Source organism: Dromiciops gliroides, chromosome 2 (genome assembly GCF_019393635.1).
Source record: "Dromiciops gliroides isolate mDroGli1 chromosome 2, mDroGli1.pri, whole genome shotgun sequence".
NCBI lineage: Eukaryota > Metazoa > Chordata > Mammalia > Microbiotheria > Microbiotheriidae > Dromiciops > Dromiciops gliroides.
The window spans coordinates 11,458,047-11,528,691 of NC_057862.1; the positions used below are offsets into that span (position 1 = coordinate 11,458,047).

Genomic DNA, 70,645 nt, shown 5'->3' on the forward strand with positions numbered 1-70,645 from the left:
ATCTGCTGCAGGACCCAAGGCAGTGTGGGGAGATCTCAGTACTGACACCACTGATCTGCAGGTAGCTGTAGCACTAACAATGAGGGGTAACAGCAACAATGAGACAAGTTTATGACCTGAACGTGGCTACTTGTCCAAGTCACTTAACCCTCATTGCCCCTCAAAAAAAAAAAAAAAAAAAAAGGTCGGTGCATGGGTTCCTTTCATGTCCACTAGATGGTGATGTTGGACCTCAGGTTGCCCGCCTCCAGCTCCAGGCGTGGGAGCCAGAGCTCAGGTAGAGAAGCATCTCCCTCCTGGGCCTTGCAGACCAGGCATGTTAGGCTGAGGACAGCACCTGGTGTTGGTCCAAGCAATACATTGATTATGAGATTTGGCCAGAGGGTGTGATCATCCAGAGGCTCAGCCCAAAGGATTGTTGTTATGCCAAGCTCAGGCACAGCCTGCTTGCTGGGCTTTAGCTCTGGAAAACATAGCATCTCCTAATTGTTTGTCAATCCCACACCCCTAGTTGCCCACCCCTAAGGCTTGTCCCAGAGAAAGGCCTCCTTAGTTATGACTCTGCCTTGTTCAAGTAGTAATGGGGCCAAATGAGAGGAGGAAGCTGATTAGGTAAAGGTCCACCCTCCTGGCTCTGATTCTTCCTTACCTCCCTTTTCCATTCAACTTTCTTCTTTTTGTTTTTCCTTACTCTCACTTTTCTCTTTCCCCTGCCCTTCCTCTCCTTTTTGCTTCCCCCTTTCCTCCCTCCCTTCCTTCCCTTATCCTTCTCCCTTTCTTTTTTCTTTTTTTTGTTAATAAAAACATTTATTTTGCATTTTATACAGAACCTGAAGTCTGCAACAGGACTCTCGACAGTTACCCAGGGGTTCATAGACAGTGTGTCCATCTCAACAGCTTGGTTCTAGGGACAGGGGATCCACACAAACAAACACAGGCAGAATTGGAGGGGTTGGATGAAGGGAACACAGTGACAGTAGTGTATTTCAGTCCTTTCTCAAAGAAGAGGCAGCAGAGCATCCTGAATCACTGAAAAACCTGTGCAAATGGGGCTCTAAATAACGAACCATGTTTGTGGAGGGGAAAGGTGGGTAATGACTTAAACAAGTTTGTGTGGGTGAGGGTGTGTGTGTCGTTGGTTGTGGTTATTTATATTAATAATGCCCTAAGCCCTGGGGTCTAATACTAACAGGATCAAATCCATTCAAGTCATTTTCACTTCCAAGTTAAAAAAAAATAAGATTATCCCTGTGGGCATATCATAGACAGCATGCTAGGCCATTTGCAGGCCTCTGCTCTTGAGAATAAGTACGGAAGGGGAGAAGTGGTTAGAGGTTTGTGGCCCAATTCTCTCTATCTGGATGTGAACACAGTTCACAATAAGCATGTGGGGTGGGGGTGGAGACAGAGACTGACCGAGGAAGAGGCCAAAACCAGTGGTTATGTACAAAATGAGGGCTCAGATAAATCCCCAATACGTCCAAAGCTCTTTCAGCCCAGGGAGTAGCAAGTACATAGTCTGCATGAAGGTAGTTCCTTTAAAATATTGAAAGGTAAGGTATCCCAAGACCTCATCTTTCAAAGGAGGAAACAACAAAAAGAAGTCCAAACCCCAGGTGCCAATTCTAACAAATGCTAATACCTCTGTTTCAGCTTGTGCTAGAGGACTCCAAAATGTCTGGACAACTAACAGCTCAGACATCAATTTGTGTGTATGGGGGTGGGGGTTGGAGCCAAGAAGGGGGCTTCTAATGTATTTGGGGTTGGTGCTGACACTCCAACATGATTCCTATGAAAAAGTCATTTGGGAGTCAGAGTTCTGGTTTTTGGCCTTACAGGTGGGGAGGTGTTTGGTTGGGGGGTGGTAGTAGGCTAAGTAAAACAAGACCCTAAATCTCTAAAGTAAAGAAGTGAATGCGGATTCCCTGTAACCAACACTGACCCTGTTGGGGCAGGGAATACCCTAGGCCTCCATTCTAAACGAGGCAGGGGGCCCATCCTGGCCCAGATCTCTATTAGTCTTGTTCAATCTATAGTCAATGGACAACTCCTACACTGGGCAGGGGAGAGGGACTGGTTAGGGGAGATAGTCTCATCTCTGTCTTTTTATATCTTAATTTACACTTTAAATAACCTCAAACTTAGTGTCAGTGCCTCAAATATAATTTAATCCTAAAAGTCTTTAAAGGCCCCCTGAAACAAAAACAAAAAAGTATGTACTGTCTCTCTTAAAGTCTCCTCACTCTGGTAGACATTCTCTTCCCCCTCCCTGCCCTGTCCAGTCCCCATCTTTTACCCTGACTTGGAGCTTACAAACTGCATCAAGCCACCTGTGCTCATAGACTTGGGCCTCTCTAGGGGAAAGCCCAGAGCTCTGCTCCAAATGAGCTGTGCCAGCACCCCCAGTGCCCGTGAAACCCCAAAGAGAACTGTGTAGTAATGCATCTCTGTCATGCCATAGTACTGCTGAAGCACTCCACTGCGGGCATCTACACTGGGCCAAGGGTTCTTGGCTTTGCCCTGCTCCAAAAGGACATCAGGTACAATCTTGTAAAGCTGAGCCACCAGTTTAGACATGGGATCATTAGGCAGATGTTTCAGGGCAAATTCCCGCTGACAGGTATACCGTGGATCAGTTTTTCTTAGTACAGCATGGCCATATCCAGGGACAACCCTGCCCGAGTTGAGTGTATTCCAGATGTAGTCACACAGTTTTTCATCAGACACATCTTTGCCAACTTCTTTCTGCAAATTCATCAGCCAAACAAGTACTTCCTGATTGGCTAGGCCATGGAGGGGCCCAGCCAGTCCATTCATGGCAGCTGCAAAGGACAGATAGGGATCTGAAAGGGCACTGCCCACCAGATGGCTAGTGTGGGCACTTACATTGCCACCCTCATGGTCACTGTGGATTGTGAGGTATAAATGCATGAGCATCATTGTAGCCCAACATGCTGGTGAAGTTATGAGACCAGTCAAGTTTGGTGTCTATAGCCCCAATACTGCTGCCCTCTCAGTACAGATTCCGGTAGATCTTTGCTGCAACACAAGGCAGCTTGGCAATGAGATCTGTGCAGTCCTCATAAATCAGCTCCCAGTATTTGCACCAATTGATGCCTTCAGCATAAACCCCAGCAAAGTTACTGTCACTGTTGAGGGCAGTGATAGCTGCCCTGAGCTGAGACACTGGATGCAGATTAGTAGGGAAGCTGTCCAACATGGTGACCATGTGGGAGGGCAGAGCTGCTCGTTTTGCCCATTCTTTGGAGAGCCAGCTCACCTGTTGCTCATTTGGAATTTGTCCAGTCACAAGCAGCCAGAATAAACCCTCTGGAAGGGGTTCTTCCCCTCCCTTGACCTTAGGGAGCAACTTCTGGCACTCTGGGATACTGTAGCCACGGAAACAGATACCCTCATGGGGGTCTAGAACTGATGTTTCATATATTAATCCTTTCATACTCCTCATGCCACCATGCATCATGTCCACAGTGATCTGGCCCACTACAGTCTTGCCATGCTGCTGCCTGAAGGTCTTGATTCTATTTTGTTCCTTGGGTATCATGTCACTGAGGATGTCCTTCAGATTTGTAGAAGCACTGGCGCGTCGGGCAGCAAGAACAAGACAGGATGCATTCTTGGCCCCAAGGAGCTGGGCAGCCGCAGTGAGTAAGGCCATGGTGGACAGCCTGTGGAGCCGCTGGGCAGGGAGGGAGGAGGGGACCCACGGCAGGAAACGAAGCCGAGGAGTAGACAAAGTTGAAAAGAGGAGGCTGAGGGAAAGCAGAAACAAACCAGCGGCGGTGCTCTGCCCAGTGTTCTCTATCCTTCTCTTTTTCTTTCCCCCCTTTCTCTTTTGAATCAGATTTGTGATTTCATTGGTAAAGGGGATGCATTTTTTGGCCACAGGAATTGGGAGACCATCTCCTAAGTGGTGGTTGAGTGATCGTGGTTGCCTTCGGTTGAAGGGTTACCCATAATGAAACCAGAGACTGATGAAGGATTACTAAAGTGATGGTGGCTTGGCCTGGGGAAGTCCTGCATTCTGTTGTGTCCTTCCTGTAATGAAGCTTTTCTCTGTGGTCTCAGGTAGCACATGCTTGCAGCTGAGGAGCTGTTTTCTGTCTAAAGGGGGTGTAATTGTCTCAGGTTCCTGGATGGGGGTTGGAGATCACATGAGTGAAAGGATCTTCCGTGTAGAATCCAGAGTCACTTAGGAGAGTGACTCATGAGTCACGAGGCTTTTAGGGCTGCCCTTTTGTCTCTTCCTTTACCCACTTGGTTCTTTCTCTGCTTTCCCCGTGACTTCCTTTGCCTTACCTTCCTCTGCTCCCCTCTCTTCTCTTTCAATGATCTTTTCATCCAAGTAACTCCTTTCTTTTTATTCAGTCAACAGGCATTTATTAAGCACCTCCCATGTGGCAGGCGCAGAGCGGGAGAGAGGCTGGTGGGGACAGATTGTAAAGATCAGACAGTCAAGAGGATCATACCTTGGCAGTTGGCAGGCTTAGCTCCCATTTTACAGATGAGAAAGTAAAGCTGAGTGACCTGCCCAAGGTCACCCAGCTTTAAAGTGTCTCGGGTAGAATTTGAGGCAGAAAGAGAGTGAATTGGCTGCCTCAGATGCACATATTGTCTCCAGGATAGATGGTCAATAATTGGAGGGCAGAGGCAGCCTCCTCTTTGTTTCTGAGATAATAATTGTATTTAAACAGTGCTTTAAGGTTTTTACAGATATTACCTCATGTCATCTTCAGGACCACCCTACGAGCTGGTAGATGCTATCGTTACCCTCATTTAAAGATGAGGAAACTGGGGGCAGCTAGGTGGCACAGTGGATAGAGCACCGGCCCTGGAGTCAGGAGGACCTGAGTTCAAATCTGGCCTCAGACACTTAACACTTACTAGCTGTGTGACCCTGGGCAAGTCACTTAACCCCAATTGCCTCACACACACAAAAAAAGATGAGGAAACTGAGGAAGACAGAGGTCTTCCAGGGTCACGCAACTGGTGTCTGTCTGAGCCTAGATGGGACAAAGTAGGGCCTTAAAAATGCTTTTTGATTGGTTATAATTATGCTTGAGTATGGATCCCTTTCTGCCCACCCCCAGTGTCTCCCAAAGGACCTATTTGAGAATACATTTGTTTGGCACATACTTTAATATATATTTAAGTCTAATGAGGGAAGCAACATGAAAAGGACTATGTATGGAAAAAGCTATTATTGTTATTTTGTTGAGGCTGTGGATAGAGCACTGTGTCTGGAGTCAGGAAGACTCACCTTCCTGAGGTCAAATCTGTCGTCAGATACTTACTAGCTGTATGACCCTGTGCAAGTCACTTCCCTCTGTTTGCTTCAGTTTTCTCATCTGTAAAATGGCCTGGAGCAGGAAATGGGAAACCACTTGAATATCTCTGCCAAGAAAACCCCAAGTTGGGTCAGGGAGGATTGGACATGACTAAAATGACAACATCGACAACACAGAAAAGCTACTTGCAGGATAAAGTGGAGATAACTAAAGGAGAGAAGTCTCTGGCATTAAGGGGGGGTGGGGGTGGGAAAACCCTTCTTACAGAAGGTGGGATTTTAGCTGGGACTTCAAGAAAGCCAGGGAAGCCTCAAGCAGAAATGCCCCAGAGACTCTGGGCTTCATTCCTGGTACTGCTGCTTTCTAGTTGTGGGGACCAGGGAAAATCACTTCCTCTCCTGGACTCTCAGTTTCTTCATCTGTCAAGGGGGGATGGGTGGGCTTTAACTTGCTATTAAAGTTCTTCTACACTGATGGCATGCTTTGGTAGAATCAGCAGGGACTGGAGGGTCAGAAAACCTGGGTTCAAATTCTGGCTCTGACAGCTTGTTACCTTGGGAGAGTCACTGAAAAACCTGACCTGTTTCCCCCACTGTAAAAGGAGGAGATTGGACTGGTGGCCTCTGAAGCTCTTTAATTCAGTTCAATTCCATAAATATTGATGAAACGCCTACTATGTGCCAGGCACGGTGCTAAGTGCTAGGGATACAAAAAGAAGCAAAAGATTGTCCCTGTCCTCACAGAGCTGACACTCTAACGGGGAGGACAAACCAATGTAAGCCATGTACAGGATAAAAAGGAAATCATTAAGAGAGGGAAGGCCTTGGAATCAAGAGGGTATTCTCTGCATGGACATTTCAATCCCTTTCCAGTTGTCTAGGTTCTTCATGTCCTGTGTCTCAAAAATCCTCCTGTTTTTACTCCTACCCTAGAGTGTCTAACCACAGAATGTTCTAGTTACTTTGATTTGTTGTTCAGTCGGGTCCGACTCTCTGGGACCTCGTTTTTTGGTTTTCTTGGCAAAGATACTCCAGTGCTTCCATTTCCTTCTTCAGCGCACTTGACGGCTGAGGAAACCGAGGCCAGCAGGGTCACACCACTAGGAAGTCATGACCCCAAACCCCTTCAGCTCGGACACTCTGAGCTCCTTCCCTGTTCTAATAGTGTTTCACAATCCTTTCCGCTGCGACGGTCCGCCTTTCCCTTTACTCTGTGGTCTACTATTCTGGGTTGTCAGGTCACTTCTCTTGCGACCGTCTCTGTTCTATTTGTTCTGACATTCAGTTCTTGCTCTCAGACACAGGCCGCGTTCTCAGGCCCCCAGCCCTGTCCAACGTGCTAAAGCCCCTGGCCCTCAGACGCAGGCCGCGTTCTCAGGCCCCCAGCCCTGTCCAACGTGCTAAAGCCCCTGGCTCTCAGACGCAGGCCGCGTTCTCAGGCCCCCAGCCCTGTCCAACGTGCTAAAGCCCCTGGCTCTCAGACAGCGCACGTTCCACGCTGGGTGGGGCTCTGGCCCCCAGCGTTCTAAAGCTCCCCGCTCGCTCCATGCCCGGCCGGCGTTCCAAGAGCCCTGCCATCGAAAGCTCTCGGAGGCCTCTTTCCTGGAAGGCTCTCCGGCTCTCTCCGGGGCGTACTCTGGTGCTGAGGGGCCCTGGGGAGGGCCACCCCTTTCTCTCCTTAGGCTCCGCCCCGGGCCGGCGCAGGCTGACGGAGCACGCTGGGGGCTGCGCCCGCTGTCAGGAGCGAGTCACAGATCGCCGAGCCCTGACCTAGGAGGAGCTCTGAAGACACTTCCCTGGCGCAGGCGCTCCTGATTGGCGGCCCGCGGAAGCTTGAGGGGGGTCCCGAGCCACTGGGGCTGGGGCTGGGGTTGGGGCGGCAGGCGTTTATATCCCTGCGGTTTCCTCCCTCCCAAGTCCTGCTCAGCCAGAATCCCCAGCCGCACGTGCCAGTTCGGTCCTGATTGTGCTTCAGGTGAGTGGACTGGGCAGCTGCGCTCAGCTGGAGCCAGGGGAGGGCGGACTCCAGAATCTCGGGATCCCCGGCTTGGGGGTGGGGTACGAGACCCACGCTGCGGAAGAGTGCTGACCCCTGTCCTTGAGGTCTCTTCTGCTTGCCTTGGGTGGCTTTGTACAACCCAGTTAAGTTTCTCTACCACAACCTCTCCTTCTTTAAAACGAGGCGGACTGTTTTCTCCAGAGGATGTCCAAAGTCCTTTCCAGCAAAAAAAAAAAAAAAAAAAGCTCTTGCGACCGTGGGGCTAGGCACCGAGTCTCCCGCAACCTGTTTCCCCTTGAAAACGAAAGGTTGGACTCGATGGGTTTTAAGAAGTTTTCGTGTACTAGCGGGACCCCCTGGGCACCGGCTGGCCCCGAGCCAGGCAACTAGAAAGGGTCCATACCGAGTCTGTCTGTCCAAGCACATAGACTATGTTTATCTCCCCATTTTTTATTTCTTTCTAAATCGAGTCTGAGCTGTAGCTTATTGCCTTTTCTAACTGAATGCAAATTCTGTGAAAGATTCCCCCCTCCCCTCCTCTCTGTGTCTTCAGTGCCTAGCACAGCCTGGCAGTCAGTCAACAAGCATTTATGAAGCCCTAATATGTGCTAAGCACTGTGTTAAGTTCTGGGGATACGAAGAAAGGGAGACATATAGTTCCTGCTCTCAAGGAGTGTTTTCTAATAGGGAAGACAGGGTGCTGGAAGAGTGCATAAATGCTTGTTAATTGATGGAGAGGAGGTGACTGTGGAGTGGACAGAGAAAAGGACTGGTGTTCAGATCCATTCCTGAAACTCCCTAGGTGTGTGAGGTGTATTGGTTACAGTGCCAAGAGAAGACAGGGAGTCAGTGGACCTGGGTTCAGATTCTCCTTCTGCCTTTGTAGCCAACCTCTCCAGGCTTGTTTCCTCGTCTCTGTGGGCTTGGACTACGTGGCCTCTCAGGCCCTTATGATTCCAGACCGGTGGTCTTACCATGACACTGCTGCCTCTCAGTGAAGATGGTGGACAGTTTGTAGATTCAGAGCTCCAAGAGAACTTAAAAGCCAGCTAGTGTGGATGGGGAAACTAAGGACCTGAGAAGTTGCATCTCAATAAAGATCACACAGGTGAGGGGGGAGGTGGCAAAGGCAGGATTTGAACTCAAATGCTCCATCAAAACTGTCTGAACCTCTGAGGTCTCAGCTTTAATATTGAGTCATTGGAGGCTACCATCTTTGGGGAGAGGCAAGAGTTGAAGAGACTCCTTCTTCTCACTCTCTTACACACACTCCTAGCATGGCATTTCACTTTTACTTGGAGAAACCCAAAGGTGATGCTCTTGCTGTGCCATTCTGCCAGGAATTAGGAGGGAGTGGAGGCTGGAACTAAGACAAGTGGGGAGGAGAGGGTTCGAATCTGAGAGAGAAAAAGAGAGAGACTTAGGGGAAGATAGATTAGCCTTGATTGTTCTTTAATTCCGCTCTCCAGAGATCGCTTACGCAGGCTTTCTAGGAGGGAAGCAAAACCCATGACTTGGTTTCATTAACTTTCAGGGCAAAGGGTATGGGAGATGGGGGGGTGCTGGAAAGCTTGGGCACTTGGTCAGATGTTAGTTTGGTCTGGGGGGAGGGCTTCTCTCTCTTTCACTCTTCCTTTTCCTTCATGTCAGGCTTTTTTTTTTTTTTCCTTTTTTGCTTAGTCTGTCCAGGAAGGACAGAATGATTTTTTCCTTTGACTCAATTGACGTAAAAATACCTTTCAGTGGTTCTTTAGAGGATCATAATCTAATTCAAAACAGTAGGCATTCCATCAATTGGGAATGGCTAAACAAACTGTGGTATATGATGATGATGGACTATTATTGCGCTATAAGAAATTAAAAGCGGGATGATTTCAGAAAAGCCTGGAAAGACTCAAATGAACTGATGTATAGTGAAGTGAGCAGAACCAGGAGAACGTTGTGCACAGAAACAGCAATATTGTTTGATGAAGAACTGTGAATGACTTAACTATTCTCAGCAATACAACGGTCCAAGACAATCCCAAAAGACTATAGTTGAAACATACTATCCACCTCCAGAGAAAGAACTGATATTGATGGAACATGGACCGAAGCAGGCTAGTTTTCAATTTCTTTCATTTTGTTTCTTTTATTCAAGTTTTCTTGTGCAAAATGACTAATATAGTAATTTCTTACATAATCACACATGTATAACGTATATCTGATTGCTTACCACCTCAGGGAGGGGGGAGGGAAGGAGCAATAAGAATTGGAACTCAAAACTATGAATAAAAATGCTTAGTATTAAAAAATAAAAATTCTGATTTCATTCATTAAAAAACCCAAAGGAAACAGAAAACAGCAGGCATTTATTGAGCTCCTGCTGTGTGCAGAGAGTCCAATGCTAGGGGGAGGTGAAGCTGTGACCTTATGGAGCCCATAGTCTTGTAGCCTGTTACCAATAGCTGGGGCCGTCTTAAGCAAAATCAATCCAGATGTTTGCAGAATCTGAGAGTGTATCCAGTGCTTCCCTCCCCTAGTCTTCCAACTCTGCATTTAAGGGAGATAGGTCAAATTTCTCAGCTCTCCTCTAGGGCCAAGTGTGATCATTATGGTTACAATGCTCTTTTATTAACAGATACGTTATTGTGTCCAGAATGCAGAAGTGGCTCTTTGGCTTGGTGGCCTGTGTGGTCCTTGGCTTGGTGCATTCAGAGGGACATTCCAGGAAGAAGAGACATGTGGATCCTGAGGCATACATGAATATTGTGAGTTTCCTCTAAGAAGACTTGGGAAATGCTAGAAGAAAACAGTTTGTGGCAGCCTTCTGTGGGTCTGAGAAGTTGCCACTAGGATTCAAGCTCATACTTGCTTCTTTTGCCTCCCAGTCTTTCTTTTGCCCTAACCCTTAGGATGCTGTCTCCATCCCCATCTCCTTGCTTTTTCTTTCTCTCCCCTCTCTTCCCTTCCCTTCTTCCTTCCTTCTCTCCTTTCTCTCCTCTTTCCCCACTTTCCCTCTCTCTCCTCCTTTCCTTTCACTTCCTCTTTCATCTCTCCTCCCACCCTCTCTCTTCATTTCTCTTCCCTCTTTCCTCTTGTCTCTTCCATCTCTTCGTTTCTTTTCTCTCTTGTTCATCTCTCTTCCCTCTCCTCCCTTTCCTTCCTCTGTCTTTCTCTCCTCCTTTTTTTCTTACTTCCCTCTCCCTCTCTGGTGTGTCTCTGTCTCTCCTCCTCTTTCTCTCCTTTTCTTCCTGCTTGTTTTCCCCCTCTCCTTTCCATTTTTTTGCCTTTCTCATTCTAGCAGGAACAATCAGATAAGTTCATTCAAGGTTGAATGATTCATTTCCCCATCCCCTCTTCCCATTGGTCACAAAATATATCCATGAATGTAACTCGCAGGCCATTCTCAGCTTCCCTGAGTAAAGGAGCGAGGTGGCTTTTTCCAAGTCAGTTTTGGCCTTGCCTATTTCTTGATAATCCTCAGGCTAAGACCGGCCCTATCACGAAAAGTTGCTGTATCTCCAGGATGATTAAAAAGTGGCATGACTGTTATTTTTGACAAATACATGAGACCTTGTCTGTCACGTTCACAGATTGTTAAGGTCCTGGGGCTAGAGCTGGAAGGGACCCCGAAGGACATCTAGTCTGACCTAATTTTACAGCTAAGGAAACTGGGGCTGAGGTGGAGTGCTTTCCCTAAGGTCACACAGGCAAGAGTTGAACCCAGAGCCTCAGACTCTAGAACTGATTCTCTTCCCACTGTACCACACTGCCTCCTCTTTTTCACTATCCTAAATGCTGTTTGGAAACCAGTTTGGTGAATAACGTGGATGGCCTCCTGGGGGTGGGAGGTGGGGGCTTGGATCTTATTTTTTCTCAAGAAATGGTGCAGCTTCATAAAGTAGTCAGGCTAATCACCCATTCTGGTGTGGCGTCTCATAAAGAGGAGCTCTGGAGAGGTTTTGAATAGTATTGCTATTGCTTGAATAAGTATCCATCCTTCCAAGGTGACTACTCGGAGGGAGTCAGCACAGAGATGGATAAGTTCTATGGCTCTCTGATCTCATCAATGTGCTAGTGCAGATTTTGCTGTCTGGGTCTTGCAGAAAATTCTCCATAGAGAATGTTCCCATATTTACAAAAAAATAAGGATTTTTAGCAAAAGATTTGAACGCCTTCTTTTCCTATTTGGTAGGATCCTCTATGTTCCAGTGCTTGGGCCCCCAGCATGGCAGGCTGTTTAAAGCCTTATTAATTTATTGTCATGCTGTGAGCTTAATTGGATGTTTGTCCCATCCTTTGGAAAGAAAATGCATCCAAACCCTTCCCACTCTCCCTCCAGCCAACCTTTGCAGACTTATTTCATATTGTTTCCGTTGGCACCCTCCATGTTCCAGTCAAACTACTTTCCATCTCCCACCTCCAGGCCTTGGTGTGCCCAGTGCCCTGAAGGCAGCTCCTCACCTCCACCCTTAGAACCTCTGGTTCCTTTCAAGGCTCAGGCCCTGCATCACCTCCTCTTAGGAAGCCAGTCCTGCTCATTCTGGTCCCAAGCATTCTCTGCCTTCTCCGTTTATCAAGTTTCTCATTTTATTTCATTTCCATGTTGCATCCCACCAGTGGAATGCAAGCCCCTTGAAGGTAGGGCCTGCTTTTCATCTTTGTCTTTGATTCCCTACCACCTGGCACACAGTAACTGCCCTTTGGATTGAATTTGGGTCGAAGGTTGTGACTGATAAGTGATTGAAACTTGCATCTTTGACATTATCATGACATTTGGGACTGGGTTAGTGACTGCCTGACTGGACATTCTGCTGAGTCAGGTTGGCCATGCTGGGCCCACTGGTTTTAGTTTCTCTTCTTGATTTCTATTTTTCACCTCCTGTCCCACTCCCTGCTCTTTCCCAAGACCTTTGCAAACATTGTAAGCTAGTCACTGGTTGGGTTGGCTTTTGTTCCCCTTTTTTATCCTCTAATTGAGGAAACCAGGGGTTGTGAAAAGGAGAAGTAGGGGCCTGAATAACCCAGGGGGTTGGTGGTAGTGGTGAGGTGGGCGGTTAGGTGGTGGTAAGTTCCCGGAGTAGTGGGGGAGACTCCACTTCAGGGCCTGAGAAACGATCCCTAGTATGTTCCTATGGAAACTGGATCAAAGGTCCCCCAAAGAGGAAAGAGGAATAATAGGTCACTGGCTTCTTTCTCCTTGCCTTCAATCCCTGCCCCCCTTCGGCCTTTGAGGGGATCCACAGGATTAAGTTAACAACCTAAGGGGACTTGTGGTTCAGGATAATCAGAGGGGCAGTGGGGGATTTGGCAATTCTGAGTCAGGAGGATTTGGCCCTAGAAGAAGAGAAAGAAGTCCTGGGAGGTTTAGCTCTGTAGAAGGCAGTCAGTCAACAAACATTTATTGAGCCCTTACTACTCCTCAGGCATTATGCTAAAGCACTGAAATGATAAAGAAAGGCCCTCAAATGGTGCCTTTCCTCAGGGAGTCCCATTCGAATGGAGGAGACCACACACACCTAAAGAGGCACATCCAGGGTAGATGGAAGGTAATAGGGGAAGAGATGGAGCAGGAAAGGCAGCCTACACATGGTGAGCTTCAAGCTTGACCTTGATGAAAGCCAAGGAAGCTGAGGCATGAAGATGAGGAGGGAGAGTGGGAAAGAGCAGGGCTACATAGACCCATCAAGCAGAGAAGACCTAAGGCATGGAAAAGCCCTCCCAATGCCTGGCCTAACTTGTGGATCCACTGAAAAAAGTCCTTTTTCATTATGAATATATCTGTCACCAACAATAACAAACATTTTAGTATTTAAAAAAACCACCCAAAAACAATGAAATATGAGACTGAACTCTAACATGGGTTACATAGAAAACAAGGTATTTTTATGAAACAAAGTTGTAACCAAATTGCTGTTAATTTTTCAGTGCTTTCTGAACTTAATTTTGTTTTCTTATATGATTTCTCCCCCCCCTACTTATGGCTATACACCAGTTTTCCCCTCCCTGAAGCCCTCCTTTATTGCAGATAGATATAGTCAAGCAAAAGAAATCAACACTGGCCATGTTGGAAGGTGAATGGAGTACCCACATCTGTATCAGATGGAGATTTGGTTTGAGTCTCTGGATACTAGACTCTCTTAATATGGTCAGTGGAATTGGAAGAGACATATTTACAAATGTCCTGTGGCCTGCCCTCCCCCTTCTCCACAATGATCTTGAGAAAACTGACCTTCATCTAATAAAATATTGGCACCTGTCAAGTCTGATGAATGTTATGGCTATCTCCCCTCTGCCTCCTTGCTAATCTCTTGGCTATCCCCAGGATTTTTCCCTGAATCACTATTTGATTTTCCTCTCTACAGAGTGAAATTATCTCCTATTGGGGCTTTCCCAGTGAGGAGTATAATGTTGTGACTGATGATGGCTACATCCTAAGCATTAACCGAATTCCGCATGGCAGGAAGAACCAATGGGATAAAGGTACAGAGATTTCCAAGGGAAAATACCTTGCAATGCCTTGTGGCTCTTATGCCCATTACTTTGGATTTTTGCAGTGTTTGTTCATATTGGTGGTTTTTAGCGTCCTAATGACACCAAACAATTGTCCTTTGTGTGGGGTGTATTGCAAACCTCTCCCTCCTCCAACAGGACAGAACCTGCTTGAAGGCAGAGACTATTTCATATGCCTGGTATCCCAGTGAGTACAGTGTGTTTATATGTAGTGGGCTCTTAATAAATGCTTATTAAATAAATGAATGAATGAGGAAGGGCAGTGTCTGAGACAGAACCAGCTCTTAGAGATTAACTGCACCTGGAATATGATAATACCATCCCTTTGTCATGACTTTTTCAACCTGAGGACCCAGAAGAGTTCTTGTCTATAAGGCTCTCACTAAACAAGCTTTATAAATGCTTCCTGTTTTAAAGGACCAAACTAAGAAGCATCTTTTCTCAAGGTCCTGGTGGAGGGAAGGAATGTAGGCTCAGATCAGTGCTGACTTGGGGACCTGAGGGGAAGGTGTTGTTGTTCATCAGTCACGTCTGACTCTTTGTGACCTCATGGACCACAGCACACCAGGTCTCTCTGTCTTCCACTATCTCCTGAAGTCTGTCCAAGTTCATATTCATTGCTTCCATCTATGCATGTCATCTTCTGCCCTCCCCTTCTCCTTTTGCCTTGTAAAGGGCTAAAATTCTAGTTATACTGTCTAAAATCTAATGAGTGGTCGCCAATAAATTATAAGCTTTAGCAAGAGTTAGGCTTTTAAGCATTTATTAAGGAGAATAAGAATTTGGTGAAGAGAAAGAGAAAGGCCTGCATTCATCTATCTATTAAAGGGAGAGCGCATTCCTAGCTCCCTTCTCCACCAGAGTCTTCAGAAAAGAGAGCGAGTCAGAGCGCCAGGCTCCCCCTTCTTCCTCCCACAAGCAAACGTCACTTCCTGACGCCAAAGAAAAGATGCATGGTCCTGCCCTCAGAGGCCCTCTCCTCATGTTGGAGCTTTCCTACAGTAAGTCTCCAGCAGGTGGCGTTATTCCAATCGTTTCAGTCTTCAATCTTTCTCAACATCAGGGTCTTTCCCAGTGAGTCCTGTCTTCTCATGATGTGGCCAAAGCATTTAAGCTTCAGATTCAGCCAGTGAATGGGCTGGATTCAATCCTTTAAGTATTGGCTGATGTTTTTGATGTGCAAGGGACTCTTCGAAGTCTTCTTCAGCACCACAATTCTGATATGTTGATTGTCACTCAGCTTCCTCTTATAGTGCACCTCTCACAACCCAACATTGCTACTGGAAAAACCATGGCTCTGACTGTATAGACCTTTGTTGGTGAGTTGATGTCTCTGCTTTTCAGTCTGCTTTCCCTCCAAGGAGCAAGTGTCTTTTTTTTTTTTTTTTTTTTTTTTTTGGTGAGGCAATTGGGGTTAAGTGACTTGCCCAGGGTCACACAGCTAGTAAGTGTTAAGTGTCTGAGGCTGGATTTGAACTCAGGTCCTTCTGACTCCAGGGCCCATACTCTATCCACTGTACCACCTAGCTGCCCCAGGAGCAAGTGTCTTAATTTCGTGGCTGCAGTCACCATCTGCTGTTCTCTTTGAGCCCAAGAGTATTAAATCTTACACTGCTTCCACTTCCCTCTGGCTGCCAGGAAGTGATGGGACCAGGTGTCAAGATCTTAGCTGTTTTGACGTTAAGCTGCAAGCCAGCTTTTACACTCTCCTCTTTCACTCTTATCTAGAGGTTTCTTAATTCCTCTTCACTTTCTGCCACCGGAAAGGGGGAAGGGCCAGGTGCTTTTGGGGGGGGGGGAGTTGGGCAAACAAAGCAGGGGCTTCTCTTTATTTCCACATTGCTAGCAGCTGTGGCTGGCCTGGGGCCATTTGGCTTTTGCTGTGAACAGGTTTTTCTCAGTTCCTAATCTACCCCAGTTTAGGTCTCCAACAGCTGCTTGGTTTACTTCAGAGATCCCTTGGTTGTGCTCTGGAGAAAGTGTTGCTGATCCGTCCTGGCTAGGGTGCTTCCAACAGCTCCGGGACCAGGCCATCAGAGACATGAATTCCTCCTTCCTCTGCCTCTCTCCTCTGCTGGTCCCTGAATCAGAGAGCTCCAGGGCCTGTAGGGGGAACTTGAGGCCAACCCTGTTACAGTTGTGTCTTAGGAATGTAAGAGGAAGGGTTTGACTGCCAAGGATCAGAAGAAAAGTCCCATTCCACGAGCACTCTCACAGGCCCTGTCCAGCTAGCCCCAAATCTGTGGCCTGTTTCAGGAAAGCCCCGTCATGCCTGCAATCACTCTTACGGACTGTCACCAGAACACCTGCCCTAATGGACTCGCTCCTTTGCTTGATCAACTTCAGTATAACAATCCGAATACTCTTGGTGTGAATGAACACTTGAACAGATGACTAGGCAGCTAGCTGAGGGCAGAAGAGGGGTCTGGGTGGGGGAAGAGCATGCAGTTTGTAACTGGAAAGGGCTTTAGAGATCATCCAATCCACCCTCCTTGTTTTATGGAGGAGGGAGCCCAGTGTCCGAGAGGGAAAGGGATTTGCCTAAGGTCCTAGCTGTGTGACTCCGACTTCGGGGTTCTTTCCCCTGCACTGTTGGAGGGCTCAGAGGAAGGAGAGCGGAGAAAATGAACATGGAGCAAACTAGCCTCCTGTCTCATCTGGCTCCTCACAAGGCCTGTGTCCCTGTAGATGAGAAGAGGAAACACATAGGGGTGGGGTTTTTCTGCTTGACTGAGAAAGGACAAATATATGGTCCACCAGGGGTTGCCTCTCAAAACACAAGGAGTGTATACTCAGGGAGAAAGAGAAGGCTCCCTACCTGAAGCTGATATAGACGAGAGGAAGCAACAGCCAGGGGGGCCTGGGCCTGGTGCCCGAGTGAGTGGTCATCAGAGTCTTTAGAGGATACTTCAGAGCCTGAGACTGGCTGGGCAGAGATTGATGGAGAGCAAGACCGAGCGGAGCCTGTTTTTGCTCAGATAGTTTATTTTTTGGTACATTTGAAGTTCCAAACTGTCTAGTTCTTTCTTTCCCTCCCCACCCTGAATCAGAAAAGGCCCCCACTTGACCCAGATTTATAAGTCCATGTAAAACCATAGGATATGTACTTCTCTTGCTCAGTTTTTTCTCTGGAGGTGGAGAACATCTTCCTTCCTATATCCTTGGTAGCTGATGCGAGTTTTGTATAACATTCAGAGTAGCTTGGTTCACAGTTGTTCTTCAAACAATATTTTCCCTACCCTAGTAAGTGTCAAGTGTCTGAGGCCAGATTTGAACTCAGGTCCTCCTGAATCCAGGGCCGGTGCTTTAAACCATCATGCCATCTAGCTGCCCCATTGAGTTCCAATCTTGCCTCCACCATTCAGTCTTTGTATGGGCCTGAGCACTTCCCTCTCCCTGGGCCTCGGGTTCCTTATCTGGAAAAAGTGTGGGAGTTGGTTTAGAAGATCCCAAGGTTCCTTCTGGCTCAAGGCATGTGGCATGTGGCGACTCTTCAGGTGGGACGTATTGTCGTGGTTATTCCCATTTTACAGATATGAACACCGAGGAACAGAGGGGGAAAACTGCTTGTCCAGGGTTGTCCAGGGAATGCCCGAAGCAGGCTTTGATGGGGCTAAAGATGGCTTCCACCAGGCAGGGTCCTTGCTTTACAGACCTTTGAAGCACTTTGCCCATGTGACTTATCATCTACTGACTGATTATTGGGACGAAGCTGTGATTTCATCACCGTCAGGAGCAACCAGTGAGGTGTTCTACCAATTCACATGCCCTCCTCCAAGTCTTAGTGAGTTATCTGGGGCCAAGTTACTAAGAGAGCAAGTGACTTGTCCAGGGTCACAGTGCATGGATGGATCAGAGGTAGGACTTGAACCCATGTCTTCCTAACTCTAGGATCAGCTTCCTGTTGATTACATTTCTCCCTTCCCTCCTCCTTTCTCCTTCTCCTCCTGTTTCTCCCCCCTCCTCCTCCAGTCCAGGTCCAGAGCTCTGGCCACAGAGCAAGGTTTCTGGGACCACGTTCGCTGGAGAACATTAAATGGAGGTGCCTCCCTGGCCCTTGTCATCACTTCCTTTGCCTCTCTCTTCCTAGTCCTTGTTAACACTAATCGATCTTAAAGAGTACATTGGTTGTGGTTGTGGTTAAGGGAGAGATGGGCAGGTTGGGAGAAAGGAGGAAGGTAAGGAATCAAGCATTGCCTCAGTTGTACTTTATAGCATTGTGAGGTTTGCGAAGGACCTTTCAATTTATATTGGCACAGTGGATAGAGGGCTGGGCCTCAAGTCAGGAAGACTCTCATCTTCCTGAGTTCAAATCTGGCCTCAGACACTGACTAGCTGTGTGACCCTGGGCAAGTCACTTCACCTTGTTGGCCTTAGTTTCCTCCTCTGTAAAATGAATTGGAGAAGGAAATGGCAAACCTCTCCAGTATTTTTGAGGTATAGGGGTATTCAGGGAAGACCAGTCCCTCTGGTATGAGGGCTGCTGAACCTTGTTCAGAGACACTTTGGTGTCCACCTGATTCATCCAACTCTCCCCAGTGGCTCCAAGAAGCACAGCCACACCCTGGTAAAACCTCCTGGCAGATGGGCTATCTAACCAACAGTCCTCAAACCCTTCAATGAGTTAGGGTCACGTGAGAGACTTTCTTTGGTGGACTGGGGGGATGAGAACAGTTTGTTCCAATGGCCAGGGAGGAAGCAGAAGCAGGCCCTGTGGAGCACATAAAGCTTGTTGGGGAATCAGAGACACCAAGCTCATCCACTGCATCCCAGGCCATCCCCAGATGTCCTGACTTTTGTCTTGTCACTGGACTCCAGTGACTCTGGCAGAGACAGTGAGGCTGACCACTTTGTGCAGCTCTGCCTCTCTCTTATCAATTCATGCACCTGGGATGTCATCCGTCCTCTTCAAAAACAAAGGACAAACAACAGTTGTGTGTAAATGCATGTTGGTCCCTTTGATCTTCAACTCTATGGAGTAGGTGCTATTATTTATAAGAAAATCCTTAGTATTTTATTTTTCCCCAATTACATGTAACACAATTTTTAACATTTGTTTAAATTCTCTCCCTTCTTCCCCCCCCCCTTCCCATTGAGAAGGCAAGTAATTTGATAAAGGTTATATATGTGTAGTCATGCAAAACATTTCCATGTTAGTCATGTTGTAAAAGAAAACAGACAAACCTCAAGAAAAAAAGAGTAAAAAATGATGCTCTGATCTGTATTCAGACACCTCATTTCTCTCCTGGGGATGGATAGCCTTTTTCATCAAAAGTGTTTTGGGGGTGGGGGTGGGGGCAGCTAGGTGGCGCAGTAGATAAAGCGCTGGCCCTGGATTCAGGAGGATCTGAGTTCATAGCTGGACTCAGACACTTGACACTTACTAGCTGTGTGACCCTGGGCAAGTCACTTAACCCCCATTGCCCCGCAAAAAAAAAAATGCTTCAGAGTTGTCTTGGGTCATTGTATTGCTGAGAACAGCTAAAGACATTCACAGCTGATCCTCTTACAATACTGCTGTTACTTTGTATGCAGTACATTTCACTTTGCATCAAGCATGTTAGTCTTTCCAGGTTTTTTCCGAGAACATCAGTAGGTGCTATTATTATTCCCATTTGGCTCAGATCTTCCGGCTGCCTTTGGATCCTGACATCAGCCTGTTGGGTAAGATTTAGTGAACAGCCAAGGTGTTTGCTAGAGATCCTGGATTGGATCTCTAGCTAGATTGCTGGATAGATCGTCTCTACCTTCTGAAAGGTTTCTTATCTTAATCAGTTTAGTGGCTGGTCCTGGGGGGTTGAGGGGAGTCTTGTTTATCCTGGGCCGAGTGGGCGGGGCTAGTTGTCTGCCACTGTCTCCTCCCTGGAGATCAGAGATTTAGTTTGCTGTGGGCTATGAGAACAATCAGGGGTTGTGGACCTTTAACTTGTGGGCCTGGTAGTCCAGCTGGCTGCACTCCACATAAGGAGCTGCATGGGGAGAGTCCTTCAAGGGGAGAATAACAGATGCTTAGAGGTGGAAGGTGCTTTTTGCCTGCAGGAGCATCCTCTCCAAACCTTCCCCAGCTGGTAGTCATCCAGGGATTGCTTGGAGACCTCTTGGAAGCTGGGAATTTCAGAAGCAGCTCATGCTTTGGGAAAGCTCTCGGGAAAGCAACTTGCCTGAGGTCACACAGATGCCAGTGAGAGAGCTGGGATTTGAATGCAGGTCCTCTAGGGACAAAGTCAGTGCTGTTCCTGCTCATCCATGATTCTTTTCTAGCTGTGGAATCTTGGTCACTCCGCCTCCCAGAAATTCATCCATCTATCCATCCATCCATCCATCCATCATCCGTCTGTCCATCCGTCCATTCATCCATCCATCCATTCATCCATCCATCCATCCATCCATCCATCCATCCATCCATCCATCCATCCATCCATCCATCCATCCATCCACCTACCCACCCACTCACCCACCCACACACCCATCCAACCATCCATCCATCCATCCTGCAGCATACAATGGGAAGAGTCACTTGTATTACCTTCTTCCCATGGCTGTTTGTAGCAAAGTGTTTTGTAAACCTTAAAACATGATAGAATGTGCGTTATTCCTAAACCTGCCTCTTTGCTCACTGACACTGTTAGCTTTTGGTGTGAAGCCCAGCATATTTAATTTCTCTTGTATAGGGGAACCTTTCAAATACTCAAATCCAGCTCTCAGGTAGGTCCTTCCTGAGCCTTCTCTTCTCCATGCTCAACGTGCCCAGTTCTTCCAAGATCATAGGATTTAGATCTGGAAAGGACCTTGGAAGTCTCTTAGTACAATCCCCTTATTTCACAAAAGAGCTAATGGAGAACAAAGAGATTTAATGATTCATCAGATCTCTGTATGCAAGAAACAAATTGTTATTTGCTTCTATTTTGGGGGATTTCCCATTTAGTCATATTGCTTTATTTCTGTATTTTTTGGGGGTCTAGTATGAAATTGTCTGATGGAGACTTACCTTATGATATATTTTCAAGTCTGGAATAAAACAGCCTGGGATCAGGAGAACCCAAGTTAAATTCTGACAGTTACTAGCTGTGTGACCCTGAGCAAGTCATTTAACCAAGTTTGCCTCAGTTTCCCCATCTGTAAAATGAGCTGGAGAAGAAAATGGCAAACCTATTCCAGGATCTTTGCCAGGAAAACACCAAATGGGGTCACAAAGAGTCAGACAGGATTGAAAATGACTGAACAAGTACAGTAAAGTCTGGGATAGCAAATCCACCTTTATCAGATTGTCTTTCCCCTTTCAAATGAGTCCATGATATTTCTTAGCTTTTTGCTTTTTCATATAAATGTCATAGTGGAAAAAGCACCATTTCTGAGGTCTCTGAGCCAGGTTCAAATCCAAACTTCGCCACTCTTTGGATGACTTTGGGGAAGCTACTTCCTTTCTCTTGTCCTCAGTTTGTCATCTATTGGACTATGGGGCTTCTGAGTTCCCTTCTGGTTCTAGAGTCCTTCCAGTGCCAATATAATTTTTACTGTTATAACCACAACTCTATAGATTTGTTTAGAAAGTCTTGTCATTTTTCCTGTATTGTTTCAAACGAACCTTGAACATTGCATTCCTTCCAGTTATCTAGGTCTTCCCTTTCCCTGCTCTCCCCCATCAATGTATTTTTCTAGTTAATCTTTTATATTGGTCACACTTAAATTTAAGTTCCAAATGTTTAATGATTTTGGTTGTTAGCAATGATGTGATTTTTAAAGTAATATTTTCTTGATTTTCACAGGTTATTTATAATAGTAAAACTTTTTGCTAAGCTTAATTTATAGCCCACAAACTTATCTGAATTCATTCATTGTTTGAGTTAGCTTTTTGTTAACCCTAATCCTCTAAATCAGCAGTTGAATTCTGTAAACACTCTGGTCCCTGGAAGTAAAGATAACCTTGTTTTTCTTCCTTTGCTATCTCAATTAATCCCTCCAGTTTCTTTTTCCTTTACTAGTGTTTTTAGATACCTGCTCCTGTTGAGTGACAATGCTTCTAGCATTGCCCTCTGGCATGCGATTCACGTTGGCTTTCGTAATTTTTATTATGTTGAGATAAAGTCCATTTATTCTTGTTCTTTTTAGTGTTTTTCTTAAAATCATGAAGTATGGTAGTGTTTTATCAAAGACCTTTTCTGTATCTATCGATATAGGATTGTTAATCTGCTTTTACTTATTGGTGTGACATTTTTTCGAATGTTGTGTAATACACCCTTCCATTATTGGAATGGATTATGTTCTGTTATGATGAACGATTTATTAAATGTTCCATTGGCTGATAGTTTGGTTTATTATTTTTTGCAGCTATATCCATAAAGGAAATTGACCTGAAATTTTATTTTTTAGTGTTGTCCTTATCAGGGTTTAGGATTGAAACCATGTTATGAAAAGAACTGCACTGCACTTAGAGCTTGCCTAAAGACTTTAGGAAAGTTCTCAGGGCAGCCAGATCTCTCCAGAATGAGGAGTTTGTTTGCCAGTCTGTCTTCATGGGTGGAAGAAGGGATGAAATCTCTTAAACCTACAATTTCAGATAGGAGCACAGAAGGAAACTGGAATTCTTAGTCCCCACAAAGGTCATCCCCATAAACTATGAAATTGATTTTTTTTAAAGCTATGGTTTCCATTCCTTTAGCATTCAATACACTGAGGCTTCACTGGGATTTCATTGTTGAGGGCACCATCTCTGTCCCTACTTGGGGCTGGACTGTGGCTCTTTTGTGCATTTGTAGACAGCCTTTTGTCCATGGAAGAAGGTAACTTCTCCAGACCCACCCTTTAGGGATGAAGGTGGGCACTGAGCTAAACAAATCCCTCAATGATGATCTAATTCTACAAACATTTATTAAGCTCCTTCTACGTGCAAGTCACAAAACAGACCTTGTCCCTTTTTTTTTTTTTGGGTGGGGCAATGAAGGTTAAGTGACTTGCCCAAGGTCACACAGCTAGTAAGTGTCAAGTGTCTGAGTCTGGATTTGAACTCAGGTCCTCCTGAATCCAGGGCTGGTGCTTGATCCACTGAGCCACCTAGCTGCCCCCAGCCCTGTCCCTTATTAAGGAGTTTGCATTCTACAGACCCAAACCCAGATTTCCCATCTCCAAGGCTATTGTTCTTCCCACCACATCACACTGCTTCTTTAGGTAGAGGTTCAGTTGAACACTCAGCTCAACTCAAACACCAGCTCCTAGAGGATGCCTTTCCCTGTTCTCCCAAGATGTTAGGGCCTTCCCTACCCAATCACCTTATCCTTGCTTGGCATATTATTCATTCAAAATGCTATGTACCTGTTTCTCTGAGTTCATATTTCCCAGTTTGCAAAATGGGTATAATAGAGCTTGTGCTCAACCTCATAGGGAATGTAATGTGGAACCCTTAAAACACTGGAAGAATGTGTGTTATTGTTATCCCTGTTCCGATACCTGCGTGACCTTCTCTTTCGGGTACCTCCCGCCTCTTGGTCTCAGTTTCTTCATCTGTAAAATGAAAGGTTGGATTGAATCTTTTTCATCCCTTTTGACTAAAAAAAAAAGTTTCCTTGAATTCTTTGTGCTCGATGTCTTGCTTGTTTTTAGTGGACCGATTACTGATCTATTCAGTTCCCTCAGTTCTATCCTCCAAGGTGTTACAAATGATGGTAAGCTTGATTCTTGTCAGGCCCAGTGAATTCATCCAGTTTCAAAGAACTTAACTGCAGCCCCTGGGTCAACTGCTAAATCCTTCAAGCAGTCAGTCAACTAATGTTCATTAAGCATCAGACTTTGTGCCAGGCAGTGAACTAAGCAACTGAATTGCTCTCTCCCAGATTGACCTCCTTTGATCCCCTTGGCCCAGCTGGAGTTCTCTTAGCATGTCTCCTTGGGAGCACCCTCATTTGTGGGGCTGCCAAATGTTGCAAGGTAGCTATGCCGAGCAGGTAGAGGGAGGGAGTGGAAAGCACCAAATTTGGAGGCTCTGCTACTTACTGTATGTGTGACTTTGAGCCTCAGTTTCCCCTTCAGCAAAACGAAGGAGCTAGACTAGATGATGTCTGGGTTCCCTTTGTAACGATTGGAATGACGCCACCTGCTGGAGACTTACTGTAGGAAAGCTCCAACATGAGGAGAAGGCCTCTGAGGGCAGGATCATGCATCTTTTCTTTGGCATCAGGAAGTGACGTTTGCTTGTGGGAGGAAAAAGGGGGAGGCTGGCGTGCTGGCTCACTCTCTTTCCTGAGGACTCTGGTGGAGAAGGGAGTGTGAAATGCACTCTCCCTTTAATAGATAGATGAATGTAGGCCTTTCTCTCTCTCTTTACCAAATTCTTATTCTCCTTAATAAATGCTTAAAAGCCTAACTCTTGCTAAAATTTATAATTTATTGGCGATCATTTATTAGATATTTTAGACAGTATGGCTAGAATTTTAGCCTTTACACCTTCTAGCCCAAGTCCTGGGAATGGAAGGAAAAGAATAAGCATTTATTAAGTGCCCACTGTGTGCCAGGTACTGTGCTAAGTGCAGATAACTTTCTTTTTTTTCCCTTTTTTTTGTTTTTAGTGAGGCAATTGGGGTTAAGTGACTTGCCCAGGGTCACACAGCTAGTAAGTATTAAGTGTCTGAGGCTGGATTTGAACTCAGGTACTCCTGACTCCAGGGCCGGTGCTCTATCCACTGCGTCACCTAGCTGCCCCAAAGACATGACACTTTTTTTTTTTTTGCAGGGCAATGAGGGTTAAGTGACTTGCCCAGGGTCACACAGCTAGTAAGTGTCAAGTGGCTGAGGCCAGATTTGAACTCAGGTCCTCCTGGTGCTCTATCCACTGCGCCACCTAGCTGCCCAGATAACCTTCTAACAACCCTGTGAGGTCGTTGCTGTTATCTCATTTTACAGAGGAGGCAACTGAGGCAGACAGAGGTGGAGTGACTTGCCCAGGGTCACACAGCTAGTAAGTGTCAAGTGTCTGAGGCTGGATTTGAACTCAGGTCCCCTTGAATCCAAGGCCGGTGCTTTATCCACTGTGCCACCTAGCCGCCTCTATAACCCATTTTTTTTTTTTGGAGGGGCAATGGGGGTTAAGTGACTTGCGCAGGGTCCAAAATACTCAAAGCCTGAATTTCCATGATAGATAATTTGGAAGCCAATCACAAATATCTGTATATAGTTCTTAGTGAAAACAGTCTCATCCTGTTGCTTTTCTCAAAATTTGCTGTTCCGTATAATTAGAAAACTTTTACATCTTTGTCTTATTACTTTGCCTAATCATTTCCCTCTTAGGAGGATATCATACCTGTATTACACTTTGACCACAAATACAGATTAAAACTGTAAAATGTTCATATTTTCATCTAATAATAGTAACTCAGAGATGTTCCAGGATCAATCTATTACTTAACAGATTTAGTGTTACTGAAATTTGCTATAAAAAGAAAAAGAGTGACATAGTTATAACAATGTCCTATCACAACAGGGGGAAAATTCCCTTAGCTCTGTTTGATTCTAGGCATGAGTCATATCTGATAGCCAATATTCACAAGGCATTAAAAGCCAGGCTCAGGATGAAACAGGTAGGACTTCTCCTTTTCAGAAAGGAAATAGTACAATGGGGAGATAGAGTTATGAGGATCCTACCTTGGATCAGGGCAAAGTCATCCTCAAAACTTTTCCCAGGCACAGACATCCAGCTTTAGCAGTTCCCAGACTGCAGCACATGCTATTTTTGATTATTGGCTTCATGACAATACGGACAACTATTCCTGCAATCAAAGCTCAAAATGACAGTAAGTTACAGTCACAGGAATTGTGACCTTAAATAGCAAAATTTCACTAACCACGACTTAGACTTGAATATCTTTCCTAATGTTTCCCTAACAGCATTTCATTTATCCTTTACTTATAAATTGAAACTACCCATATTCTGGGGCGTCAGACATACAGCAAATACCTGGTAGTTGACTCATCAATGTGTTGAAGCTACATTTTTAAACCACCTTACACACTTTTAAAATAAAACACACATACTCACAAAGAGCGAGAAAGATAAAGTGAACAATGTATGCACTCAGAGTTCATCAGTTCTTTCTCTGGAGGTAGATGGCATTTTTCATCATGGGTCCTTTGGAGTTGTCTTGGATCATTGCCTTGATCAGAGTTGCTCAGTTTTTCACAGCTGATCATTGTTACAGTATTTCTGCTCACTTCACTTTGTATCACTTTGTATAGACTTCTTAGGTTTTTCTGAAACCATCCTGCTTGTCATTTCTTAGAGCTCAATAGTATCCCATGACAATCATATACCACAACTTGTTGAGCTGTTTGCCTATTCATGGGCACTCCTCAATTTCCAATTCTTTGCCACCACAAAAAGATCTGGCATAAATATTTTTGTACAATAGGTTATTTTCCCTTTTAGGGGTAGAGACCTAGTAGTGGTATTTCTGGATCAAAGAGTATTCACAGTTGTATATTCCTTTGGGCTTAGTTCCAAATTGCTCTCCAGAATGGCTGGAGCACTTCACAACTTTAGCAACAGTACATTAGTGTTCCTGCTTTCCTACCTCCCCTCCAGCATTTGTCATTTTCTTTTTCTATCATGTTAACCAATTTGATAGGTATGAGGTGGTATCTCAGAGTTGTTTTAATTTTCACTCCTCTAATCAGTGTTTTAGAGCATTTTTTCCATGATTATAGATAGCTTTGATTTCTTTGTTTGAAAACTGTCTATTCATATCCTTTGACCATTTATCAATTGGGAAATGACTTGTATTCTTATAAATTTGACTCTATCTATTTGGGAAATGAGGCTTTTGTCAGAGAAACTTGATGTAATATGTTTCCCCAAGTTGCTTTCTTTCTAATCTTAGCTGTTTTAGTTTAGTTTTTGCAAAACCTTTTTTTAATTTAATATAATACAAATGATCCATTCCACTTCTTGTGATCCTCTTTATCTCTTATTTGGTCATAAACTCTTCCCTTTTCCAGAGATCCGACAGGCACATTTCCCCATGCTCCCCTAATTTGCTTATGGTATCTCTTGTGATGTCTAAATCATTTATCCATTTTGAACTGAATCTTGGTATGTGGTGTGAAATGTTGGCATATGCTTAGTTTCTATAAAACTGCTTTTCATTTTTCCCAGCAATTTTTATCAAATACTGAGTTTTTGCCTCTAAAACTTAGGTCTTTGGATGTTTCAAACACTAGATTACTGTGTATTCTGTGTCTCATCTATTCTGCTGATTCACCACTCTGTTTCTTAGGCAGTCCCAGACAGTTTTCATGATTACTGCTTTGTTGAAATCTGAGGTGTTTGGGGGTTTGGGGTGTTCAGAGCGGACTGGCACCCCTGGTGTGAAGGCTTGCAGAGCCCTGCTAAGGGCTGCATATCTACCTTTGGCGTCCATGTCTCACCCAACTCTTACCTGTGGTTCCAAGAAACTACAGAAGGCCCAGTGGCCACACACCAGTAAGACCATCCTGGCAGACTGGCTTAGCCAGGTTGAGGGTAACCAACAGGTCTCATACCTGTCGGTGAGTTGGGGGTCGGGGAGCGTCTAGCCCAAGCATGTAACGACTTTCTTTGGGGAAATGGATGGATGAGGACAATCGATTCCAATGGCCAGGAAGGCAGCTGAAGCCGGAGCTGTGGAGTGCTTAGAGCTTGACCAGATGTTGAAGACACTAAGGTCATTTCCTGCATCCTGGGCCTTCATCAGTCATCTTGATTTTTGTCTTGCCAATAGACTTTGATGGTTCTGGAAGAGAGAGGGAGGTTGAAGACTGTGTAACTCTGCCTCACTTATGTCCAATTCATGCACAAGTCAAGACATTGTCCTGTGATGTCATTGGTCCTCTTTGCAACTGCATGGGTGGGAGGGGTGGGACTAGGTGATTCTCGGAGGGTTACCAGGTCTCCAATGGCCATTCATGCCCTGAGTGGCAGCCTCTCTCCTCTTTTATACTGTCCCCAAGCTCAGCTCTATGTAAGCACGTGTATTCTGTCCTCTAGGTCCCCGGCAGGTGGTGTTTCTGCAGCATGGCCTGCTGGCTGATGGGAGTAACTGGGTCACAAATCTGGACAACAGCAGTCTGGGCTTCATCCTTGCTGATGCTGGTTATGACGTGTGGCTGGGGAACAGCCGAGGGAACACCTGGTCCCGCAAACACAAGACACTTTCTGTTTTCCAGGACGAATTCTGGGCTTTCAGGTAGTTCAGGGTGAAGCAGTGAGGGGCAAGTGTTTCCAAAGTGCAGTCTCTGTGCCAGCATTTGGCATTAGGAGAGACATGGGTTTGAATCTTGTTCAAACATTTCCCAGTTCTGTGACCTTACCTTGGACATATCCTACCATACAGGAGGGTTGGAAGGCTGCATTGAAACAATGTCTACAAAGCATGATAACTGTCACCTATTTCTAGTAGAGTCTAAGACCCCTGAGGGGAGGAGGTGTTAATTATGGGAAAAAGTGTTAAACGTGGAGTCTGGAAGATCTGAGGCCAAATCCTCCCTCAGATACTTAATAGCTGTGTGACCTTGGGCAAGTCACTTGACCTCTGCTTGCCTCAGTTTCCTCATTTGTAATGTAGGGATAATAACTACACTTACGTTCCCAGGGTTATTGTGAGGAGCAAATGAGAAAATATGTGTATAGTGCTTAGCATAATGCCTGGCACATAGTGAGTGCTATGTAAATGTTAGCTGTTATTATTGTTAAAGTGTTTTGCAAACCTTTTGAGTTATTATTATTACTGTTGCTGTTGTTCTTCTTCTTACTAATATTATTATTGTCATTCTTCTTTAGCAGTGGTGGTGGTAGTAATAGTTGCCATAGCCCTGGTTTCTGGCATAGTTTCTCCTGGCACAGAATAGATCCTTAACAAATGTGAAGTGTGAATTGACTGTTCACATATATCATAAGGAGCCTGGGCTTGGAGTCAGGCTCTGCTTCACCTCTAGTTCCTAGGAGCCCAGTGACCATGGCTCAATTTCACTCAACCACTCTAGGCTTCAGTTTCCTGTTCTGAACAGTGAGCTGGACTTGATGATTAGGGGGCCCTCCCAGCTCTGGCTCCTACCTTCTCTTCCAGGAGAGGCAGGGACTGACTGAATTCCTTTGGGACATTCTGGTTTTGCTTTGCAGCTTTGATGAGATGGCAAAAAACGACCTGCCTGCTGTGATCGACTTTATCCTGAACAAGACTGGTCAAGAGCAAGTGTATTATGTTGGCCATTCCCAAGGCACCACCATTGGTAGGTCATGAACAGTCTGGGTTCTTAATAGTGGTCTTTGTCATCGGAGCTTCAGGCTGAGAACATCCTTCTCTGATCATAGCTTTGCCCTTCTGTGTGTGTGTGTGTGTGTGTGTGTACATGTGTTTGGGCCCATGTGTAGAAAGAAAAGCTCATGCCAGTCAGTGTTAGTGGTCCAGACAAGGGGGGGGTCAGGTGTTGGGGGCTCTGATGCACAAAAATGTGATCTTCTCATCTTATTGTTATGTTGGAGAAGGGCTTCCTCAATGGGTAGATGATGGAGGATTAGATCATTTGTAAGGTCTCTTCCAAGTGTCCCATTCTAATTTTCTCCTTGAATATAATGACAAAAATTTACAAAAATTAGCTGCGTTTCTGTAGCTCTTCAAGATTTTCAAGGCTCCTTACATGTATTAGCTTGTTTGATTCTCATAACATCTCCATTTTACACATGAGGAAACTGAGCCACAGAGTGATTAAGTGACTTGTCCAGTGACTTTACCTCAGTTAATAGACAGCCAGTTCAAATGCAGGATGAGGTGGGAAAGCGGTCCTTCCTTGGAGTCAGGCAATACTGGGTTCCACACTTGGGTAGGGGGGATGGTCCTATCCTGGGCTTCGATTTTTAAGGGTTGGTTAGTGTTTTTCTGGGCCCTTGACCATTGCCTTATGAGCAGTCCCAGGGTTTTTCCAAGCCCTGAGGTGGGGTCTCTGTCCTGGGAAGGAGGGGCTGAGTAGGTGCCAGGCGGTCCATCTGTGCTTGGTTGGTCTTTCTCTAAACTGGCGGAAGACTCAGCTGCCTCAGCTCAGGCTTCGGGGCTGGAGGGACCCACAGGGCCCTGGATTCCTTCCAGCTCCTCTTGAGGAAGTTTGGAGAACATGTACTTAACATGTCCTTGAGGCCCCAGGGAGACTGAATCCACACCTTGAGTCAATAGAAGATTTGGGGCCTCACCTCAAGAGGTCTGTCAGACCTGGGACCTGGAAGTGCTGTGGCGGGGGCGGGGAGGTTCCTGGGGGTCTTTGGTGCCCAGGACTCTTCAGCTGCCTTTAGAGGGGCTGGGCAGCTTCACTGGGTGGGGTCAATGCAGCCTCTTCCCTTGTGGGGGTCACCAGAGTTTGGGGGGGTCACTGGGCAGAGGCCTGACCCCCTCTTTTGTGTTTCCCTCTTCCCCCTCTTCCCTTGGGGGTCACCAGAGTTTGGGGGGGGTCACTGGGCAGAGGACTGAACCCTTGTTTTGTGTCCTTTCCCCCCTCTTCCCTTGGGGGTCACCAGAGTTTGGGGGGTCACTGGGCAGAGGACTGAACCCCTGTTTTGTGTTTCCCTATTCCCCTTCTTTCCTTGGGAGGTCACCAGAGTTTGGGGGGGGGTCACTGGGCAGAGGCCTGAACCCCTGTTTTGTGTTTCCCTATTCCCCTTCTTTCCTTGGGGAGGTCGCCAGAGTTTTGGGGGGTCACTGGGCAGAGGCCTGATCCCCTTTTGTGTCATTTCCCCCCTCTTCCCTTGGGGGTCACCAGAGTTTGGGGGGGTCACTGGGCAGAGGACTTAACCCTTGTTTTGTGTCCTTTCCCCCCTCTTCCCTTGGGGGTCACCAGAGTTTGGGGGGGTCACTGGGCAGAGGACTGAACCCTTGTTTTGTGTCCCCTTCTCCCTCTTTTCTTGGGTGGTCACTAGGGTGGGGGGGGTCACTGGGCAGAGGACTAAACCCCTGTTTTGTGTCTCCCCCTTTCCCCAGCCTTCATTGCCTTCTCCAGTTTGCCCCAGCTGGCCAAGAAGATCAAGCTGTTTTTCGCCTTGGGTCCTGTGGCCACTGTCAAGTTCAGCACCAGCCCCATGGCCAAGCTGGCATATTTCCCGAATTTGCTCTTCAAGGTAGGGATCCTGGGTGGGGAGGGAGCTGCAAGGATCACAGACCGAAGCCTGGATGTGACCTCCTGGGCCAGCGAAACCAGCCCCTTCATTCGACAGGGGAAGAAACTGAGGCACAGAGAGGGGAGATGCCTTGGGACCCTAGGTGCAGAGGGATGGGATGGGATGGGGGTGGGGGCCCAACTGGTACAAGGTTTGGTCTGATTTTGAAATTGTGAAATGACCTTTCCCCAGTGGCAGGATTGCTCTGCGACACTGCTCTCAGGTTAGAGTTAAGGAACCAGGAAGGGACAGTCTGTGCTTTCCTGCCCCTGGTTCTGGGGGTGAGGGGTGGGGCATGTTCCTGTCTGTATTCTGTGGGGCCAAAGCAGAAGCCTCCAGTCCAGTGATGATGCTCAGTTGTGTCTGACTCTGTGACCCCATTTGGGGTTTTCTTGGCAAAGATACTGGAGCAGTTTGTCATTTCCTTCTGTGGCTCATTTTACAGATGAGGAAACTGAGGCAAACAGGGTGAAGTGACTTGCTCAGGGTCACACAAGTATAAATAAGTGTCTGGGACGGGATTTGAACTCAGGTCTTCTTAACTCCAGACATGGTGCCCTGGCCACAGTGCCCCCCAGCTGCACTCATCCAGGAGGTCTCATAACCAGAAGTGGAGGCAGTGTGGCCTTAGTGTCTGAGGCGGTGCGGACCTGAACTCCAGTTCTGGCCCTCCAATTCTGGGAAAGTCACTTATGCTCCTCCCAGGCCCCCCAGGCACCTCTGACACCGTCGGGCAGCTCCCTCTCACTGGGGCAGTGGCAAGCTGTCTCTGGCCCCAGATCTTCATCTGTCCTTGGGCAGGTTGCTGAAGCTCAGCAGATGTTTGCAATGACAGGGGATTGCAGGGAAACCTGAGGGGAGGGACTTTGGAGAAGGATTAAGGAGTCTGGGTTCGTGGTGGCCCTGACGTTTCTTCTGAGAGCTCTGGGGTGTCTCTGGATGCCAGGTGGAGGAGCCCTGCTCTGGAAAATGGGCTGGGCATTTGGGACACTGGAAGGTGGAATACAGATTCCAACATGGGAGCGGGCAGGGCTCCCAGGGGCCATTCAGCACAATACACAGCAGCACCAGGATCCCCCTATCTATGGCATCTCCACTAGGAGCTGCTCACCCACTGCCTGACGGATCCCTCCAGGCAGGGGGCTCTGAGGGTACCCTCTGCCCCACTTAGGGGAAGCTTCAATTGTGAGGAAGCTTTTCCTGACATCGAGACTGAATAAGGTAACTGCTGGCTGCTGATTCTGGTCTCTGGGTCCCAGGAGAGCTAGGCGGTCCCTCTCATTGATGCCAGCCTGTCGCATACCAGAGGGCAGCTATCAAGCCCCCAAGGGCTTCTCTTCTCCAGGGAGCTCCATGCAGTGTTTCCCCAGCTGCCTGTAGTTGCTGAGCTTGGGCCTGCATTTGTCCCAAAGGCCACTTCCTGCCTGCCCAGGTGTGTCCATGGTGAAGCCACGTGCCCTTGTCTTGGATGGAAAAGTCGACCAATATAGTGTCCTTTTCATAGAGTGAGAAGCACTTTGTAAATAGGATCTCCTGTGGTCCTTGAAACAACCCTATGAGGGAGGTGCTTAGGTTGTCCTCATTTTAGAGGGAGCACAAAGCTAGGCTGCATCTGAAGCAGAATTTGAACCCAGATCATCGTCTCCAAGTCCAATAGTCTGTCCAGAGGGCTGGCATTATTCTGCTGTGTGCCTGTGAATGCTCTCATTGGAGATGGTCAAACCAGGGTGTTTTCTGGGTCCAGAGTCTTTATTGTCCCTGGCTGTTGTTTTTTCTCTAGTTTTTCTTCATCAAGTAGTGGGGGCTACTTAGTGTGGTGAAGAGAAGACTGACAGACAAAGAGTGGACAGGAGAAGATGCGAACCTGCCCTAGTCTTTAAAGGTTTGAGGGCTTGTCATCTGGAGGGGATGGGTAACTCAGCCTGCTTCCCCAGTCAGAAGGAGGACCCAGGAGCAGAGAGGAGAGTGACAATCCACAATCAGCAGGAGTGTAACCAGCATGGGACACGTGGGGCTTTGCCCCAGGGCACTAGCATCCAGTCTGGAGACAGCCTAGCTCAGTGGTTAGAGCCTGGCAGAGCCAGGTTCACTTACCCGCTGGTTGAAGCTGGATGAGCTTCAATGCTTCCTAAAGTCCCGTCCAGTTGGAAATCTAGGAACCTCCCTGCAGTGGCCACAGAACCCGTACCTTCCGGGGCTTTGTGTGCTAAGTAGCCATATCTCAACCCTCTTCAGCCCCTTCCCCCTTGGCCTCTCCCTACTAAAGGCTCTGCTGATTAAAGCTGGTCTTCTGTGGAAAAGATTCTTCACAGAGTAGTGAGCTCTCCATCACTGGAGGGCTTCTGAGACAAATGAGCACAAAGAGGGTCAGCATGGTGTAGTGGACAGAACAGGGAGTTTGGAATTTGGGGATGTGATTTTGAATTCTGCCGCTGCCTCTGACCACATGGGAGCCTTAGACAAACCTCTCCCTGTCTCTGGGCCTCAGTGTCCTCCTGGGTGGCCTCTGGGGCCCCTGCCCGCTGCTCATCTGTGAGCCAAGGGTCTTTGAAATGGCCGGCCCGGATTTTTGTTTCTCTGCAGGACGTATTTGGGATAAAGGAATTCCTGCCCCAGAATTGGATCATGAAGTGGCTGGGGACCCACGTGTGCACCCACGTGCTTCTGAAGGAGCTCTGTGGGAACCTCCTCTTTGTCCTCTGTGGATTCAACGAGCGGAACCTGAATATGGTGCTTCCCCTTCCTTCTCCTTGCTTTGGGCTTTTTCCTTCCTTTCTTCCTTCCTTCCTTCCTTCCTTCCTTCCTTCCTTCCTTCCTTCCTTCCTTCCTTCCTTCCTTCCTTCCTTCCTTCCTTCCTTCCTTCCTTCCTTCCTTCCTTCCTTCCTCCCTTCCCTCCTTCCTTCCTCCCTTCCCTCCTTCCTTCCTTCCTTTCCCTCTTGCCCCTCCCTTCCTCTCGCCCCTTCCCCTTCTCTTGTCCCCCCCTTTTCCCTTTCCTTTCTTCTTCTTTTTTTCCTTCCCTTCCTTTCTCTGCTTTCCTTCCCTCCTTCCCCTTGCCTTTTCATGCCTGAATGCGGGCCTCTTTTCTTTCTTGGGGACCAAGGTGGTCTGTCTTCATGTTCTCAAGGTGACATTTTCCCCCCATGGAGGCCACACCACTGATGAGCTCGTGTCCATAGTCATCCTGCTAAGCCAGGCCTGCAGCCAGCCTTGGGCAGTTATTGAATGAGGGAGGGGAGTGGGGCGGGGCGGGAGGGCAGGCCCAGGCCCCGGCTTCCAACCCTAGCTCTGCCCCTTGGGATCCTAGGCCAGGACGGGAAGGTGTCTCAGGGATCGTCTAATTCATCCTCCTTATTTTATGGATGAGGAAACTGGGGCCCAATGAGAAGCAACCTGCCCACAACAGTGAAGCAAAGATTTTGCCTGAGGCTTTCTGGATCTGAGTCCAGGGTGCTCCCCATTATAGCCTCCCAGGGCACTCACTCTCCTTGTCAGGTCTCTTTCCTCATTGGAAATGGGAGCTTTGGGGGCCAGGAGAGTCTGCTCCATGGCTGCCACCTTGTATTTTTTCTGAGCGGGGCCTCCCCTCTGGCTCTGGCCTCATCTTTCCCTTTCCTTGTGTTGCAGTCCCGAGTGGACGTGTACACCTCACACAATCCTGCTGGGACGTCTGTGCAGAACATGCTACACTGGAGTCAGGTAGGGGCGCGGCGGGGGGGCGGCTTGCTGCCTGGCAGGTGTGGGAGGTGGGAGCTTCCATGGACATAGTTGGGAGCCTGGGTTCAGATTTTGCCTCCACTGCCCTGACAACATGTGTGACTTGGGGCAAGTGGGTTAATCTCTCAGGGCCCTGATCCTCTGGTCCTGTGACTTATTGGCCTTCTTTTGGTCCATCTTTGGAATGGGCCTTTAATCAATGTTTAAGAGATGGAGGATGGGATGGAGAAACCTGTATTTAGGAGAAGAGGACCTGGGTTCAGATCCTGCTCCTGCTCTTGACTCCCTGTGTGATGTGGGGCAAGTCCCTTATTTGCTCTGGGCCTCAGTTTCCCCATCTGTAAATGGAAGAGTTGGGCTGGATGGCTTTTGGGACCCCCCCCCCCCTCCTGCTCCAGAGGTAGGAGCCTATGAGGAGTTGAATTGACTCGGCAGCAGTGCCTGGTGTTCCTCTTCAAACCGTCATGTGTGTGCTCACCTGGGTAGTACAATATTCCCTAGGAGCCAATAAATTCCTGGAGGGTGAGGACTGGGCTTTCTTTTTCTCTGCGTGTGCCCTCCACATGTAGGTGCTTAATCAATGCTCGATTGGAGGGACAGTGAAGCCAAGTGGAAAGAGCCCTGGACTCGGCATAGGGAAACAGGTCGAATCCCAGCTCTACAGCTTACCACCGTGTGGGGGACTGTGGACAGACCTGGGCCTCAATATCCCTACTTGTCAAATAGGAACAATAATAATCATAAAATGGGCACTTTTACCACTTCCCTCACCATAGGTTGTGGGGAAGAGGCTTTGCCAAGGTTGGAGCACTCTCGACATGTACAATGCTCTTTGTCATTGGAGTAACAGGTGAGAGAAGCCAAGGGCTCACCCATGGCCACTGGGGGTTCTAGACTATCTTCTGTGTTCCATGTTCTTGATAGAAAGACTCTGCCTCCACTTGGGCTGGGGAGTTTCATCTCTCCCCAAGAGTCTGATGGCAAGACAAGATGGAAGGTCCTGCTCTTGGATGTTGCTCTCTTGTCACATGTCAAGAACTGGCAAAAATAGGGGGCAGATAGGTGGCACAGTGGATAAAGCACCGGCCCTGGATTCAGGAGGACCTGAGTTTAAATCTGGCCTCGGACAATTGACACATACTAGCTATGTGACCCTGGGCAAGTCACTTAACCCTCATTGCCTCACAAAAAAAAAAAAATAAATTAAAAAAAAAGAACTGGCAAAACTGAAACCCTGAGGGACATGTGGAGGGTTGTTGTTACTGGAGAAGAATTTTCCAAGGGTGCCCAGCATTTACCTCACATTCCTTTTCTCAGCAGGGCACATTTGCTACATAGCCTTGGAGACAAAGGTTCTTCATCCCCCCAGTTCATCCCTTTGATGTCTTTTACCAGGGAACTCTATTACTCAAGAAATTCTTTCATTCTCCCATGCCTTTCTCAGGAGGTCAAGAATGGATAACCAAGGACAAAGAGGAGGGGTTCCTTTGTTCATGAAGATAAGCTGCTAGGTTAGGGTTGATCATTGACTGTTACAGGGGCTTGGAATTCTGTGTGTGTGTGTGTGTGTGTGTGTGTGTAAAGTGAATTGGTGCCAATTCATCTGTGCCTTCTCCTATCTACCTATAACTAACTGGCATCAGTGGTGAGACTGCAGAGCTCAATGGCCAGTGTGGTATTGGAAAAAGCTAAGGACCTGGATTCAAATCTAAGCTTTGCTATTTGCTAATTTGGTCAAGTTGCTTCCCCCTTTAGACCTCAGTGTCCATATATATAAATAAGGGAGGTAAACTAGGGGACTTTTTAAGCTTCACAATGAGAATCATAGAATGAAGACATTGAATAGTTGGATCACACAATTGGGAGTTCAGAAGCCATCTAATTCAGCCCCTACATGAAAGGAATCCCCACAATTCCATCCCTGCCAGGTGGTTAGCCAGCCTCTGGTTGAAGACCTCCAAGGAGGAGGAGTCGATCATCACCTTTTTTTTTTTTACATTTTAACCATTTGTTTTATATATAGTTTTTGTCTATAGCACAGTCATTTCCTCTCCCAACCCCATGATTGAATCCTCACTTTTGATAAAGAAAAGTTAATCTGAAAAGAGCATGTGATCCTGAAACTTTGTATGTTAGTGTTAATATTTTATCCTAGTAGGCCACCCCCGCCCCCGCCCCTGTACCATGAGGAAGAAATGTGTTGTTAGCTCTTTCTGTCTTCCCCATTTTCCCTGTTTCTCAGAACTGAATTTTCTTTTACTGGTCTTTTCATTTACATAAGTGTGATCATTGTATATCTTGTCCTCTTGATTCTGCTTATTGTAGTCTATATCAGTTCATACAAATCATCTCACATTTCTCCAAATTTCTCATATTTATTTTTTTTGAAATATTTTTTATTTTTAATATTTTTGTCCAATTACATGTCTTTTGTCCAATTAGTTTTAAAATATTTGTTTTTTAAAATGTTGAGTTCCAAATTCTCTCCCTCCCTCTACTCTCCCTTATTGAGAAGGCAAGCAATTTCATATAGATGATACCTGTGCAGTTCCCATCATTCTCTCTCTCTCTTTTTTTTTTTTAAGTGAGGCAATTGGGGTTAAGTGACTTGCCCAGGGTCACATAGCTAGTAAGTGTTAAGTGTCCGAGGCTGGATTTGAACTCAGGTTCTCCTGACTCCAGGGCCGGTGCTCTATCCACTGTGCCACCTAGCTGCCCCCTCCCCCCCCCCATCATTCTCTCTTGAAGCAGCCCATCCTGCTTGGAGATCACTTTCATTATTAGGTCTTTCCCCTCCTTGATCTCCATCCTCAATTGACCTTTTTGCATCTTCTGTGGTACCTATTCCCACAGAGTTCAGATTTGTGATGTTGACTTCTTTAAGAAATTTCTTACTAGGATGAAATGTCCCTGCTGAGTGCCGTGGGGTCTGAGAGCATTTTTAGAGGAGTAGGAGTAGGGAATATAAACGTGAAAAGAATTTTAATTGATATAATTTTCTAATATCATGGTTACTTACAGTGATTTGTCCCCTACTTCTATAGAACCAAACCAACCAATCCATTGGTCATGTCTGACCTTGTCTGCCTCATTCCATACCCATCTCCTACCATATCTCTGCTGAGAGGTAGGGATCCTGCTTCTCCCTCATGTCCTCTGATGACATAATTGGTCATTGCATTCATCAGCAACTGAAGTCTTTCAATGTCATTCTTACGTTTTTGTGACTATCATGTCAATTATCCTTCTGGTTCTGCTTCTTTCATTCTACATCCAAGCCTTCTCAAGTTTCTCTGAATTCTTCATGTCTCTTGTTTCCTAGAGTCCAATAACATTCCATTAATTTGTATACAGAATTCCTGTCACTGGGCACCCATTTCCCCCTTTTACCTCTTTAGGGTGTATGCCTAGGAGTGGGTGGTATTGTTGGGGTCAGGCTTAAAAACAGGTCTGACATGTTTCTAGTCAAATTCCACATTTTCCCCAGTGGTCAGACCAATCAGTTCCACCATAGTCCATGTGTTCCTGTCTTTCCACAGCCCCTCTACTATTGACTATTTTGATTTTTAGTGGAGCATACTTATAGCAGGTGATGGAATTCTCCCAGAAACCTCTTTTTTCTTGTCATCAATCCTGGCATTTGGGACAACCTGATAGCCCAATGCTGGGATAATAAGAAATCTTGGCTAGGAGTTAAAATTTTTAAAAATAGTATTTTTTCCAATTACACGTAAAGATAGTTTTCAACATTAATTTTTTTTTTTTTGCAGGGCAGTGGGGGTTAAGTGACTTGTCCAGGGTCATACAGCTAGTAATTGTCAAGTGTCTGAGGCCGGATTTGAACTCAGGTCCTCCTGAATCCAGGGCCCATGCTTTATCCACTGCGCCACCTAGCCGCCCCCTCAACATTCATTTTTGTAAGATTTCATGTTCCAAAATTTTCTCCCTTTCTCCCTTCCCTCCCCCCTCTCCAACACAGAAAGCAATCTGATATAGGTTATACATTGTACTCATCTTAAACATATTTCCACATTAGTCGTGTTGTGAGAAGTGAATCAACAAAAAAGAAAAACCACAAGAAAGAAGAAACGAACCTCATCCCCAACAACAAAAGTGAAACTAGTATGCTTCTATCTGCATTTAGACTCCACAGTTCTTTTTCTGGCTATGGAGAGCATTTTCTATCCTGAGTCCTTTGGAATTATCTTGGATGATTGTATTGCTGAGAAGAGCCAAGGCTATCACAGTTGATCATCACACAGTGTTGCTGTTACTGTGTACAATGTCCTGGTTCTACTCATCTCACTCAACATCAGTCCACTGAAGTCTTTCCAGGCTTTTCTGAACTCCTCCTGCTCCTCATTTCTTACAGCACAATAGTATCCATTACATTCATAGACCACAACTTGTTCAGCCATTCCCCAGTGGATGGGCATCCCCTCAATTTCCAATTCTTTGCCACCACAAAAAGAGCAGCTATAAATATTTTTATACTTGTGGGTCTTCTTCCCTTTTTTTATGATCTTTTTGGGTTATAGACCTAGTAGGGATATTAGTGGGCCAAAGGGTATGCACAGTTTCATAGCCCTTTGGGCATAGTTTTAAATTGCTTTCTAGAATGGTTGGATCAGTTCACAGCTCCACCAATAATGCATTAGTGCTTCAATTTTCCCACATCTCCAACATTTATCATTTTCCTTTTTTCTCATATTAGCCAATCTGATAGGTGTGAGGTGGTTTTAATTGGCATTTCTCTAATCAATAGTGATTGAGATATTTTTTTTTATGACTAGAGTTAGCTTTAATTTCTTCATCTGAAAACTGCCTATTCATATCCTTTGACTATTTTTCAATTGGGGAATGATTTGTGTTCTTGTAAATTTGAGAAATGAGGCCTTGATCAGAAACACTGGCTGTAAAAATGCTTTCCCAGCTTCCTACTTTCCTTTTCATCTTGGTTGCACTGGTTTTGTTTGTGCAAAAATAGAAGTTAGATTTCTCTTCCCTATCCCATATCTGTCACTAGTAGCACAGGCTGGAAGGAAGGAGAGAGAGTGAAGGGGTAAGCCAAAGGGCTTGGATTACTGGGAGCCCTGCCTTTGGGTGGACACAGGTGGCCAAGAGCAGCCTTGTGTCATGATCTAGTCAGGCTCTTCTGTGGTGGATTCCCCTGCATCTCTGTGGGAAAGCGGCCACAACTTAGTCTGTCTGGTCATGGACACGAGTGTGGTGAGATTGATCAGCTTGTTTGGTCCCCTCAGGGCGCCTGATTCCTACAGAACTGTCTGGGCTGGCTGTGGGCTCCATGTGTTGGGGCAGTGTTGGTTTTCCGAAGTACGTCAGTGACAAAGGCCCATCTGTCCTTCTGTCTGGCACCCGGAACGCTGGGCTCTGTCGTTTGGCCTATGGAGGCCCTTGCTATCCCTTCCACCTCATGGCACCTTCTTGACTTCTGGGCTTCTGCGTCCACCCTTGTACTCACTTTTCTATAATGTGTTATTACCCCCAATTAGCCTCTGCATTCATTCCTCGAGAGCTGGGACTGTTAAATTTTACATCCCTTGCATTTAGCACAGTGCTTATCCTAAGCTCTGGCCACGAGCCTTGGACTGCAAGGAGCTCACACCTCCTCAGGGAAGGAACTTGTAAAAAGAGAGACTTGTGCCAAAGACGTCCCAAGTGGAAGGAAGGCAGAGGGGTGGGTTCTTTAGGATTTCCATGAGATTGTGCATTCGTTCATCCCACAAACGTTTATTAGGCCAGCTTTGTACCAGACACTACTGGGCCCTGCCTTCCCGGAGCTTACATTCTGTACACAGAGAAGGAATGACAACATCTAGAAGGGAAATACAGAGCAATAGCTGGGATAGGGAGGGAGCTGAGCACAGAGGGAATCAGGAAAGGCTTCTTGGAGGAGGCAGCAATTGAGCTGAGCTCTCTGTGTGGTGGAGGTGAGCAGGTGAGGAGGTCATGTGTTCCAAGCATGGGGTGTGTGTGGGGGTTAGGCTTAGGGTTGAAGGTTGGAGAGAGTTCATGAAAGCTGGGAAAGCCCATTGGGAAGGTCAACTTGACCTTTGTGAGAGGGCAGGGAGAGGGCCAGGCCTTCCTCCAGAGGAGAGAATCACTTTGGTAGCCGGGGGATTGAAGAGGGGAGGAGCTCGGAGTCAGGGAGACCTACCAGGTGGCCACTAATGGAGCTCAAATGAGAGGCGACAACCAGACACATGGACCCACTCGACGGAGCCTGGGAGAAGGTGACTGAAGTCTCTTCACACCAGGCTGGATGCCCCAGGCAGTCCCTGGACATTTGTCCTCGTTGCTCTTAGCTCCTTCCCAGGCACATCGTGGCTGAAATCAGGCAACTTCTGGGTGACAGGGTGCTCTGACGGAGGGCAAGGTCATCATCAGGGTTATGTTGCCACCTGACCTTGGACAGGACTGGCATCTGGGTAATGTTCAAGAGCCTTAGTAAACTGCTGGGGGATTTCTCAAGTGATCATGACCTACATTTTCAAAGGGTTTTCAGCTTTTCCAAGTGTTGGATGAATGTCCACCTTGTGAGCTAGTGGCTGTAAGTACTTTGGAGATGTGAAAACAGCCTCAGAGGGGCCAGCTAGGTGGCAAAGTGGATAAAGCACCAGCCCTGGATTCAGGAGGACCTGAGTTCCAATCTGACTGCAGTCACTTGAAACTTACTAGCTGTGTGACCCTGGACAAGTCACTTAACCCTCATTGCCCTGCAAAAAAACAAAACCAAAAAAAAAAAAAGAAAAAAACAAAAAACAAGCCTCAGACAGATGGTGCCGCTGAGGCTGATCCCCGAGGTGGCTTGACCCCAAAGCCATCTCTGGGGCCCTCGGCTGTGATTTCAGGCTGAGCCACCAAGGTGTCTGCAGGGCGGGCCTGCTGAGGTCCTGTGGCTGAGGGCATTCAGGCTGAATTTCTAGATAGTTGCTACTTTGGAAAGTGAAAAGGGATCTGGGTCCTAGTGATTTATGGAATCGTACTCTCTAACTAAAGACAACTACCCAGGGCTTGCTACAAATGGAAGGAAAAGAAAGCCAAAGCCCCGAATTCAGGTTCACTGTTGTGAACCATCTGGTCCCCAGAGAACAGCTAACAACTCGTGCTTTCCTTTGCTGGGTAAAGAGGTGGGGGTCCAGGGGTGCAGAGTGTTGCCTGACCTGCCAGACCTGCCCCTGCCTTTGTTACAAGGGAAGGTTCTATTGGGGGGAGGATCAGGAAATGGAAAAAGAGAAAGAAACATTGCAAGGATGTGAAGCAGCATTTATTGAGCACCTACTATGTGCCGGGTACTGTGCTAAGCAATGCACGCAAAAAAGAAAGTCAGTCCCTGCAGAAGACAAACACTTAAACAGAAAAGTGACACTCAGGGAGGAGGAGAGGCGTTATCGAGTGAAGGGGGCAAGGTAGAAAAAAGTCTGGTGGAAAGCTTGGAGAGGAGGGAAGGAGAGAGCCCGGTTGGCGTGTCCTGAAGATGGAGGTCCCCGGAGGAGCTTCCAGTCAGAGGGAGGGGCTGCAGGCAGAGCATTGTCCCATGGTGAGATGGCTGCTGGGAAATGGTGGAGACAGGCCGTGGGGTCTCAAATCGAGGAGCTGGAGGGAGCTCAGAGGCTGTCTGGTCTAACTGAATGGGAGCTCCTGGAGGGCAGGCCCTTGTTCACTTTTGCCTTTGTGTTTCCAGGGCCTGGCACAGAGTGTTCAGTAAATGCTTATTGATTGACTGCTAAGGTGTATGGATGCTGAACTCTTTCTAACGTCTTATTTTAAATTATGTGTGTTTAGGCTGTCAAATCCGGGGAGTTTAGAGCCTATGACTGGGGAAGCCCAGATCAGAATTACTGTCATTATAATCAGGTAAGGATGCTGGAGCTGAGATGACCTTGGTGGTTCCTCAGGGGAGGATGGGTGGCTATCTGGGACACTAGGAGTATGAGGAAATAATGGGTTTTGGGGGGCCCAGAGGCCCCCCACTCGGGAGACTAACCAGGGAGCCTCGCCTGACCTCTTTTAAGGCCAGCCCAGAATCAGGAGAATTGCAAAGGACTGACCTTGACTACCTAAAGGAAGCTAACTCATCTAAGTGACCCCCTCAAGTCATGCCAACCAATGGACTTGAATGTTACTGACCAATTAGCTTGGATCAATGTGCAGTGACCCACCTTTATCCGTGAGAGGATAAAAACCCTTGGAGCAAAAGTGTGTGGGGGGTCCCTCTCTTCTCTCTCCCACGCTACTCTCTGGCTCTCTATCCTAGGTCTGTAGGGCTTCTGAACTTTTGGAGCCATGTGCTCTCCTTACTAACATTTAATATGCTTTAATAAATGCTTAATGCCAAAGACTGGTGCAATAGCTTCTAATTTCTAAGTAATAATATATTAGAAGCACCGGCTAAGTTCCCTAAAATTTGGGACAGAGACAGGCACCCCCATCTAATTTCAAACGACACAGTAGGAAGCGGTTGGATGCAATTGGAAGGCTCTTTCCTTTGCTTATCTCATCTGCTGTTAGAGCTTCCAGTTGAGGATTCAGTTTCCTTCTGCCCTCCCCCCACAACAAACCATGATGGGGAATGACCTTTGGGGCTCAATGCCATTCTTCCATGCACTGGCTCGGAAGTGCAGCCAAGCAGTCCCCCTTTCTTAACTGAAGATCCGTCTCCATCTATTTTAACCAAATTAGATTTAAGGCTTGTAGTTCTTGGTTTATTGTAGCTTTGCAAAAACTGGTGACTTAAACTTGGGTTCTCTTGGGCCCTTTTCTCCCCCCTAGAGTGAGCCTCCTTTCTATCGAGTTAAGGACATGCTGGTCCCAACAGCCCTTTGGAGTGGGAGCCGAGACTCGTTGGCAGATGCCAAGGACGTGGGCCTCCTACTGACTCAGATCTCCAATCTCGTGTACCACAAGAATATTCCGGAGTGGGAGCACTTGGATTTCATCTGGGGTATTGATGCCCCAAGGAGACTCTATAATGAGATCCTGGACCTGATGAAGAAGTATGAATGAAGCCTCCCCCAGGGGGAGTAGTGGCTCAGACCATTGGCTGAGGGCCATGGCTATCATTTTTTTTTTGAGAGGCAATGGGGGTTAAGTGACTTGCCTAGGGTCACACAGCTAGTAAGTGTTAAGTGTCTGAGGCCGGCTTTGAACTCGGGTCCTCCTGAATCCAGGGCCAGTGCTTTTATCCACTGCCCCTCATTTTGTTTTTGTAATCGATTTTCCCCTTCCCCAAGCATTTTGTAGGATAAGGTCTCTGACTCATTCTGACTCTGGCCTACAGCACACCACTTTATCTTGTCCACGTGACCTTTGAGCCTGCCTGGGGATGGCAAGGCAGTGTCTCAGGGAAGGGAGCCCTGTTCAGATCCCTCAGAATCCCAGACCTTGAGATGCAGCAAGGGTAGTAGAGCTCATGGGGTCAGATTTCCTCCCATTAAAGATGGGGAAGCTGAGGCTCAGAGATGACGCTATTAACCCATTTGGCATTTTTAAAACTTCCCAGACTGGGGCGAAGGTCCCTGCCCTGCACCAGGGATGTTTATCCCAGCAGTTTACAGACACTCTGCAGGGGATGAACTCTGCTGGAGCCGGAATCTCTAAACTCTCTTGTTTCTTGATGAGGGTCCTTCTGGCATTTACAACAAGGCCACACGAACACTGGAGAGAGCCACATTTTATTTTCCCTTACATTTGTAAGGAGGGACAGTGGGTGCCTGCCACTGAGCCTCGATATACCTCTTTGTACCTGCTTCTGCCCTCCAAGCCAAACAGAACAAGTCTCATCCCTTTCAGTGAAAGAGCCTTTCAAACCTTAGCCAGCTACCACCCACCTCCCCCCGCCCCCCACAACGCTGCATCAGTCCTCCAACCTCCCAGGTCTTTTCTTCATCAGGTTAAAAATCCTTAGCTCTTTCAAGAAAGATAGCTCGACCTAGTGGACCGAGGGCTGGACTTCAAGTCAGGAAGAGCTGGGTCTGAATCCCCTCGCTGACTCTTACAAGTTGTGTGACCTCGGACATCACTTGACCTCTCCCCATCTAAATAAGTAGACCTGAGTTTATATCAGGCCTCTGACCTTTATTAGCTGTGTGATGTGGGGCAGGTCACTTAACTTCAGAATCTCAGTTTCCTCATTTGTAAAACCAGGGGAGTGACCTGGAAGGTCCCCTTACCCTCTAAATCTGTGGTCCTGTTTTGTACCCATGCTTTCCCTCCCTTTCAGACAAGCAGATGCATAGAATCGCAGACAGTGACCTCTCTGTCAGGGTGAACGCCTCTCCTTGCCCCTGGCATTTCTGATGTCAGAGTTGGCCTATGCCAGAAATACTTCTTAGACAAATGGTCAAGTATCTGAGGAACGTTGAATGGTCTTGGAGTGACTTAAATATGATTACTCTTTGTGCCTACAACCCTAGAAGTCCAAAGCTTTGTGTCTCTGCTTAAGGGTCCCCCGAAGCTGTGAAGAAGGTGCCCACATTTCATTGCTTTGGTCAAATCCTGAGCAACATTTACCCCCTTCTGATTCCCTCACCTTCTCCCCAAGGAGGGATCCCTCCTGATGTCTGGGAACTTGGTGCAGCTTGGAAGCAGCCACTGCTGGCTTTAGCTTTCAAAATGGCCACAGGAATCCACCTCCTCAAACTCAGGGAGTCCTAGCCTTTGAATATTTTCATTTTACCTGTATGGATGATTTTATTGCTTCTGATTTATATACATTTGTGTGTTATGGGTAACTTAGAGCATAGGGGTTTTGATACTCCTGACATAATTTCTTCCTTGAATTATAGACTAGACTAAGATTTAAGGATACTAGGTTATGATGAAAGTTGGGAGGACCCCGACATGTGCAAAGGTTATTTTGATAACTGCATGTTTAAAGTTGAAAAAAATGTATCCAATAAAACTGAATGACCTACACTGTAATACAAAAGTTGTCTTTTTTGGAGGAGGGGATATTCACAAAACTTTCCTTTTCTATTTTCTCTTTTGCTTCTGCACCCTTTCTTCCTGTCTCTTAAAAAAAGGAAAGTGTCTATGCTCAGCTTAGGGGTACATGTGTGAAGCAGATGCTCTTGTGAAAGAAGAGCTGGAGGTTGCTATGGAGTGCAAGCTTGGCATGAATGGCCTGGTTGATAGGGCTGTGATCTCGGACTGCTTTGAATGTCTCAAATGAGAGGCACAGGGTCATGGGAGATAGTGGGGGGTGGCGGACACGAACTGTAGTTGGAGCCGGGAGCCTGGCAGAGCAGAAAGTGGTTAGATTTGGAGTCAAGCAGATGTGTTTACTAGTTGTGTGACCTTGGACTAATCCCTCAAACTCTTCAGGTCTCAGTTTCTTCATCTATAACTTGGGGGTGTTGGATTACAGGACATCCAAGAAGATAAACAATAGCATCTATTAATCATCTACTATGTGCCAGATTCTGTGATAAGCACTTTATAAATATTATCTTATTTGATCCTCACAACTTTGTGAGGTAGGTGCTGTCATTCCCATTTTACATTTGAGGAACTGAGGCAAACAGAAGTTAAGTGACCTGTCCAGGGTCACACATCGAATAAGAGTCTAAGGTTGGATTTGAACTCAGGTCTTCCTGATTCCAAGTCCAGTATCCAATCCACTATGCTACCCAACTGCTTAATGCCATGATCCTATAATTAGTCTATAGTCACAAGTGTCAGAGGTGGGGTTCCTTACTCCCAATTCATTGATCTCTTTATGACACTGCTTCTCATTCTTTGAGTTGTCATTCTTTTTTTTTGAGCAAGGCAATGAGGGTTAAGTGACTTGCTCAGGGTCACACAGCTAGTAAGTATCAAGTGTCTGAGGTCGGATTTGAACTCAGGTCCTCCTGAATCCAGGGCCAGTACTCTATCCCCTGCACCACCTAGCTGCCCCTTAGTTGTTATTCTTAATAATTGCTTACACTCCTGATGGTACTTGGGGCTGAAGATGGAGAGGGATGTTTTGAAGGGGGAGTTTAGGTGCCAGGTTTGGCCTAACCTGCAGCCCTCCAGCTTTCTGAGGTGACAGTGGAGGGAGGGAGACTGGAAGAGGAGACCAGAGAAAGGGTCTTCATCTTTTTTCAAAGAATAGTATTTTATTTAATTTTCCAATTCCATGTAAAGATAGTTTTCAACACTCATTTTTCTAAGATTTTGAGTTCCAAATTTGTCTCCCTTCCCTCCTCCCTCTCTAAGATAGCAAGCAATCTGATAAAGGTTATACAGTACAATCATGTTAAACATATTTCCACATTAGTCATATTGTGAAAGAAGAATCAGAAGAAAAGGGAAAAACCACAGGAAAGAAAAAAAAATGAAAATAGTCTGCTTCAATCTGCATTCAGTTCTTTTTTTCGGGATGTGGAGAACATTTTCCATCATGAGTCCTTTGGAATTGTCTTGCTTGGATCATTGTATTGCTGGGAACACCTAAGTCTCTCACAGTTGATCACACAATGTTGCTGTTGCTTTGTACAATGTTCTCCTGGTTCTGCTCACAGGCCATCATCTTTGATGTATTACCGGTGTGTATGCCATGTTCCAAAGGGGTGCCAGGGGTGGGAGGAAGGGTTGGAAAGTGGGTGTTTGAGGTCTCTCCATCCTGACCCCATGCTGAACTATGGCAGCAGGAGGTGGGTCACCACTTTCTAGCTACATGGGAACCTTTGGAGGGTTTTTCATTCTGGTGTTTCAAAAAAATGAGCATTTCTATATATACAGCAGAACACAGAAAGAGGATTGAAGCTGAAAATAAATTTTCCAATATAGGCTTTAAAAAAAGATATATATGGGGCAGCTAGGTGGCTCAGTGGATGAAGCACCGGTCCTGGATTCAGGAGGACCCGAGTTCAAATCTGACCTCAGACACTTGACACTTACTAGCTGTGTGACCCTGGGCAAATCAAACCCTCATTGCCCTGCAAAACAAACAAACAAAACAAAACAAAAAGATATATATGATCAATTCTATACTTTCTAAACTGTCCTCCTCACCTTTGCTTTCTTATGATCATCTCTGTGTAGACTTTTTTTTTGTCTAAATGTATTTTTTGGGGTGGTGGGGCAATGAAGGTTAAGTGACTTACCCAGGGTTACACAGCTAGTAAGTGTGTCAAGAGTCTGAGGTAAGATTTGAACTCAGGTCCTCCTGAACCAGGGCTGGTGCTTTATCCTCTGCACCATATAGCAGCCCCCCTCTGTGTAGACTTTAAAAAAATCTGTTCTCTTCTTAACAGTCTTTCTATCTATCTATCTATCTATCTATCTATCTATCTATCTATCTATCTATCTATCTATCTATGTCTGTCTGTCTATTATCATAAGAGTATTTTATTATTTTTCATTTACATGTAAAGATAGTTTTCAATATTTGTTTGCATAAGATTTTTAGTTCCAAATTTTTCTCCCTCCTTCTCTTCCCTCCCTCTTCGCCAAGACAGAAAGCAATCTGATATAGGTTATATATGTACAATCACATTAAACATATTTCTGCATTAGTCATGTTGTGAAAGAAGAATCAGAACAAAAGGGAAAAACCTCAAAAAAAAAAAAAACAACAACCAACCTACCAAAAAATAGAAACAGTATGGTTCAATCTGCATTCAGAATCCACAGTTCTTTTTTCTGGATGTGGAGAACATTTTCCATCATAAGTCTTTTGAAATTGTCTTGGATCATTGCACTGCTGAGTTGACCATCACACAATGTTGCTGTTATTGTGTACAATGTTCTCCTGGTTCTGCTCACTTCACTCAGCATCGGTCCACTTAAGTCTTTCCAGGTTTTTCTGAAATCTGCCTGCTCATCATTTCTTGCAGCACAATAATATTCTATTACATTCATAGACCACAAGTTGTTCAGCCATTCCCCAATTGATGGGCATTCCGTCGATTTCCAAATCTTTGCCACCACAAAGAGAACTGCTATAAATATTTTTGTACATGTGGATCCCTTTCCCTTTTCTATAATCTCTTTGGGATACAGACCTAGTAGTAATATTACTGGGTCAAATAGTCCCATAGCCCTTTGGGTATAGTTCCAAATTGCTCTCCAGAATGGGTGGATCAGTTCACAGCTCCACCAACAATGCATTAGTATTCCAATTTTTCCACAGCTCCAACATTTATTATTTTCCTTTTTTGTTATATTAACCAATCTTATAGGTGTGAGGTGGTACCTCAGAGTTGTTTTAATTGGCATGTCTCTAATCAATAGTGACTTAAAGCATTTTTTCATGTGACCATAGATAGCTTTGATTTCTTTATCTGAATACTGCCTGTTCATATCCTTTGACCATTTCTCAATTGGGAAATGACTTGCATTCTTAGAAATGTGATTTAGTTCCCAATATATTTTAGAAATGAGGCCTTTATCAGAAACCCTGGCTATAAAAATTGTTTCCCAGCTTTCTGCCTCCCTTCTCATTTTTGCTGCATTGCTTCTGTTTTGTACAGTCTTTAAAATTTAATTTTTAGAAATTTCAACAGCCTTTGGGGGATATTGCTATTGCTCAGCCATCCCCCCACCACCTCCTGAGAAAAAAGAAACCTTGTCATAAATTCCCGGGGTGAAGGGGAATGAGCACAGGCCACGGCCAGGTTCCTAAGTGTGTGTCTCTCCCCTTTCAGCCACAGCTCCTCTGGCCTGTGCCTTGCTCACTAGCCTAAAGCCTTTCAAAGCCTGGTCACGCTGCTGCCCTTTTGTACCTTGTTCTCCTGACCCTGCTTGATCCCATCAGTTCACGCTTCCCAGGATTCTCTGGCATGATCTCTTTCCCCGTTGCTTATGGTACAACAACATTTCAGTATATTCCCTTTGTGACTATCTGTTCATCCCTTCCCCGGGTGACAGGCAGGAAGCCCCAGACAGCTTTGGTCGTGGCTTTCCTTTTTCCCTTTTTAATTCCACTCATTCACCAGGGTCACAGGTAGTGAACATCAGAGGCTGTATTTGAACCCAGGTTCTTTGATTTCAGGGTCATTCTCTCCCTCTCCCCACATCACACTGCCTGCTTCACTGGCCGCTATGAGGGGAGGGTGGGAATAGGCAGGACACTGAACCGATAGCTGGGTGACCTGGGTTTGTCCCCAGGCTTCAGAGGATATCAGCAATGTTAGCCTGGTTAACTCCCTTCGCTTCTCTGAGACATAGTGTTCTCGTCTGTAAGATGATGCTCATTATACTTTCATTGCTTACCTCCCAAGGTCAATGTGAGGGAAAACAGGGAAATGGGAAATGCTATTAGGAGTCTAGTACAGGATCTAATATTTGGGCAACATGTTTTTGAATTTCCTTTGGGGTAAAACAATTAAACAATTTCTATTTTCTCTTTTGCACTCCATAGCAACCTCCAGCTCTTCTTTCACAAGAGCATCTGCTTCACACATGTACCCCTAAGCTGAGCATAGACACTTTCCTTTTTTTAAGAGACAGGAAGAAAGGGTGCAGAAGCAAAAGAGAAAATAGAAAACAATTAGTTTTAAAACCATGCCCCTCTACCCGGACTAACCCCTGGAATATGTGTCATCTTGGATAATCAGGGCACTGAGATGCAAAAGGGGTGAGCTGCCTTTGCCTCTCTATTGGTTGGTTGTTGTCCTTTGTTCTCAGAGAGAAACAAAATGACACCACAAGTTACGGCGTGTCCAGCTGTGGCTGACCAGACCAATATGAGCTCGGAAGGTTCTACCACAGGTCAGGCACAAATAATCCATGGGAACATTTGGGTTGGATTCTTTAACTTTGCGTATTTCAAATTTCCTTTGAGCTTCTTCAATTCTACTTTGCTCAGAGAGCACAGCACTTTCTCTGATGAGGGCGCGCCTTGCTGGCTGGTTCTGTGCCAGTGTCTCCCCTGTCATGCAAGCAATTCCAACATTCTTTTTTTTTTTTTAAATTTTTTTTTTAGCGAGGCAATTGGGGTTAAGTGACTTGCCCAGGGTCACACAGCTAGTAAGTGTTAAGTGTCTGAGGCTGGATTTGAACTCAGGTCCTCCTGACTCCAGAGCCGGTGCTCTATCCACTGCGCCACCTAGCTGCCCCAATTCCAACATTCTTAAGAGAGACCTTGACCACCATGTGAGTGCTTGCCTTCTGTGAATTCTCCATAAAATAGTCTTTTAGGCAAGCGTACATTTGGCATTCAAACAACGTGGCCAGCCTATCAGAGTTGTGCTCTCTGCAGTAGAGTTTGAATGCTTGAGAGTTTAGCTTGCAAGAGGACCTCAGTGTCTGATATCTTATACTGCCAGGTGATCTTCAGAATCTTACTAATGTCATGGGGTGCAGAGCACCCCAGAAGTTCTCTGGGGCACATCAAGGAATCTTCTTCTTGAGAAACTAAACCAGAGGACAGATAACGCCTAGAGAGATAAGTGGAACCAAATCGGACTGAGCTAGCTTCGAATTCCCACCCTTCATTCTGGTCTCCCTTACCCTGGGGAGATGAGTTTGGGTGTGGCAGCGGCCTTTGAGTCCTGAAGAGATCCGTAGCCACCCCTCACCCAATTCCTCTAGTCACTACCAGTGGGGGATGATCCTCCACTCCTCACCCAATTCCCCCAGCTACCACCAGTGGGGGATGGTCCTCCCTCACTAAAGGAACTTTTCACGGGCAGATGGTCCACCCCCATCAGTCCTCTATAAAAGTACCTTCCAGTCTCCTGTTCGAGGAGATTTGGTACCTCGGAGCCATGTGCTTTATGCCAAATATCCCCATGAAAAGTCCAAGGATTTCTTTCATGGTTTCCCTCCCCCCACCCTTCCCTTCCCTTGGCCCTAAATAAACTACCACCTTATTCTAACTACATTTTGTGTGCAAGAGGGTGTAATTCTTTAAAGAGGAATTCTTAAGAACCCCAACTCCTACCCCAAACCCGTACCCCATTTTCCCCCATTACACTAAGACAATTCAAATGGAAGTGATTCAGTTTCCTGGCATGGTGCTGATAAACTGCCCAGGTTTCACAGGCAAACAACGAGGTCTGCACAATGGCTCTGTAGACCTTCAGTTTGGTAGTCAGCCTAATACCTTTTCTTTCCCACACTATCCTTTGGAACCTCCAAAATGCTGAGCTAGCTCATCATCGATGCGTACATTCCTAGGAAGGATACTGCCAAGGTTAAGTGAACTTATCCACAATGTTCAAAACTTCTCCATTTGATGTAACTGACGGTTCCACATATGGATGGTGTGGTGCTGGCTGATGGAGCACCTGTGTTTTCTTGGTGTTAATTGTTAAGCCAAAATGAACACAAACAGCAGAGAATTGGTCCATACTTTGTTGCATTTCAGCCACAGAAGCTGCATTGAATACACAATCATCTGTAAACAAAACATCATGTATAAACACCCCCTCCAGTTTAGTCTTGGCTTGTAGCCTTTTCAAGTTGAAGAATTTACAGTGTGGTAGCTCATCCTCACTTACTACTGAAGACTTGTGCATCACATGACCTCATCACTAACATTGTCTTCCATTTACCTAAATGCAATAAAACTTCTTGGATGCACCCTTACAGCAAACGGCAGCATTCGATACACTATATCATCATAAAAAGAGACAGACAGGATGTGAGTGATAAGGCAATGTGTGGTGCTGAGTGACATACAACAAAAGCAGTGGTCCCAAGGCAAAATGACTTTCAAAAGATAATGTCAACAGATTAGAACATTCTTCCTACTGGTATTGTGTGTATTTGTGAAAGTATGCTTCAGGGCTATGGGTGAAAGGATGTATTGTTACTATTGTTCATGCTCAATTATTTCCGTAAGTGCCTTAACTAGGAGTGGATTAGATCCTTCAGTGAACTAAAGTAAATGTAAATGTGGGGGTGGGGCAGCTAGGTGGCACAGTGGGTAGAGCACCGGTCCTGAATTCAAGAGGACCTGAGTTCAAATCCGACCTCAGACACTTGACACTAGCCGTGTGACCCTGGGCAAGTCACTTAACCCCAATTGCCTCACCCCCCCCCCAAATGTAAACATGGGGGTGGGGTGGTGGTGGGGTGAGGGGGCTCTTGAGCTATAGTTTAGAATTTTGACTTCCAGGGGACCCAACTTGCTCTTCTGAATTTTTTACTTCTGCCAGACATCGACCAGGGGTGGGTTTTGGGTGGTTTTTTTTTTTTTTTTTGGCATTTTTCCCCCGGACATCTGTTTATTCCCCAGGTTAGCTAGGTAGAGAAACAATGTCTTTCCAGTCTTGCTTCCCACAAGAATTATAGAAAATCTGACCTGGAGGAGACCTCAGCTCATTCTAGCTAGTGCAAAGTTGAACAACAATCTCTGTGCTACATTACTCAGAAAGGACTGGCAACGAGATGGAACCGGCCTCTAACCTGAGAATGGCCAGAGACAGGTGAGTCAGGAATTAGAGAGAAACTTTATTTTCGAAGTGAGGACATTTGCTTGGAAGCAAGGAGGAGCTGTAGACACATGTGCCAGGGCCCTGCCCCTACTGGGGTGGCCCCAGATAGTGTGGGGAGACCTCAATACTTTTACTGGTGGCTGCCCAGTGACCTGTAGCCCAGACAATGAGGGAGCAGCAAGCATGGGACAAGTTTGATTCATTGCAGGACTTTCTGAGTTTGTCCAGTGTTTATCTTTGAATTATGAGACTAACCCAGAGGGTGAGATCATCCAGAGGGTGATCCCAAAGGATTGTTGTCCTGCCAAGCTCAGAGCACAGCTTGCTTGCTGGGCATTAGCTCTGGAAACATGGAGTGTAAATTTTCTTTTGTCAGGACAATGCCACCTATGCTCTAGGACCTCCAGTGATGGGAGCTCATTACCTCTTTTTTTTTTTTTTTTTTTTTTTTTTTTTTTTTTTTTTTAGTTAGGCAATTGGGGTTAAGTGACTTGCTCAGGGTCACACAGCTAGTAAGTATTAAGTGTCTGGGGTCGGATTTGAACTCAGGTACTCCTGACTCCAGGGCCGGTGCTCTATCCACTGCGTCACCTAGCTGCCCCAGAGCTCATTACCTCTTAAGGCAGCCGATTCCACTTACACACAGTCTGAATTGTTGGGAAGTTTATTTGGATATTTGGCCCAAAGTGGCCTCTTTGCAATTTCCATTCATTGCTTGGAGGATGCTGGGGAGGGCTGGCAAACAGCAGGAGCCTGATCCCTTTCAGGTGCCATCCCTTCAGATCTCTGAAGACAGAGGTCATGTTACCCCACCCTAGCCCTCAGCCTTTTCTGCTGCAGGCAAAATCTCCCTAGATCTTTCTACCAGCCCTCATACGGCACAGTAAAGGGAGTAAACATTCGTATTGTGCTTCCTCTATGCTGGGCACTTCACAACACGTTGGGTACTGGATTCTCACAACCCTTCGAAGTAGGTGATCATAGAATCTCCATTTTAAGGTTGGGGAAACTGAGATAAACAGCACTTAAATGACCTGCACAGGGTCACATAGTTAAGAAGTATCTGAATTTGAACTCAGGTCCAACCACCTATCCTCACTGCTGGTCATACCTGTGTCCCCCACTGGGAGTGGAGGGAAATAGCCCAGTTCACACAGTGGGGGGATCACACAACTGGGGCTTAGGTGGTGTTGTCACTGGAGTGATTAAAAGGAAGCCCCTTGTATTGGAGGGTGCCTCATTTCTGGTAGTCTCCCAGGGACTCCCCAGGTCACACCCCTCTGGTGGGCCAAGCAAGTCCAAAGCTTCCAGTTTGTCTCCTAGGCCTCTGGAAATCTCTGAGCCCATTGAGCTGACTTGACTGGAAAGCACAGACATGAGGAGAGGTAGTATGGGTCAGTGGTCAGAGCACTGAAGTTGGAACCTTGGGGAAGTGGGTTCAAATCCCACCTTTGCCAACTACTACCTTGGTGACTTTGGCCAAATCTCTTCCTTCTCTGGGCCTGGGTTTTCTCATTTGTGAAATGGGGATAGACTAGATCATCTCTAAGGTGGCTTTTGGCTCTAAATCTAGGATCTTGAAATGGTGGAAGTCCCCCTCCTCCCGCCTCCATCCCATGGGTGAGATCCCGGAGGGGCCAGACTTCCTGCTGTTTCTGGCCACAGAGTTAAGAGAGGGGAGGCTGCAGGTCCTACACTGGGATGCTCAAGGGTAGATGGGGTGTATGGTGGAGGACCACTGGGATCCTGGCACAGGAAGGTGGGTGCCTTAGCTCTGATACAGCCCCGAATGAGGGGGCTCCCAGTGGGCCCGCCTTCCTCCTCTCCCCAGTCCCAGTCCCAGTCCCAAGCTTGGGTTTGCAGCTCTGTGGAGGTCATGGATGGAAAGGCAGTTTAATGTGACCCCCCCACCCTATCTACTCAGGACGGATGAGAGGCTGGCAGCCAGTTTGCTTCTTGGCCACACGGTGGCAGTGTGGGCCTTTTTTTTCAAAGTTTCCCTGGCTGTCCTTGGGAAGGAATTTGTAGGAAAGGATGGAGACTGTGATGGTGGCTTTCATCTGCTGCTGGGGAGCTTGGGAAGCCCGAAGTGGAGGTGGGGCATTCAGGGTCCTCCCACACTCCTGTAAAGCTGCCTCTGCCTTGGTCCAGTTACTTTTAGGGTCTTGTCTTTAATTCTGGTCTTTAGGAAGGACCTTGATGAGTGGTTGAGTGACCAAAACGGGGAGGGTCTCATGGCATAGGAGATAGAAGGAAATCAGAAGACTCAGGGAGCCCATGGTGGCTGTCTTCATGCGTGTGATGGGTGCATGTGGGAGAAGGATTAGAAAGGTCGTGCTCAGCTCCAGAAGACAAAGCACGAGATGAGGAGGGAGCAAGCTTGCAGATGATGTAAGGAAGAGGCTTCCTGAGATGTAGGGTTATCCACAAGTGAGATAGCCTTCCTCTGGAGGGAGGAGGTGGCTTTCCCTTTCCGGGGGTCTTTAAGCAAAGACTTATTGGGTAAGTCCTAGAGGGGATTCTTGTCCAAGGATGGGTTGGACCAGATGCCCACAGTAGTGGTGTGCTTGTTGGGAGTCACACTCAGGCATCCTGAAACACACTTGCCACTCTTTCCCCTGTATCTCCCACTTGTGCCTAACATGGTGCCTTGATGAGAATAGTCTTTCAAGAAATGTTTTTTTTAAAATAGGGCTTGCTAAATTGGAAGCTCCCTGAAGGAAGGACCATGGCTAATTCCTTTTAAGACTCTCTATAGAGTAAAGTACAGGACTCAGCACTTGTTGGGCCTTTAGTGATTATGTTTTGAATGAAAGTGAATAAACTCAGGTCCTGTGGCTCTCCAAACCCAGGGCTTCTTCTATCACACCATGTTGAAATGATGAGGAAAATATGAGTCATGATAATGCTAACTCCTGCCTTAAGAAACTTACAGTCTCTAAATGGAAGGGAGAGTGAGGAATAAGATGTACAGGAACCAGAAGAATATAAAACTGAGTAGTTTAAGAAATTATTAAAAATTCAAGCTAGAATGCCCAGAGGGCTATAAAACTGTGCATACCCTTTGATCCAGAAACACCACTACTAGGTCTGTATGCCAAAGAGATCATAAAAGAGGAAAAATGACCCACATGTATAAGAATGTTTATAGCAGTTCTCTTTGTGGTGGCAAAGAAATGGAAACTGAGGGGATGCCCATCAATTGGGGAATGGCTGAACAAGTTGTGATAATAGAATACTATTGTGCTGTAAGAAATGATAAGCAGGCAGATTTCAGAAAAAACCTGGAAAGACTTAAGTGGACTGATGCTGAGTGAAATGAGCAGAACCAGGAGAACATTGTACATAGTAATAGAAACATTGTGTGATGATCAACTCTTATAGACTTAGCTCTTCTTAGCAATACAATGATCCAAGAACAATTTCAAAAGACTTATGATGGAAAATGTTCTTTACATCCAGAAAAAAGAACTGCGGAGTCTGAATGCAGATTGAAGCACACTATTTTCACTGTATTTGTTGTCATATTTTTCTTTCTTTTGTTTTTTTCCCCTTTTGTTCTGATTCTTCTTTTACAACATGACTAATATGGAAATATGTATGACATGATTGTGTATGTACATGTATGTATATGTACCTACAGGTAGGTGTATATATGTATGCATGTATATGTGTGTGTATGCATGTATACACACATGTAACACCTATATCTGATTGCTTGCTATCATGGGAAGGGGAGAAGAAAGAGAAGTAGGGAGAAAAATTTGGAACATGAAATCTTAAAAAAAAATGAACGTTGAAAACAATCTTTGCATGTGACTGGAAAATAAAATAAAATGCTACCCTCCCTCCCCCCAGTCTAAGCCAGACTGCTCTCCTCCTCCTCCTGCATTGGCTGATTGACCAATATAATGATTATATGGCATGAATCCATAACATTTCATACCAGACTGAATAAAGTCACAATGACATGCAGATGTTTGCAGTGTCCCAAACACCATATACCCACTTCTCTCTCCAACTTGTGGTGTTAGGCTGACCCTAATTTCACTTCTAACCCTAATTCTCATTGGCTCCCATGAATCTAATGACCATTTCTATGCTGATGAATCTATCTCTCCTGTCCCAACCTCTCCATTGACATCCAGTCTTTAATCTCCAACTGCCTTCAGACATCTCCACTCAGTATTTCCAAATGAGAACACATTATCTTGCCCTTTGGACCCTCCCTTTTCCTACCTACCTGTTACTGTAGAGGGCACCAGCGACCTCCCAGTCCCATAGAATCATCCTGAACTCCTCTCTATGTTTAACCCTTCATAGCTATTATGGTGCAAAACCTGACAATTTCACCTTTGAAATTTCATCTCTCGAGGGGCAGCTAGGTGGTGCAGTGGATAGAGCACCGGCCCTGGATTCAGGAGGACCTGAATTCAAATCTGGCCTCAGACACTTAACAATTACTAGCTGTGTGACCCTGGGCAAGTCATTTAACCCCAATTGCCTCACCAAAAAAAAATCATCTCTTGAATATACCCCCTTCTCCCCTCTGACACTGTTCCTGCTCTAGTGCAGGCCCTCATAACCTTATACCTGGACTACTGCAATAGCTGCTGGGGGGCTGGGGGACTGCCTCAAGTCTCTTCCCCCTCCCATGGTTTTCCTAAAGTGCACATCTGACCATGTCATCGCACCCCCCATTCAATAAACTCCAGCAGCCCCCAGTCACCTCCAGCTCAAATACAAACTCCTTCACATGTCATTCAAAGCATTTATAACTTAACTCCCCCTCCTTTTCCACTTTGCTTTTATCTTATTCCCCTCCATGTACTCTCCAGTCCAATGACACTGGCCTTCTGGCTGTTGCAGGAACAAGACAACTTCATTTCTCAGTTCTAGGCATTTTCTATGGTTGTCCCCCATGTCTGCAATGCTCTTCCTCTTCCTCTTCACCACTTGGCTTCCTTGGCTTCTCAGCTAAAATCTCATCTTCTACTGGAAGCTTTTCCCAACCCCTCATCACTTTGGTGCCTTACCTTTCTTTATTATTTCCTATTTATTCTTTTTTCTCTTTTTGTATCCCCAGCACGCAAAACAATGTCTGGCACGGACACATAGTGGTCTCTCAATAATGTTTTTTGACTGACAAATCAGTCAACCCAACTGGATTGTCATTCTTGGAGGTACCACTGAGTGGCAGCCTTGAGCTTTGAAAAAACTCGTCCCAGTGTCCAAACCGGGAAAAAATTAGTTTGCCCCTGGGGACCAGTTCTCCAGTCACACACTGACTTTCACTTTTCTCATTGCTAATAGGTCTAACCTAGCCTGGGACCCTGTCTCAGGCTGACACACAAAAGGGCTCAAATGATCACTGTGAAACCACGTTTCTGGGATGTTCTAGATACAGGGAATGGGTTCTGGTACCGATTGCTATCGAGAGATCAAGGTCTCACGCCAGAACTTGGTTTGATGCTCTTTCTAGTGCCAAACCTGATTCCCAATTTTGAAGTAAGTGAATTGGTTGACTTTTTTTTTTTTTTTTTGCAGGGCAATGAGGATTAAGTGACTTGCCCAGGGTCACACAGCTAGTAAATGTCAAGTGTCTGAGGCCGTATTTGAATTCAGGTCCTCTTGAATTCAGGGCTGGTGCTCTATCCACTGCGCCACCTAGCTGCCCCCTGTTTTTTTTTAAGTGATGTTTTCATATCATGGCCATTTCTGGAAATATTCCCCTTTGTCTCCTCTCAAAATGAAGTCCTCCCTTGCAACAGAGAAAAACAGTTAAATGAAAATATCCAAACAGTGACTTATCTAATGATGTTACCACCCTTCTGCTCCTGTAGTCCATCACTTCCCTACTGAGAGGAGGGAGGTTTCTTTTTATTGTCTCTTCTCCAGGAGCACAATTGGTTTCTCAGTCTTATCATTCATATTGTTGTGATTATTGTACATAGACCCTGTATCAGTTCATTCAAATCTCCTCATGTTTCTCTGAATTCCTCAGTCACCATTTTTTATAATAATAATATTCCATTGCTGTGGTATTTCACAATGAATTCAGCCTTTCTCCAGTCAATGGGCACCTACTTTTCTTCCTATTCTTTGCTACTGCAATAAGGGCAGCTTTGGATATTTTGATATATGCTGGACCTTTGTTTATATCTTAAATTCCTTTGGAACTTATGTTTTCTAGTGGGATAGCTTGGGTCACAGATGATGAATGACTGTTCATCAAAACATCCTTTTCCTCACATGATTCCAAATTGGCATCCGGGATGGTTCTCCACCTTGAGAAGGGCAGTGGAGTGTGGTGGAAGGAATGCTGGACCTGGAGGTTGAGGACCTTGGTCTGAGTCCTGATCCTGCCCTTTATTAGCTGTGTGACCTTGAAAAAGTCACCTCCCTTCCCTGGGGCTCAGTGTTAGTAGGGGTGTGGGGAGGCAGGTTGGACTAGATGTTCTCTGAGGTCTTTTCTAGTCCATTTATGTGATCATGAGTCTGTAAAATGGTGCCTATAAACAGAAGTAATTGGGGAGGGAAGGGAGGAGTGACTTGCAGAGAGGGACTGGATGTCTCCCAATGTCCTAACGTGGTCATGACCCTGCCCAAAGACTTCTCATTATCTAAGGTCTAGTCAGCCCTGGATGGGTAGGCTTGGAGTGGGTGCGTGTGCGGGAGGAGGTGAGGAGGTTGGGAGAGCTGTTGGTCAGGCCTTCTAAGATGAGCTAAATTCTGAGTAATAAGAACAATCCACAATTTGGCTGTGCTTTGGAATTTACAAAATCTTTGGTGGCCCCTGGTCCACAGCTATCTGCCCAGGGGATCCTGAGAGTTGAAGGGACTTGCACACAATCAGTTTGTGTCAGAAACAAGACTTGAACCCAAGACTTCCTGATTCTGAGGCTAACTCTCTACCCACTGCTGTTGTTCAGTTGTTTTCCTGTCATGTCTTACTCTTTGTGATCCCATTTGGTTTTTTTTGTTTGTTTGTTTTGCAAAGATATTGGAGTGGTTTGCCTTTCCCTTCTCCAGCTCATTTTACAGATGAGGAAACTGAGGCAAACCGGGTGAAGTGACTTGCCTAGGGTCACACAGCTAGGAAGTGTGTGATGCCAGATTTGAACTCAGGGAGATGAGGCTTCCTGACTCCCTGCCTGGCACTTTATCTGCTGCAACACCTAGCTGCCCTATAATCTACCCACTATATCATACTGTCTCTTGAGGTTTGGATTATAAACCCCATTTTCCATGGGAGAAAACTGAGGCGCAGAGAGATGAAATCCCGAGCTTCCTTCAAGGAGTGGGGCATCTCCTTCCAGAAGCCTTGGCCATCAGTGTCTCCTTTCTCTTCAGATTATCCTGTAAATATCCCTCTGTTTCCTTGTTGTTCCGTGCCCCACTCCACCATTGGAAGCATCTTTAAGGCCTTTTCCTGGCACACATTGGAGACTTTGGAAGCTTAATCAATAATTGTTGCCTTGGCTCATCCCCAGTCACCCAAGTGGGCAGTGGAACAGGTGAGATTCTAACCCACAGCTCCTGACACCCACTCCAGTATATTTTCTCTGTACCAGCCTGGGAAAGAATCTAAAGAGAAAAACCATTAAAAACCCACCTCCCCCAACCCCCAACAGAACATGGCGCGTGTTTGCCAAACGAACTGATCCTCATTTCTTTGCAGGCAGGGCTTCAAGAAGCCCCCTTTCCTTTGCAGAAGGGGTGCATCCACTTGAGCTTGACCCCAGCCCACATTCAGGAGCATCCATTGGGTGATGAAGCCGAGGGCTGCTCTGAGTGAAGCTGGATTGAGGAGGCAGGGACAGCGTGGCCAGTGCGGGCCCAGCAGCAAGGCTGCCTGCCTCTTCCGGCTGTCCAGAGCGTTCCCAGCTCCATGGAGGAGGAGGTGACCATAATGCCTGGTGGGCAGCAGCCTGGTGGCTAGCCTTTGAGCGTCCGTGGCCAGCAGGAGACCAGACTCCTGAGTTCTCCTCGGGGTGGGGGGGAGGGGGTGCTATCGCAGGGGCCAGCCAGCTTGTCGTAAGGCTCACTCTCTCACCACCACCACCCCTCATCCCATCTCAGCTGGAAGCACATGGATCTGATTTGTCTTCTTTCCCTCTGCTCGGCAGTTCCCGTCTCTGCCTAGTTCAGGCATCTCTCCAACCCCTGAGGGAGCCCTTGGAGCTTTGGGAGGATGTGCCAAGCAGGAGGCCTGTTGCTTTTGTAAAAATTAGGAAAAAAAAAGTCCTCCCACTCTTCCCTCCTCCTTGCCTCCCCCTCGTCCCCACCCCCCCAGCAGTGAGGTAGGAAAAGTGAGAACAAGTGACATCATGGATGGGAGGGACCAGGAGCTCTTATTAACGAAGAGAGCTAGCTCCCAGACAGTCCAGACAGGCTCAGCAGCTCAGCTCAGCTCAGCTCAGCCCTGCTCAGCCTGGCTCGGCCCAGCTGTTTCCTTCCCCACTGATGGCTGGTCTCAGCATGACCAACGGTAGCGCAGAGCTGCCAGGGTACCGAGCCCTGGATGCTTCTACTGTGCGCCTTCTGCAGCCTCTCTGGGACATGATCAAGGCCAGAGAGGGGCTGCTTCAGTCCCCTTTCTTCCCGGTCCTCTTCTCTGGAACCACCTACATGGCCTTCTGCCTACCTTTCATCATCCTGGACTTTGTGGGCTACAGGGTCCCAGCCCTGAGGAAGTACAAGATCCACCCCAATTTCTACCCATCTGCAGGGCAAATCCTGCCCTGCTTGCTGCACACAGTCTATCAGCATGTGGTCTTCATCTTCCCTGTGACTGTTCTCCACTGGCACTGGGGCCCCCAGACCTGGCCAGCGGTGGCCCCGGGCCTCTGGGAGCTTCTCTACCATGTGACTGTGTGTCTTCTGCTCTTCGATGCCGAGTACTTCGTGTGGCATGTGTTGCATCACAAGGTCCCCTGGCTGTATCAGAACTTCCACAAGGTCCATCACAAGAACACGAGCCCCTTCGCCTTGGCTACGCAGTACCTGAGCGTCTGGGAGCTCTCCTCTCTGGGCTTCTTCAACTGTGTCAACCCTGCGCTGCTTGGCTGCCACCCACTGACCACCATGACTTTCAATGTGGTCAACATCTGGCTGTCCGTGGAAGACCATTGTGGCTATGACTTTCCCTGGTCTACACACCGGCTAGTGCCTTATGGCTGGTACGGTGGGGTGTCCCACCATGACATGCACCACAGGAAGATCACGTGCAACTATGCCCCGTATTTCACTCACTGGGATAAGCTACTGGGGACTCTGAGCCTGGGCTTCTCTGCAGGAAATCCCCCAACCCCAGCCCCTTGGAACTGAGCCCACCTTGGGGGTGCAAGGTGAAAAAAAGAGGAATCTATTTTAAGGGAGAGATTATTGTCTAGTTAGAAGCTATGAGAAATGGGATTTCATGTATTTTTGCAGTCTGAGCATTTTTATTTTGTACAAGAAGAATGCAAAATTATATAATATATGCATATATATGTATAAGGCATAGAGTTCTATATGTACATATCGCTGTCTAACTAAGCCGAGATAATGCGTCGACTTGACCTTGAATGCCAGCCCTCTGAGGACTCAGATGCATTTCCCGGCACTCCGTTGCTGTGACAGCTTGTGTTGGTGTCTCTTCAGGGGGATTGCTGAGACCACTTTGGCGAATGAATATGCTTGTGAGAAAGCATTTTCCCTGGGCTGAAATGTGTCCTTGAGCCAGGCTAGCACACCCCCCCGGGTTGGGTTTTGTACCTCATCTGGCCGACTCACCTATTTATGGAGCTGATTCCTGCTGGACAGTGAAAAAGCCAAGAGGATCTTTCTATTTTTCCTTCCTTTGTACTGTAATCTGTATTTATACTGCACTACCCAATGTGATGTTTGTGTTTCTGATTTTTAAAAAACAAAAACAAAACAGACAAAACAAGTCCCGTGTTGTGTATTTGGCATCTTGAATTGGGGACCTTCAGAGTTGGTCTGTTACTTATTATGTCCTGTATGGATGTGGGCAAGTATCTTCCCCTCCCTGTGCCTCAATTTCTTTCTCTGTAAAAGGAAGATCTTCAGGATCCCTTGCAGCTGAGACATTCAGTGCTGCTGGTGATGTCAGCCTATAGAAGGGAGGGAATGAGTGGAGAGAAGATGCTGCTATGTGAGTCTGCTGAGCAACTGGCAGCCAGGACTGAGCTGGTGCTTGTGGGATGTCCACCCACAGGGCAGGGTTGGGCAAAAGGTTTGAGGGAGGCGGTCTTTTTTTTTCTTAAGGGGGAGGGAGAAGGCTTTCTTGGGGGGAAGCTGGGGGCTTCTACAGAGCAGAAAAGCGGTGATGCAGCAGAGCTCTCTACAGAAATGCCCATCACCTCTGACACCTTCTGAGGGATGCTCAGATGACTTCAGCACAAGGGGCAAAGGGCTGAGTGGGCAGGCAGCACAGCCCCAGAAATCAGGGTTTAGGGAACTTGGCCATTAGCCAAGCAGGCTGCAGGAAAGAAGAGGCGTGCCTTGTTGGACAGGACTGCTGCGCTTCTGAAAGCTCTTCATCATGAATTAAAAAAACCCATTGAGACATATTTTAAATGCATTAGAAGAGCTGTGCTCAAAAAAACTCAGGGTAGTATTGGGGAACAAGGGCTGACTCTGAGGGCAGAGGAGGTGGGCTAAGCTTGGGCAATGCCCTCTGCTTCCTGAGGAGGGGAGGGGGCAAAGGATCAGAGGCTTTTGGCAGGGCTACTAGGAGAGACCTCAGAGGAGCCCCAGTCCACCCCGTGCATTTTTCAGGTGGAACTGAAGTCCAGAGAGGCTCTGACTTACCCACAGTCACCCAGGTGGTCAGTAGCAGAGCTGGGATTCGAACCCAGATTCTTTAACTCCACACCCATTATTCCTTTTATTGTACCAAATGCGAAAACAAGAACAAAGAACCCCGGTCAAAGATGCACATTGGCCAACAAAGAGGCTGCAGTTTGAAGAGGACGAGGCATCTGTCCTTTCAGCTCCTTCTAGGAACTGAGTCATTTGGGTTGTAGGACAACCTTGGATGGGCCTTTCCTTCGGAAATAGTCTTAGGAAATGGGGAATCATGTTTCAAATGCAAACATTCACTTCCTGTTTTGGCAGCCTTGTCACTTGGCTTTATATCTATATCTATCATCCTATCAAGCATTTACCTCTCCTCTACCTGTCTGTCATTCTGTCTCTGTCTATTTACCTGTGTCAGTCTGTCTATCCATTCACCCACCCATCCATCTATCTATCTACCAATCATTTATCTCTCATCTCTCTCATCTGTCCATTCATCTATCTGTCCTCTCCACCTATATTATTCTATCCATTTATTTATCTGTCTTATCCATCTACCCATCTATCCATCCATCCATATCTCTCTTCGATCCATCCATCTATCCCTCTATCTAACTCTAAGTTTCTGAAAGCAACACACTCAAGCATAAAAAACTTCTAGTCAGAATGCTAAGCTGGGATAGTGAATAAAATACTGGGCAAAATAAATGCTGGACCAGGATTCAGGGAGTCTGGGTTCAATTTTTTGCTGAATGACCTTAGAGAAATCACTTTAGTTCTCTGGAATTACGTTTCTGACAACAAAGCTGTTGGACTAAGGTACCTTTTAGCTCTGACATATGTCTGTAAATGTCACTATCTCATCCAGAGAGTCATTACGACACAGTGGATGGGTGCTGGGCTTGGAGTCAGGGAGATATGGGTTCGAGTCTTGTCTCAGCCATTTTTTAGCTGTGCGATCCTGGAAAAATCACTTCCCTTCTCTGGAACTAGTTTCTTCATCTGTGAAATGAGGAGGGTTGGACTTGCTGGCCTCTGAGGTCCCTCCTACCTCTGAATCTATGATCTCTTTGTCTGCATTGAACAACAAATGTCTGCAGGGGCATTAAAGAATGCTGTGATGATTTTTGTGAGGACCTCAGAGGTGGCTATGGCTCCTGCCTAAGAGACTTCTTGTCTAAAGTTCAAAACCAAGACAGTTCAGCCTGAAAAGCCCAGGGAAAGTTTTCAGTCCTGAGATCCTCAGCCTGGTCCTTGTGAGCCAGTTCAGCTAAACATGTGCCTCCCTGGTGTCTAGGCTGAGCCAGCCTGGATTCTGAGGAGCATCCTGAGTGTGCCCCAAAGCGTGAGCTCCCAAGCCTGGAGGGCTGACTGAAGTTTGCACTTGCCACCTCTCCAGGATGCCGGCTCTTGTATAGACCTAGCTCTGTGTACCTGCATCGTTGCTCTGCGTCGCAGAGGCAGGAGCTTAGAGGATGGGGTCATTTGGGAAGAAGACAAGGCAATCTAGGGAAGAATCAAAGAATCCAATCTAGGGGGGATGTGGGACATCTTGCAAGTGTTGGATTGCATGAGAATACAGAGAGGAAATGAGATGAGGAGGCAGGGAAAGGAGCAACACTGTGTGGGGGAGTGTGAAGTGAGTGAATGGAGATGATGGATGTTTTAGCTCAGCAACTTCAAAAGGGCAGCCTGCAGAGACCTGGCACTCTGTATGGGGAAGGAACTGGGACTTTGGAGGAGGGGAGAAGGATGAGAGCCACTTCTAATCAAGTGCTGCCATGGGAACAAAGGACTACACTTGTTCTACATGATCCCAGAAAGCAGAACCAGGGCAGTGGGAGGCACGGGAAGGTACAGAGAGGGAGATTTGGTTAGGCTTGAGGTACAAAGACATTTCCTAGCACTTAGGACTATGCTAGTTGGAAGCAGCTAGGTGGCTCAGGAGATAGCATACCGGCCTGGCAATCAGAAAGTGCCGAGTTCAAATCCAGCCTCAGACACTTCCTAGCTGTTCAACCTTCAAGTCACTTCACTTCTGCCTGCTTGCCTCAGTTTCCCCAACTGAGGATAATGGGAATAATAATAGTACTCACTTCATTATATCTGTAAAGCATTTGGCACAGTGCCTGGCATATAGTAGAAGCTTAATAAATCTACCCGTCCTATTTCCTTTCATTCTATACAAAAGAGGAGTGATATAGGCTATCTTGGCAGGCAGTGAGTTCCTTTTCACCAGAGATCTTCATGCAAGGGATGGTTGAGCAGTTGTTGGTGTTTCCTGGAGAGGATTCTTATACAGGCACAGGTTGGATGTGAGGAAAACTTTCTCAAGAAAGTGGCATGACCTGCTGACTGAGGAGGTGGATTTCCCAGCATTGGAGGTCTGCAAGCATAGGCTAGAAGACTATTCACCACAGTGTGAGCTCCCTGAGGGCAGGGATAGTCCCAGCATCTAGCCCAGGGCCTGACATACAGGCCCTTAATAGGTGATTATTGATTGAATGAGAGGGTTTCTTGTTTAGAACTGCACTGGGCTGGATGGGTTCTGAGGCTCCTTACAGTGGAGATTCTGTGAATGAACTTCAGTGCCCAGGAAATATTCTGCTGCCATGGGGATGAAAATGTCTCCTCTTTGGAGCCACCAGTCAGTCTCTGTGAATTGCATGAACGAAGGTGGCTTTTCCTAGTTCATAGATGTCATTTCCCTTTGCACAGTGCCTAGATTTCTCTATGCCCTCCATCATTACTATATCGGAATAGTATGAGATTCTAGTCTGCTCTCCACCTATCTTCATGTTATGGTATCCCCAGAGTACCCTTTCTTTGCCCCCTTCTCTTTTCCACCTTTCCACTTCTAACATTGGGAACAGTAACCAAATCCTTAAAATGACCCAGGTTAATCTTCGTGACTCCATTCACTGTTCTTATGAATCCCCTGGCTCCCAGTCCCCATATATTTTGTCTTTCCCATTAGAAGGTAAGCTCCCTGAAGGCAGAGACCATCTGTCTTTTGGAGTTATATATTTTTTTTAATTAAAATTTTTTTTTCTTTTGGTGAGGCAATTGGGGTTGTGACTTGCCCAGGGTCACACAGCTAGTAAGTGTTAAGTGTCTGAGGCCAGATTTGAACTCAGGTCCTCCTGACTCCAGGGCCGGTGCTCTATCCACTGCGCCACCTAGCTGCCCCCTCTTTTGGAGTTATAAAGCCTGGCATATGGTGAAAATTTAATAATGGCTTTTTATTTATTCATGAATAAGATAGAACATATATTCTAATATATATGTTTCTATGACATGAAGTCAGATCATATAGCTGAAATAAAGTATTTTCCTTTCTGATTTTCCCTTGGCCATTCTAAGTGAAGCTTAGCTGGGTGAGACCAGCCATTCAGGAGGGATTGATGGCAGGTTCAGAGCTGGGAAGCAGACATACACAAGCAGGGTTAGTCAGGGTTGAAAAAACCAGACTCTCAAAAGTCAGGATTTCCTCTCACCCTCTAAGGCAAAGATCTCCTGGGAAAATGGGGAAGGGTCCCACTTATTGACTACCCAAGTCACTCATGGGGATCCTCTGTGGATTAGTCCCCCACTCCTGGATTTGTCCTGCTGTCTTCCATCACTGGACTCGTCATTCCTATATGTCCTCTGCCCACCCCTCCACCCCTCCAAATTTTGAAGTGAGTATATCATTAGTTGAGGCCTCTGCCCCAGTGCTCAATTTGGGGAAAGGTAAGGAAGTCCAAAGGGAGATCCAGAAAGAGGTGAAGGCTAAGCCAGGTGGCTTCAAGGATCTTAGGGGTTGGTACATGGAGGAAAGGTTAGATTTGTTCTGTCTGGACCCAGAGGACAGGAACCAAGTACAATAAGAGTAAGTCCTAGGGAGGCAAATGTCACTCCTTACCAGAGTGGAAAGGGGGTGCCTTGGGAGGTGTGGGATTCCCTCCTCCCTTGAGATCTTCAAATGAAGGCTGGAGGACCAGGAGTTGGGATGTAATAGAGGGAAGTCTTGTTCACAGTTTGGCCCAGATGATAATAGTGGATGGTATTCACGTAGTGCTTTGAGGCTTGCACAAGGCTCTACAGATGTCATCCCATTTGAGCCTCAAAACAACCTTTGGGTTGTGGTTATTATTTCCATTTTACAGATAAAGAAACTGAGGCTGAAATGGTTTAATTGGCTTGTCTAGGGCCACACAGCTAGTAAGTATCTGAGGCAAGATTCAAACTCAGGTCTTCTTGACTCTGAGGCTGACATTCTACCCACTAAGACACTTGGATGTTGCTTTAGAAAACTGCCAACTCTGAAATCCTGTGATTCCCAGGGAAGCTGGGAGGCAGGCTGGTGAAGAGATCTTCCTTTTCCCTTGGGAATACTTCTTGGATTCCTAGACCCTCACAGAGAAGGGACCCAGGTGCCCATCACTCTCACTACTAACACATTCAGGCCTGCCCTGTCTTTAGTACAAATAAACCAAGCTCTCCCTTCACTCCGGATGAGCTCCTGGCCCGTTGTCCTCTTTCTCTCCACTGATGTCAGACTTCCCAAAGAGTCACTCATCTAGAGCTGGAAGCTCCTTCAGGGACCATTTAGTTCCATCCCGTCCTTTTACAGACCAAGAAACAGACCAGAGCAGTGAAGGGATTTGCCTAACGTAACACAGCTCATCAGAGTCAGAGGTAGGATTTGAACCCAAGTCCTCTGACAACCTCCTGCCTTGATGGTCTGCTCATACATTTTTTTTTTGCGGGGCAATGGGGGTTAAGTGACTTTCCCAGGGTCACACAGCTAGTAAGTGTCAAGTGTCTGAGGCTGGATTTGAACTCAGGTGCTCCTGAATCGAGGGCTGGTACTTTATCCACTGCACCACCTAGCTGCCCCATGCTCATACATTTCTTAACCTCCTGCAGGCTGATTTCTAACCTTTCTCCTCACTGGTCTCTAGCTGCCCTGAGATCTTCAGATGACCAAATTCAGTGTCCCTTTCTCCTGTCCCCTGGCTTCTTGCTTTCTGGCGTTGCGTGTGTTGCCTCCCTCCTCCTTCTGGGAACTTTTCTCATCACTGGGAACATCTCTTGTCCCTTAGCCCTTGGGAATGTCTCTCATCTCTTAGTTCTTGGGTACATCTCTTGTCTCTTAGCTCTTGGGAACATCTCTCATCTCTTAGCTCTTGGGTACATCTCTTGTCCCTTAGCCCTTGGGAATGTCTCTCATCTCTTAGTTCTTGGGAATGTCTCTCATCTCCTAGTTCTTGAGAATGTCTCTCATCTCTTAGCATCATTTTGCTTCTCCTACTACATCTCTGGCTACTCTCACTGTCTCTGGCTGGCTCTGTTAATTCCTCTTACCCCCTAACTCTGGGCCTGTAGGAAGGCCCAGGCCTTGGTCCTCTTGTCCCACTCTCTCCTCTTTTCCTTGTAGCCTCATCTACTCTCCTTCAAATGTCACTTTTACTTGGCTGTTTCCCAAATCCTCATCTCTCCTGAGCCTCCATCCCTGCATCTCCAGCTTCCTGTTGGGCAGTTCTGTGGGATCTCCCACTGACCCCCCCAAATACAGGTAACCCTGGACTTGTTATTCCCATGCCTGTTCCCTGTCTAGACTGCTCCATTCCTCCCAATGGCGCCATCATGGCTGTTCAGGCTCAGAAGCTGGGAGCCATCTCTGACTTCTCCTCCTCTCTCTTATGCCATCCTAGAGCAGCCCTTAAGTCCAGCAAAGTTCCTTCTGAGCATCTGTTAGCCATGGTGACGTGGAGAGGGTGTAAAACTGGAGTCAGAGAGCCTGCCTTCCCATCTGTCTCTGCTACCTCCTACCTGTATTTGGCCTTGGCCAACTCTCGAACAACCTTTCCACCTGGCCTTTCTTCCCTTATTCAATCAGTCAATCAATCAAGAAACATTTTAAGTACCTTCCACGCACTAAATGAGATAGGTAGAAGGCATAAAAAGAGAAAAATGAAAGACTCTCTGCCCTCAAGGAGTTTATATTCCTCTCTCCAGCTTGCTATCTGCCCTGCTGTTGCAACTTTAGGATTTCCAGACCTTTCCAGCCACCCATGCACCTGAACTTTCATATGTGTACTGTTTTCCCCAATTAGAGTGTGAGCTAGGAGCAGTTAGGTGGCGCAGTGGATGGAGCACCATCCTTGGATTCAGGAGTACCGAGTTCGGATCCGGCCTCAGACACTTGACACTTGCTGGTTGTGTGACCCTGGGCAAGTCACTTGGCCTCAGTTGCCTTCAGAAAAAAATAAATACAAAAATAAAAATAATAGAGTGTGAGCTCATTGAGAGGAGAGATTGTCTTGGTTTTTGTTTTTGTTTTTCCATTTGTATTCCCAGCAGAGAGCACCGTGCTTGGCACATAGCAAGCATTGGATAAATACTTTTATAAGAAAACCATTAGTTAGTTAATTGATTCATTTCATCTCAGTGTCCTGGGAAGAATGATGGATTCAGCATGTCTAGGGTCAAATCCTGGCCCTCATACCAATGGTGTCACTACATCTCTGTGCATATTCCAGGGCGGTGGCAAGGGAGGCACTCTGTGCATCAGGCTCAGAGCTGGCAGGGGCCTCAGAGGGATCTTTCCCATCTATGCCTGAGAGTCCCTGCTTTCCTTGAAGACCTCCAGAGATGGGAAGCTCACCCCTTCCTAGGGCAGCCCAGGCCAATTTGGGACAGTTTGCATGGTTAGGAAGTTTTCACAGACATCCAGCCCAAATCTGCCTCTCTTTAACTCTCCCTTCTTGCCCTTTCTTCTGCTGTCT

The 70,645-nt window shown here is 46.5% G+C and overlaps 3 protein-coding genes across 3 annotated transcripts; 2 read left to right on the plus strand and 1 right to left on the minus strand.

Annotated features, from left to right (window-relative positions):
• Window positions 1-2,150: 2,150 nt before the first annotated feature.
• On the minus strand, window positions 2,151-3,725 carry LOC122742981 (citrate synthase, mitochondrial-like). Its single transcript, XM_043987594.1, is given in 2 exon segments — window positions 2,151-2,935; window positions 2,937-3,725. Coding segments are annotated over 2 exon segments (1,383 nt in total). The 5' UTR covers window positions 3,677-3,725; the 3' UTR covers window positions 2,151-2,292.
• A 5,625-nt stretch (window positions 3,726-9,350) lies between these two features.
• Window positions 9,351-45,625, plus strand: LOC122741758 (lysosomal acid lipase/cholesteryl ester hydrolase-like). The gene is made up of 10 exons (XM_043985511.1): window positions 9,351-9,403; window positions 9,925-10,054; window positions 13,652-13,769; window positions 27,808-28,006; window positions 28,939-29,048; window positions 30,785-30,921; window positions 33,544-33,690; window positions 34,585-34,656; window positions 42,481-42,552; window positions 43,468-45,625. Exons 1-10 carry the CDS (start codon window positions 9,390-9,392, stop codon window positions 43,699-43,701), a joined length of 1,233 nt encoding a protein of 410 aa, XP_043841446.1. The 5' UTR covers window positions 9,351-9,389; the 3' UTR covers window positions 43,702-45,625.
• A 15,816-nt stretch (window positions 45,626-61,441) lies between these two features.
• Window positions 61,442-63,289, plus strand: CH25H (cholesterol 25-hydroxylase). Its single transcript, XM_043986921.1, has one exon. It carries the CDS (start codon window positions 61,533-61,535, stop codon window positions 62,394-62,396), a length of 864 nt encoding a protein of 287 aa, XP_043842856.1. The 5' UTR covers window positions 61,442-61,532; the 3' UTR covers window positions 62,397-63,289.
• Window positions 63,290-70,645: the final 7,356 nt, after the last annotated feature.

What these genes read in the sequence shown, in the direction of transcription:
- CH25H (XM_043986921.1), top strand. Translation starts at nt 61,533, where the DNA reads ATGGCTGGTCTCAGCATGACCAACGGTAGCGCAGAGCTGCCAGGGTAC.
- LOC122741758 (XM_043985511.1), top strand. An exon ending in TCCCGAATTTGCTCTTCAAG is followed by an intron (nt 30,922 to 33,543) that starts GTAGGGATCCTG and finishes GTTTCTCTGCAG; the next exon opens with GACGTATTTGGGATAAAGGA. An exon ending in ACATGCTACACTGGAGTCAG is followed by an intron (nt 34,657 to 42,480) that starts GTAGGGGCGCGG and finishes ATGTGTGTTTAG; the next exon opens with GCTGTCAAATCCGGGGAGTT.